The 72,089-nt window shown below is 25.4% G+C and overlaps 2 protein-coding genes and 2 non-coding genes across 5 annotated transcripts; 2 read left to right on the top strand and 2 right to left on the bottom strand.

Moving 5' to 3' along the window:
* Window positions 1–20,365: 20,365 nt before the first annotated feature.
* Window positions 20,366–31,181, bottom strand: LOC145834605 (alpha-(1,3)-fucosyltransferase fut-5-like). Its single transcript, XM_082942076.1, has 9 exons — window positions 30,952–31,181; window positions 29,423–29,521; window positions 26,722–26,795; window positions 26,056–26,172; window positions 24,710–24,870; window positions 22,834–22,956; window positions 22,507–22,664; window positions 21,924–22,039; window positions 20,366–21,102 (listed from the first exon to the last, which is right to left on the bottom strand). Exons 1-9 carry the CDS (start codon window positions 31,159–31,161, stop codon window positions 20,880–20,882), a joined length of 1,281 nt encoding a protein of 426 aa, XP_082798202.1. The 5' UTR covers window positions 31,162–31,181; the 3' UTR covers window positions 20,366–20,879.
* An 18,814-nt stretch (window positions 31,182–49,995) lies between these two features.
* Window positions 49,996–71,803, top strand: LOC145834248 (programmed cell death protein 6-like). Of its 2 annotated transcripts, none has more exons than XM_082941626.1 (7): window positions 49,996–50,053; window positions 52,992–53,231; window positions 56,103–56,230; window positions 58,753–58,902; window positions 59,744–59,825; window positions 68,772–68,858; window positions 71,207–71,803. In XM_082941626.1, exons 1-7 carry the CDS (start codon window positions 50,030–50,032, stop codon window positions 71,246–71,248), a joined length of 753 nt encoding a protein of 250 aa, XP_082797752.1. In that variant the 5' UTR covers window positions 49,996–50,029; the 3' UTR covers window positions 71,249–71,803. The 2 variants fall into 2 exon arrangements, with proteins under 2 accessions (XP_082797752.1, XP_082797751.1); XM_082941625.1 differs by having other exon boundaries at window positions 58,750–58,902.
* On the top strand, window positions 63,579–63,652 carry Trnan-guu (transfer RNA asparagine (anticodon GUU)). The gene has a single exon. It is a non-coding gene; the product is annotated as a tRNA-Asn (tRNA).
* On the bottom strand, window positions 66,483–66,556 carry Trnan-guu (transfer RNA asparagine (anticodon GUU)). Its single transcript has one exon. It is a non-coding gene; the product is annotated as a tRNA-Asn (tRNA).
* Window positions 71,804–72,089: the final 286 nt, after the last annotated feature.

Raw genomic sequence — 72,089 nt, 5'->3', positions numbered from 1 at the left:
AATTAGTTCAAAGAAGCCAGAAGTAATGAAAAAAAATAATCTGGGGGAAAAAACTAAAATATTATCACTTGCTGTAATTGTATTAACACTTGAAAAATCTTAATATTATAAAATATAGTTGAAAAAAATGGTTTATACCTAAAACAAAAAACCAATGTATTAAAAACTTAATAAACAACTTCATAGCAATCTAGTTAGAGTTTATCAAATATTTTGTGTAAGTAGGCCTGAGAAAAGCAGAGAGGTTTTTAGTAAATTTCTTCTTGGTTTGCCAATTTTCTTACAGTTTCTTTTAGTGCAAGTTTTATTGTCACTTTAAATAGAAAAGTAAATTTAAGGTGAAAAATATCTTTAATAGTCAATAATTACTGTAAAGAAACAATAGCAGTACATTATAATAATAATTTATTTTATAATTTAAACGCCAGTAAACTTTTGAGTGAACGAAATTTTTACCTTATGTAAACTTTAATTTTTAATGTACTTTCAAAATCTTTTAAGAAAATCTGAAAACTTAGAATAAATGTGTTAAAAACCAGTGGCAATGCTGTTTATCAAAGGTATTTATTTCTTCACACATGGCCTTTTTAGAACACTTATTTTACCTAAAACACTAAATTTTAAAGATTTGGGAAAATCTGGAAAAATATAAATTTGGTTCTGTATGAAAAGTACAGGAAAAATGTAGAGTTTAAAAAAATTCATTTTGCATAACAATGAATTGAACATATTTTGAATATGCGTTGATTGTTGGGCTTCAATTGTTCAAAATTTAACAAAGTTTTCAAACCAGTCTTCAATCAGACCTAATATTAGATAAGAAATAAATACTGTAACATTAAGTTCTTTATTTTACTTATCAAGCATTTTTTATTACTATAAAGCAAACTTTAAGCAGCATTACAGTTTTTTTTAAAGTACTGTAAAAACCCTGAAACAAGATCAGGAAACTTAAAAAATATATTTATAAACACATTGGCCAATATGTCGATTGAGGAAGTTGTGAGCATGGTTGCCATAACTTGCCATTGTTTAAGTTTTTTTTTAAACAAAGTGGTTATTTTACCTATAACCTGGAGTTTAGGCAAAAAAAAACTGTAAAGCCACGGAACTTGCAATTTAAAAAAATCTGTAATTTTTTTATTATAAATAATGAAGTCTAGAAAACAGATACCAAAAAACTAAAACATTATATACTTTTTAGAGTTCTATTTATTATAAAACACATTTAAAATACCATTACAGTACCTTTTCAGTTATAACTTTCTATTTGAAAAAAAGTATTTTAAATCTAATAGTTTACTAAAATTTAATAGGAAAGTAACTACTTTTAACAACCTATAAGTAAATCAGAAAACCTTGAATTTTTTTTTCAATCTGGAATATATTATACATTGTGCTTCATAGACCAAAAAAAACTAATAAATTTAGAGGTAAAGTCAGTTCAGAAAAATTTTAGTTACTATAACTTTAAAGAGTAAGCAGTTGATCAATAAAACTTAAGTTTTTACTAGAACTTTTTTTCTAATAATATAATCTACACTTGAGCTAAGAAAGAAATTCTTTGTGTTTAACTGCTAGTAGTTTTAATGTCATTTTAACTTTTACCTACAGTATAATAAGTTTTAAAAACTATTTATTTATTTTGTTATTGGTGATACTTTTGACACATGTAAGTAACAATACTTGTTTGTTCATTATAAGTTTACTCATTTAACTTACAAAATATTTCTTCAGTGTTATAAACTATTTTCTTAATTAAACTTAACTATATATAACCCAAATTTTATATACAAATAGTTTAAAGGCATAGGGGGGATCAACATTTATTTTTTTACTGAAAAATAACTTAGGCTCTTGTATGAAAACTTTAAGTACAAACTAGAGCCAGTTTTTATGGAATTAAAAAATCTTTTTTATTTTGTTTTTTGTTATAAAACTTTTATTTTATTTAGATTTTGTTTTGGCAGAATTTTCCAAATATTGCAAAGAACATTTCCTGAAAACTTGAGGAAGTTGTCACAAAAAACGTAGGAGCAGATAGATTTTTAGTGATTTCTAGTTATTTGCAATTTAGTTTGCACCTCCCATAAGGAACCTATTGTTACCTCCAACTTTCACCGACTACATCTTAAAAGTTATTTTGAATTGTTAAAATCTGTAAAAAGCACCTTGTAGCTTATTAAAATTAAATATAATCAAATTGCATGGTTGCCACTGATCAAGCTGAGAAAAATTTCCTGACTTTTTCCCAAAATTTTCCTGACTTTTATATTCAAACTCTTAAATTAAACTTATTCTAAAATACATAATCTAACACTTGAAACTATATAAAGCTTTCGAGGTCACCGACTTTGATTGCTTATATCTCAAAAATTACATTAAATTATTTCAAGCAATTAAAAATTTCTAACAGCTCAGATAAAACTCTATAAAATAAATTCAACTTGTAAATATCAAGGTGGACCTCCCCTATTCCCTTAAAATAAATTCATAATAAAAAATTAGGGTTATTTATGAAATAATAAATTTTATGATAGAGTTGAAATTACATTAATTGTATCAGTAAAACAGACATAACAATAAAAATTAAATTCCTCTTTAGCCCATTCTAGAAGAAAAAAGGTAACTAATAGAAATTAAATTAAAAAAATCATACAAAAAGTTCCAAAATTTTGTTGAATAAATGCCAATCCTTAAACTTATAGTAACTAAAATTTTACAACAATAAAACACACTAAGAAGAATTTTCCATTTTTGCTGAGTTTGGAAATATTTATAAAAAATTAATTTTTTCCTCTAGTTTTTAAGCTATTGGCATAAAATTTTCAGGAAGTCATTTATGCAACAAAGAAAATTAAAAACAAAAGAAAAACATAAAACTAACGTTTATTACTAGAGAAAAAATATTTTTGTACAGTTTTACTGCTAATGATGTGCAAAATATATATTTGAAAGTTGAGGAATTTTTTTAGTTAAGACAATTAACTGTATAGCACATTTTTAGTAAAAATAAAATAAAAATCTAATTCAGAACAAAGAACTATAATGTTGTACCCATACAGCTCTAAAAATTGCTATGAGCTATGAAAATAGTTAAAATCAACTGCAAGCAAAGTTTAAGATTCATATAAATAAATTAACTTGTAAAACAGTGCAATTCTCCAATGGTCAAAATATATTTTTTCCAAAAAACATAATTTACTTTTGTTGAATAAAACTAGCTTTTTAAACTGAATAAGATGAACTTTTTTAATACATTTTAAACAATAAGTTAATCTATATACAAACAGTAACATGGTTTGTAACTATATGAAATAAAAATCTAGCTTGGGTGACCATAAGCTAGCATGAGATATATCAATTAGACAGAGTCAGCCTAAGCTTATGAGAAACTTAATAAACTATATTTCTTAAATTCTTTTTTAATTTTCAAGCAAATTTAAATAAATTTTTAATTAAAAAAAGATAATGCTGATGTTTTTTTCACAATAAAAAATTGTAAAATTATTTTTTTTAAATAACTTTATTAGGTTAAAGAGACATCAATTAAAATAATATGTCTTATTACTGTATAGAACATTTTACACCTTCAACATTTCAAATATCATACTTAATGATTACAATTGTAAGAAAATTCTCTTTTTTTAACAATTTTTAATAAAACTGTTATTCATTGAAAAATTTACATTTCATTTTTAAAAATCATCTAGTTCTTCAGTATTCAAAACTTAAAGCTTAAAGATAAGTTTCAAAGCTAAGCATTTACTAAGAGAGTATTCAATTTTTTCCGAAACTTAGTAGTTTATTCAAGAACAAAAAAATACACAAAATATTTAGTCCTAGCACCTGCTGCTAAAAGAACTTTTCAGTTATCGAGTCGTATACCAGAGATACCTTTAAAGTCTTGTTTAGAACAGGATATTTTTTGTTTTAAATACAAACACAAAGTAACAGTTTTTAGCATTAGGAATTTTTAATTTGCAAAACAAAAAGAGCATAAAACATATTAATTTTTTCCCCTTTTAAATATACCGATATAAAGCAAGATCTTCAAAAATAATTTGATTCAGCAGGCTTGAAGCTAGGAAGCTTTTTTTTTTTGTGTTGTCTATTTATGTGATTTCCCAATGTCAGAAAATTTTACTAAGCGAAAGTCGAAAATTTTCATTTTTGAGGGGCAACAGATGCACCCTACTGAACACTATATACAGAGAAACAAAAAAATTATTTACTCAAAGTATTAAGTAAAACTTTGAACATATTTTAAGATTTTGAATATTTACTTAATCTTTAGTAAACTTACTAATTTTTCACCGAAGACATTTCTTTCAAAGTGAAAACATTGTAATTTAAAGTTAATAACAAGAATATTGATTAATATTTAAAATAAACAAGTATCACAATATTTTTTTAATAACTTTTTTTACAAAAAAAAAAAATAAATGTAAAATCTTATATATAACATTAGTTAATGATTATTAACGTAAAACACTTTTCGAAACAAAAAGGATTTTTTGAATTAAAAAGTAATTAATCCTTTAAAGGCATATATACAAAAAAGATGTAATAAGATAACTTCAAAAACTACTGTTTACACATGATTAAAAAAAAAAGGTAGTTTGTTTTACGTAAATTACTGCCAAGTTTTAGTTGTTGTCTGATATTAAAGAAATATGAATTAAAACAATCTCAAAAGAAAATTTTACTAAAATATTAAAATTTAGTTGAAGATAAAATAACCATATATATATGTATATAATAATTGTGAATAACTTGGGTTGAGTTTAGCATAATAGTTATAAAAACTATGTGTATGTAGTTTGTAGCAGAGTTGTAGAATGCCATAAATATTATACTTAAATGCTAAATAACTGCTTGTATGTAAAAACTTTATTATGATCTAAGACAAGGGTCGACAAACTGCGGCCCGCGGGCCAAATGTGGCCTGCGAAGGGTAAGTCTGCGGCCCGCGAGCAGGTTATTTTTTTGAATGGAATGCGACCCGCGAAAGAAAATTTTGGGCCCGTAACCATGTAAATGTGGCCCGATGAGCAAAGATATATTTTAAGTCAAATTTGTTTGATAAATTTAGTATTAAGTTCCTGTATAACATTTTAAAAAATTAAAAGACTTTAATGATTTAGCTTTAAAATGTGAAAAGGACAGGTTAGCATTCTACTAGGGTTTTTTCTCAATTTACTAATAATTTTCTTCTTACAACAGCAAATTATTTTCTGAAAAAGGAAGTTAAAAAGTGCTTTAAATTAGTAAAATAGTTAAATAATACCCATTTGGTAAAAACTACATTCAAATGTTTTCCGTTTTTGTATAATGCATACAAATGCATTGTAATAAACTAAAATGTCGTTTTTTCTACCTAAGTTTCTATTACAGATGTTTTGTTTTTAAATGTTATATTCTAATTTATACAAAATCATTTTAAATAACATAATAATGATAATAATAATAACATTAATAATAATAATAATAAGAAGAAGAAGAAGAAGAAGAAGAAGAAGAAGAAATACGTTTTATTTGTTTTGGTTTTGACACCTTCGATATTTTAGAAGTTTCTTTGCATTTTAAATTAATTCCTATGCACACCAACAAACGATGATGCTCTTATTTTAAACCATTTTTTACTCAATACTTAACGAGATAAAATTTAGTTCATGCATGATTATTGTTTCTACATGTTATATCTAAGTGTGTACAGACACATTTAAAACAATATATATGAAATAAATTGAAAATTTTTTTGTTATGTATACTTTTTGATTTTTCAAACCATGTTTTTTGGCAAAATAAGTTAAATTTTTATGCGTTGAGTACTAATATAAACAGTTGCTTTTTTTTTTGGAACTACCTATTTAATACAAACTAGATTGAGAAATTGTAATTTATTAAGTTGATACATTTTTAATCAAAATAGTTCAAATTCGATCAAATAAACAAATAAAAATTACCACACACTCAAAATATGACTATTTGAAGACTTAAATCTCAGATAAATTTAGTCATTTTTCAGTTTTTGGCTTGAATTGGTTTTTGTATTCTAAAATATCAGGCTAGTTTTGGTCACTCGGATTGACTTTTTTGCTTTGAAGAGTTGTAAACTAAATTTATGATGTATGTTTTGTTCATAAACAGTGTTGGTTTGAATTAAAATATATTTTAAATTTTAAGTTCTGCAGACGATATAATTGAATTATTATTTATACTAATTGTATACATATAAGTGTGAACAGATAGTGTTGACAAAAATCCCGGAAAAGCTTGGAATTTAAAAATTTATACTTAAAAAATCTGAAAAAGCCTTAAATTTCAGTGTTAGCGAAAAAACCTGGAATTTTAAGTAATTTTTTCATGTATAATAAAAGCTCGATTTGACACAAAAAATCTAGCATATAAATATTTATTATTAGAAAACACATTTAAAGTATCTTGACAGTATCTTTTAAATTATACTATTTAAAACAGTTTTTTTTAATATTAACTTAATTATATACTAAAAATAGAAGCAAAAAGTTGTACTTTTAAAAACTTTATGTTGGTGCATTGTACCTTTTCTTTAAATTTTCTTTATCTATTGTTGTGCTTTGTATTGGAACTAAACCTAGAAATTCTTCTAAAATGTAAAATTTAGTAATAACACCTATAATAAAAATAATTTTAAAATCAGCAATATCTGTTGTATCAGTTCTCGCATCTTAACAGATTGATTTAAGTCCTAATTTGGTTTATGCGGCTTTATAATCTTCAGACATCTCCTAAATGCGACTTCTTGTTCATATTGAAGAAATAAACGTTAACATTTTGCTAACGCAGACACAAATTATTTAAGTAAGTTATAACTCTCAACGGTATCTTTTTTTAGTAATTACTTTTGCTACTTAAGATTATTTAAGAGTTAAGACGCAAAAACAATTTTCTAAAGTTAACATTTTTCGATATGAAAAGGTGGTTTATAATATAAAAAATGTATAAAATAACCCATAAACGTTTTTCTAGCTCGGTTTTTATAGAAAGTTAGGTTGTAAGTAAAATAATAAATGTATTTTATTAAGTTTAACTTATTAAGTATTTAAGAAAGTACATATTTTATTAAGAGTTAAACATATCAAACAATCTAAATTCTATTATAACAGATATTTATATATTAAATAGGCATTCTATGTGTAGCTAAAAGTCATTTAAAGTAATTAAGTGAATAAAAGTAAAATTATCTCTGGTGTGACCAAAACAAAAGTCCAAAAATTATTCAAACATCACTAAAACTAAAACTGTGGCCCGCGAAGATTTTGAAAACTTAAAAATTGGCCCGCGAGCACCAACTGCCTGCCGACTCCTGATCTAAGAAGATTTTTTTTTTTGTATGCTTTTTTAAAATAAGTAATTATGCTTTGCTGTTAATCAATGATAACATTTAAACAATGATAGCTATAGCCAAAAATTAAATAATAATTGTAAATTAATAAATAACTTTATAAGTTTTTAAGTTTAAAATTTTGCGGATGTTAAAAACACCTTTAAAAATTAACAGTCGCGTTCCGTGTACTTACGCAGTTAGTATTTTATTCAAAAATAAGAATATTATCCTTATTGTTCACTGAAAGACCAAAACAAAAGAGTGCTCAAAACAGTTGATTTTAGGACCTGGTGTACTAAAAAACCTTTAGGTCATCAAATCGTACACTATCGTACACTATTATCAGTACACTATGTACTGATAATTCTTTATCAGTACACTACGCTGACAAAGTTTAACATTTTCCAGGACATAGCTTTCAGGCAAGTGTGTACTTTTAGGAATAAAATTTTTCATAAAAGCCTTTAAAACTTTAGTAACAGAATATTTTTAAGATTTAAAATGCATTTATAATTAAAGACATTAGCTAATATTACTTTACTAAAAAATTAAATAAAAAAGCTGAAAAGTTATTCTTAAAAAAAATAAAGTTTAAAAAGAAGTATTTTGTTTATTATAACCAACTTTTTTTCCTACACAATTTTTTTTATGAATATAAAATAGATCAGGGATCGTCTAGAACTCTAGATAGCCGTTGATAAGTAAGAGGCAAAAGCAGTAGATGATGTTATAGCTAGTGTTAGTTATTTTTTTAAATCAAAATAGAAAACATCGGAGAAGTCTATTAGAACTAAAAGCTGGACTTTAATGTGCCCTGAGACAATCTCAAGTCAATGTTAAGTGATATGATCTGATAAACTATTTTGGTGAAAAAATTAAAGTTATAGTTTACCATCACATAACCATACTTACTTGATTTTACACTGGATTTTTCTTTAAATAAGTATTCTTATTAAACTTACAAAAGAAAAAAAAAATCTTTAAAGAGTCTCTTAAAAAGTTGTTTCTCATATATATTCGTACAAAGTTGTAATATAATACACCAATCCGGTCTACATGCTTAAAAAACATATTAACCATATAGAATCTATTCAAAAAAATATACCAGATTAATCTTCAACCGCTGCAACTTTTCTTATACGTCTTACCTTGATAGACTAACAAAACTTAATATTAAATCTTTACAATACAAAGACTTGAATTTAACCTCGTTACTTTTTTTTTTAATTAGTTAACGGTGAAACTACAAAAAACATAGAGCCAATTTTTGAACCTTACATAACTAATTACATACTGAGAGGAAATAGCAAAAAAAAAAATGCAAACATTATTTCAATAATGAGGCTTGGCATAATTCTTTTTTTGTCTGTTAGTTGAAATATGAAACAAACTTCCAAATGAATTAGTTTCCTGCAAAAAAATTAACGAATTTCGATTTAGTAAAAAAAGAGGTTTAAAAAAATGTTTTTTAGTAAAATTAGTAAGTAATTTTTGTCAACCGTTATTTAATTTTAAGATTTAGCTTAGTCCATAGTTAAAGTTTATTAGCAACGCCTTTTCTCTATTTAAGATGAGTCCTTTTTTAATGTGTTCAATGATTATTTATCTGGCCAGTCTATTGTTAGTGTGCTTGGGGCTTTAAGTTTTTATTTTTGTTGTTAGTCGATGCATATAAATATTTGATCTTAATTGTTCTACATCAAAACGAAAAATAAGTATAAGTTTGTGTATAATAATTTTGCTATTTATGTTAATCTATAAATTTTATATTAAATTATTTTTTTATATTAGTTTCAAACAAAATAATTTTTTTGTGTTATTTTTAGTTTGATTTTTTGTTATGTGTCTTTCAGTTTAAGTGGCCTGGGTTTTAATGCTTAGGTCTATCATACGGGCAATAAACTTGCAATAACAATAACATACATTTATTTCATACCTATACGTATACCTGACAAAAAGCTTAAAGTTTGATAACAACAGTTTTTTATAGTAAAATCGGAAATACTTTAAACTTATGATTAATTTATTCCCACTTTTGATGATTGATTAAGTTAAAAAATTTAAAAACTAGAATTTATTTATTTTTGATCAAGTATAAGTTTAAACTGATTTAACGCATCTGCTGTTTAGAAATATAAAATTATATGTAAGCTTAAATGTTTATCAGATTCATATACATGCCTTATTAAAAAAATAGTACTTGTATAAGTATAAGCTTCACAGTCTGTGCACTGCAATAACTAGTTTTATTTATTTACTTAACAATTTTAAAATTTTAAGTGACTAATTTTCAAAGAACGAACATTTTTGTTTAAAATAATCAATTTAATCTTTGAGATGTGTTCAAAGTGTTTTGAAATGTTTAAAAAATTAGTATAAGTGAAATTTACATTAAGTAAACTAAAAACATGAAAACTATACTTGCTATAAGTTTTTTATTTTTTTATTTTGAACAACAAAATTTTTTTAAGCTACTCTTAAAGTTCAGAAGTCTTACTTTGATAATTATTAAAAATACCAATTTCAATTATGTATTATTTTTTGATTAAAAATCATAACAAGCTACAATATGTGTTACGTAACAGACTGCTCTCGCCATAAAATTTAGTAATTCGAAATTTAACAAACCGGTAATAACATTAAAAGTTATTTTAAGGTATTGTTGTTTAGGTTTGTAAAAACAAACTCGTGTAACTTACCTAAAATTAGTATTTAATGTTTTTTCGTAGTTTAAGTTTAATATGGATAAAAGTTTGTTTTTGCTTAACTTACGTAAGACAAAAAAAAAAACATATTAATTCTGTTAACCCAAGTAAAATTTTAATTCTTATTTTATTGTTAAGCTTAGTTTTCGCTATTATTTTATATTAAATTAATTACTATTTGAAACTATTTTGATCAAGTTGTTGATTGTTTCCATGCGAAACAGGAGAATGAATTTGAAGTACCCTCGATCAATTATTAATTGTTGCTCTTGAAATAATCTACTTATTCGATTAATAATCGGGGGATGTAGCTTGCACTTATGACTAAATAATGCAAAAATACTTCTTGTTATTTTGCTAGTTACAACCATTTAAAAGTTTTCGTTTGATTAATACTTTGTTTAACAAAATTTGAAAGCATTTCAAAAAGCTTACTTCTAAAAAAACCTCGTCTTTTGTTATGAGTATTCAGTTTTGTTAGTTTACAAGAAGTTCAATTTTTTTTTATTATTGTTTATTAAAATTATGAGTTTTAAATAGTTATATTTTACTCATAAACCTTGAACTTGTCAAAATAAACTCTACAATTTATACTAAAACATTTCTTATCAAAAACAGTTCAAAAGTTTATCATAAAAAATTATTTATCGAAAATACATTAGTTTATTTCTTAGTTGTTTTGATATGTTTTCACAGGAAGAAGATAATCAAATAATAAAAGATGTTTTGTTTTATTTTTAAGATGATTTATATGAACAAGTTTTATGTTTAATTAAATAAAGTAATACGTGATTTTTTTTTATGTTTTTTAATTACTTTTAAATAAAATTTTAAAACCAAACAAAGTAATTGAACAGTGTTCGTCAAACAAAAATCAATTAAGAGTTATTAAAATAAACCACTAAACTTTGCAGTAGTCGTTTTATAGTTTACATAAGTTTAACTTTAATTGAAAAAACACAAATTGTGTATATGTATTCTAACAAGTTGTTTAAAGTATTTTTATAGAATGACTTAAGCAATTAACGACGACAACCTTATAAAATAGAATTGAGCGTATAATATAACTAGTTTATTACTTATGTTAGGGTAATTTCTTATTTTTTTTTGCTTAAAAGTGTAGTTTTCGAGTGGATTAAATAGTCTAGTTGTATCATATTCAAAACAGGACTACCTGGTATTCAGCCTAACAAATCTTTGCATTGCTTATCATTGGAAATCTTAACGAACAATAACATTAATTTTTTAAAGTAAAAATTAAGAATGTTATACGAGTTAAAGTTTATACTTCAAACAGTATTGATTTTTATGACTAATACACAGCTTATTTTAAATTCCAATGTGCACTTTTTTGACAAGTAGAGCATTTATTAGATCTTAAAGAGTTTTTTTAAAGTTACTTTTATTTATTAGAATTTAAACTTACTGTTTTACTACATTTTAGTATTTCAACTAATACTTTTTAAGACAATATAAAATAAACATCTTTTTTTTAGATAAACATACATAAAATAGTTAATAATAAACTAGTTATCTACTAAATGCTCATTTTATTTTTGAATTTTTTCTAGCTATTTCTATAGTAACTTGTTAAACTAAGTCTTAAAATTTTGAACCTTTATTTTACTACTTGTAATCTAAAAGTTAATTCGAGTGCCCATTAAATTTATATTTCTTGCTACAATTTAAAAAAAAGAAATAACTTACAAATTTAAATTTATTGAAAAATATACTCTTATGTAAAAAAAAATATTTAAAACATGTAAACGTTATTCACTATTGGGCTTGATTATAATTCGAAAACCTTAGCTAATTTGATTATATATACAAAAAATATCGAAGTGACTTATTGATTTTTTAGTCTAGTTAAATATAAACAAACTTTATCTTGTTTTTATTTAATAAGCAAAATAATAAACTTAAAACAACTATATACTTAAATTGATTGCTGTGTGCAACTCATGCATTTTCTTCGAGTTCCAGGTATTAGAATAACTTTTAGAAAGTTTTGAAAAAAAAAGTTCTATATTTTTAAATTAAACATTGTTTGGTTTTTTAGATAAACATTAGGGTGCATCCGTTGCCCGACCTTTGAATTTCGTTGAGTTTAATTTTTTGCAGTTGGTAAATCACATGAATAGAAAGCACAAAAGAAAAAATAGGTTCCTAGCTTTAAGCCTGTTGGAGCAAATTACTTTTGAAAACTTTGCTTTATATCGGTATATTTAAAAAGGGAAAAAAAAACTGTTTTACTAAAAACTTATTTTCTCCTATGTATTTTAAGTTAATTACCTGAAACGGTTAGGAAATGTTCCATGCCATATTTAGAAAATTCTGTCTTTATTATTTAATAACAAAAAGTAAAAACATTATGCAAAAATAACAAAAGTTCAGTAATTTTTTATTAATAACTTTTTTATTTTTTATTGCTTTTAAATTTTGTTGAGAAAGAATTTTCTAAATATGGCATGGAAAATTTCCTAAGCGTGTCAGATAATTATCTTGAAAAACGTTGGAGAAAATAAATTTTTAGTAAAATTGTCTTTTTTCCCCGTTTTAAATATACCGATATAAAGCAAAGTTTTCAAAAGTAAATTTCTCTAACAGGCTTAAAGCTAGGAAGCTAATTTTTTTTGTGCTTTCAATGATTTCCCAACGTCAAAAAATTAAACTTAGCGAAATTCCAAGGTCCGGGCAACAGATGCACCCTAATAAACATCATACCTTGTACATATTAATATAATATAGATAAGTTATACTACAAAATATAGAATAAATGTTACAGCTTTTTTATATGAACCCAAAAAAATGCCAGTTCTGAATCAGCCGATCGACAGGCTGATCACTTCCGACGACCTCATCAACATGACGTCACAACCCTTGACAACTACGTCATCACCAGCGGTGTACGTCATCAGGGGCGACGTAGCAGTCACCGACGCCCCTCAGACGTGGATCGAGTACGTGGACGAGATTATGACGTCACAAACCACGGAGACGTGGGTTCTGCTCGGCTGCACATTCACTTCCGCTCTCATATTCATTTTCTCCATGCTCTTCATCATGCTCAACTGCGTCTGCACCAGAAGGAGAAGTGGGACGGTCAAGAAGAAAGGAGAAAAGAGAAGCACTGTGACGTCATCTGCAGCGTCAAGCCGCAAACTTGTTACGTCATCATCGTCGTCATCCAATCAGCAACCAATTGAACCATTAAAGGTGGTCGAAGAGATGAGGGAGGAGCCCCAGGTCGTCGTTGCCAAGCAACCTCCTGCGCAAGAAGAAGCTGTTGCGTCACCAACGTCAAAAGTGACGTCACAAATGCCGCAGGTGTCTCTGGAGAGCGAGATTGGCAATTGGCTGATGAAGCGGAACATGAGAAACAACAATTTAGGGGAATTCCCTCCAAAGATTCCGCAACCACCACCTGTTGTCGCTCGTTAGTGATGTCATAATGTAAAAAAAAAAAAGCTATTTTCTCCGAAGGATTTTGTTTAGTATTTATGTGTATTCTTGTGAAGCATTTTGTGTTCGTTAGTTGTTTAATGTTCATACAATCGTTAGGTTTTCTGACTATATTAAGTTGCCACTTATAGCTTTTTATTTTGAAAACTGTTAATTTAAATGAACTAAAATTATCGACGCAGCTTAATTTTTTTTCAACCAGATTAGTTGATACTTACAAGTAAACTTGCATCAAAATTAAAGTCATGATCTTACTTTTGGATGTATGTAAATGTACAAAGTTTGTCGTTGTATGCTTTGATTTTAGTCTTTCGACATAAAAATCTTTCTAGTAAGGATAATTAAACTTATAATGGTTGGACTTTAATTGTTTTGAAGTTAAAAAATGTTGCTTTAAACATTATTATTAATTTAGAGCACCAAATGGTACAAATTGTTTAAAGTTTAAGTTTAAATGCTTGGTTGTTAAATATTGTTAAGTTTTAAAACTAGTATTAAATGGTTAAAATGTTAGTTTTTTTTTTTTGACGAGAAACTAAAAATAACTGTTTCGATCGTTAGATTTTATTATCAAAAATAATATAATTAAAATTGTAAATTTTTACTTTGATTTAATATGTTTGATCAACTACTAACACATTTAAGATAGTAAATATGGTACTCTTATACTCTAACATTATTATAAGCTTTTAAAATTTTTACTTAAAAATTAGTACAAGAAAATTTGCTCGAAAAAGAAACACAAACTTTTAGTAATTTGTTTTTTTAACTATTTTCTTAATATCTGTGTTTGAAGATTACTGTAAACTTTCAAAGACTACTAATAAATTGTTAAAATCAAAACATTTAGTAGTATTAATATATTTTCAACCATAGTTGTAAAAGGTTTTAAGTTATGTATTTCTGATAATAATTTTATTTTCGACAAAAAGTAAAAAAATTCACCCAAGTTAAGAGTAGTTCTTAATCTCTAAAAGTTTTTGAACTTTTTCTACTTAGAAACTTCTAAAATGTAAACAAAAAAAATCAGGTAATACTTTGCTAAAAGACAAGCATTTCTAAAACTTCATGAATTGTTTTAAAATGATTAAAAATAAAGCCTTTTATTATAACACATTTAAAGTATTAAATAAAGTATAACATTTTTAAAAGAGATTAACAAGCTTGATTACTCTCAAATATTAACAACTTTTGTATTCTTCTTAAAAAAAACTTATTCAATCTTTTTAGCATAAACAATAACTTTATCTAATTTGTTGCTTAGTTAAGAAAATTTAAGGTCAGTATTTCTTTTATATTAATATGTTCGATATTTGCTAACAAGTACATAATGAAAAACGTTTCACAAATATTTGCCGATACAAACTTTGACGATATAAATTTTCCAAAAGTCTCATTATTATCACAAATATATTATTTATTTACTTAAAAGAATTGAAATTTGCAATTGAAGCTTATACACAAGCTTAAAATAAACTCAACAAATATATGTCTGTGATATTAAAAAAAGTGCTCATATATTAAAAAAAATAGTACCAATATGCGGACTTGAACTTAGATTTCTTGCGTGGAAAACTTTAATGGCTACTTTTTGTTTATCTGATATAAAGTACTATATAGAATTTAGAATAAGTTTCTTAAAATAAAATACTTTCTTTTCTCGAGTTAAACATTCTATGTTTAAAGTTTGAATAGCATTTTTAAGTATTTATAAGCCAACATCATTATATCATATTAAATTTTGGTTTAGTTTTATTTTATTTAATTTTTCTTTTCGTTTAATTGATTGATCATTACTAAAGATCTAAATATTTAAACGATAAAAAAAAACCATGTGTAATAGCTCGTAAAAAACTTTATAAGCATGTAGTGTACGACTTTATAACCGAAAAGTTCCTTTGTACACCAGGTCCTAAGACCGAATTTTTGAGCGGTTTTTTTATCGTTCAATAAACAATAATAATATTAAATATGTATTTACAGTTGTCATAGTTTGAATAACAAATGAAAAACTATAGTTCTAAACTGTTGTTACAAATAAAATAACATATTGCTACCAATAAAGTAATTTTTTTTTTGAAAACGGATTGTTTTAATTAAATTTTTGTTTTTTTCTTTAAATAAAATCTATCACTACCAAAAATAAATAATTGCTATGCTTAACTATTTTTAACGTTTATCAATTTTTAAGATCCTTGAAAATTTGAAAACTCGAAGTATAAGTTTTGTTTTTCAAGCTTTCAATAACTTAATTTGGACGCCGTAAGATTTCTTTAGAATACTTACAACTTCTTAACATTTTCTAGTATTCGTTTTAATATTTGTAGTAGTATTCGTAATAATAAATAAAATAGCCAACTAGACAACAAAACGAGTTTTTAAGTTTAGCAGATGTTTTTCGACTAACAAAGCGGAAAAAAATATGCAGCAATTTGTTATGGGAAAATTAAATTTTTAATATAGCTATTTATACATATAGTTTATTGGACAACAAAAAATGCGCTGAAATATTTGGTCCAAAACAATCTACTCGTTCTAAGGTGTATATTGAACTTATCATTGGCTACTTCAAGTACTGTGGTAAACGTTGGTTAGTTGATTAAAAAAGATCATGTTGTGTGGGTAAAAAAAGGCAAAGAAGTATTTTAATGTCTGTATGGTTTCAGATCTTTAACTTATACAAATAGGTTTTCAGATACCGTTTTGGCCATGTATGGTCATGTCTACCGGAGGAAGGTACCGATTACATTTTTAAAGTAAAACTACCTGTTCAAACAGTTCTTAACGACTGGTTCAAAACAACGTTTGAACGAGGAGTTTGAAAACAATTACTTTAGTTACGCTGAAAGTAAAAATCTTAATTTAATAATATAATTTTAAAGGCTGATGGTTCGATAAAAGCACTTTCGGTGATGAGTGATGATATCCAATCAGTCACACAACATCCATATTTTGAAGAAGATCTACGGACGGATGAATTGAAAATCAAAAATATGACAATTTAGAAGTAGACAAACCAAAAAGTAAACCTAAAATGGTCAAAAAACAAAAAAAAAGATGCTATTCGTAATAAAAAACTGTTAAGAAAAGCGCGTATATATTTGAAGAAGATAAAAGAGGTGTGTATATCAAATGTTTATAAATCATTTAGAAAAATTTGTAAATTACTGCTATACATATAAATTAATTGAAAATATTTTTTTTAAATGAACAATTTTGTTGTCATACTAAACAGTGATGGAGAACAAAGAATAGACAATGATCCTGAAGTTGACATTGATTTGATGGACACGAGAATTCCGTTCCTTAAAATGTGCCAAGTACAAGATTGGAAGCTCTCAAGTCTAGAGGAAGCGGCTGTTAGTGAGTTTAGTTTTTAAATTTCAAATAACCTAAATATTGTTAAAAAGGAGTATAAACCATTTCTTAAAATATTTTGACTATTAAGTAGCGATAGTTTTGACTTTTTAGTAACAGCGTTTGCGTTTAATATCTATTAAACAACTTAAATAATTCTAATAGGAATAAAAAATATAAATTTACTTTCATTATTAAAAACTCTAAAGTTTTTTTAGCAATGGTTTCGATACTTTTGAAACAGCACTTTTGTTTTTGTTTCGAACATTTTTCAATACTTTTAACAAAGTATTTCGCTAAATATTTTTACCAAATTAAATACTTTAAACAGATTTCCACACAGCACATGCCTATTGAGTTGTACAAAAAAGTTGATTTAGAACAAAAAAACCTTGGTGTTCTTAGCGTTTTGTTTAAGAGTACGCTGACTTCTGTATTTTTCCAAATCTTGCAGGGCGTAGGAAACAATGTGAAGAAGATCTCAGTAAAACAACAAAACCTGAGGTAAACTATTTTAAGTAAATATAAATAAACTTAAGTAAAACTATACATACTACTGTTTTAAATACATTATTATAAAAACATTTATTAGCAAAAGCAAAACGCATTTGCAAAGTTTGTAAGCAATGTTTTAAATATAGCTGTGTTTGCTAATGTTAAATGTATAGATCCAGAATTTTAACTGTTGCATGTTTACAATACTATTATACTTTTGATTTATCAGTTTGTATAATTACTTAATAAGTTTAACTTTTGGTAATAGTTTATTAATTCATTTTCCCAAAAATATTTTTATTTGATTTGTTTAAAATATTATTTTTATTTATTGAAAGTTTGATGCTTAAATTACCGATATACATCAATGACAAAATAATGATTTATGCTTAAAGTTTACGCTTTTTTAGAACATATTTCCATAAATTGTGTTTCAAAAGCTTATAATACGTTTTTTATTCGCATGCCAATTATACCATTTTAAATGTTTTTAAGGAGTAAAATTTATAAACCTCTTGTTTTCAAAGTTATGTGATTGACTGGAACTCAGAAAGACTGCCTTGTAAAAAAAAATAAAGTTTAAGTATAATAATATTACACTGTATTAATAATATTATTTATTAGTATATAAACGGATTCTCCTAACTCAGCCACCAGTAGTTACTCAAATGACAAGGTACTCGAAGAAAAAGAAGAATCAATCAGTAGTCAAAAGGATCTTGAAAAACAAAGTGAAGACAAAGTGAAGGCTTGAAGCCAAAAAGAAACAAGCAAAATAATCAAATAAGTCTTAATGAAATTATAGCGGATAATGGAACACAAGAGCAACAATTGGAGGCTCAAAACGTTCAGGAAACAAAACAAGAATGACTATTTTCAGGCATGCACAAAAGGAATTATTCACTACCAGGTGATATTTTGAACGTTTTTAACAAAAGACTAAAACTTACTTCATCCGAAGCTACCAATTTGAATGATGCAAGTACAACAACAGCTATGTCACAAGCTGAGCAAGAATTACACAAGCGTTTTAAATGTGCGTTGAACTTTATTTTTAAGTTAGCTGAAGAAGTAGAATACCGAAGCAGATATGGTCAAGGAAAGCCTAAAACACTCGTTAACCATGTTATTACAAAATTTGATAAGCATGACCTTAAAATAATACTACAAACACAAAAAAAAATTAAACAATCTGTAGAAGGTATTAATAATCTTTATAATTCTTCATCAGATTTTAGAAATATATTTAAAGAATATAAGCTAAATAATAGTTAAATTCAAAGTTAATATTACAACTTTTATTTAGAAAACTCTTGAATAAAGTGATTTTAAACTTTTGTATTTCATAAGATTTTCTAAAATATCAAATTTACTTAAACTCGTTTTCATAACAGCAAACTTGACGAAAATACTTAAATTATCGTACACATTTATTGTTTTGTCCTCGACAAGACGATAAACTGTTTCCAAGTGGTGCACAAAAAAATAACCGAATGTTTTTTCGTTCACCACGTCTTAGAACCATTGTTTTGAGCGCTTTTCTTTGTCGTTCAACGAACAATATATACAGTGATAGGTATCGCTTCTTATAACTTAATTACCTAACAACTTTTTTATTACCTTACAGGTTTTTGCCCATGGTTGTATAAATCGGCCATTTGGTAAGCCCTGTATTATATGGTGTCCGTTAGCATGAATAGTTTTTTTTGTTAAAATTTAAAAACTTTTTTTGAAGGTCATTTTGTCTTAAGTAAACTAACTTTCTTCTTGAATGTGTACTTTAGGCTTTATGAAGACTGTTTACTCAATAGGAATATTGCTATACTTCAAACCTAGTTTGTTTAACTTGTACTTGCTGATAACATTAGTAGACTCTTATAGATGTGGGGTGCTTTTTGCTGTAAAGTGATACGTCTATTCTAATAAAATTATAGTATATTTGTACTACATAATACTTGTAAATTAATACTATACGTCGCTTTTTATTCTCATTAAAACTATATTCTTTTTCTATTCTATGAAAGATAAAGTTAAAATGCTAAAAAGAAACATGAAAGACAACTACTGTGTTGATATTTAATAAAAATACACTTATCAAGTCTTTTTCCTCTAATAATTTTTTAAGCTTCAAAAGTATCTGTTATTAGGCCTACTTTGATCCATAAAACATATAATATGTTGCTTGGTAATTTAGTTCTCATAGTATTATTTTCATAATATTTAACATAATAGAAAATTTGAAATGTTTAACTTACTATTAAAATTTACAAAAGTTGTAAAAACTCATTCAATCTTATTGACGGAAAATAAAAGTTTAATTTAGTATGTTAAAAAGTTACAATACAAATTTAATCAAAATTATATATGCAAAAAAAAAACGTTGAACAATGTTTGATATTTATTGGTTAGCAACAAAGTAGAGAAAAACTAAAAACAAAAACAAAATTTAATTAAGAAATAACTTAAATGTTTTTAAGGTTTTAAGAAATTAAAAAATGTAAATTTTTTTATTAAAATTATTAACTTTTAATAACAAGTTATATAGATCAAAATAAGCCTATGTTAGTTTTTAAATGTATTTAAAAGTTCTAATAAAAAAGTTAATATTAGAAAGGAAAAAATCAATTAAATTAGTTTTTATATTTCATAAAAAATTTGCGTAAAGCTTAAGAAAATATATATCATATAAATAGAAGTTTTAGAGCGAAATGCATAGTGTGTTTGTACTTCATTGTAATAAAAAAAAAACGTTTTAAGCAATTATAAGTAGTAGCACAACTGAAATTAATCTAACATATACTATGTTTAATTACATATATATGTGTTTATCTAGCTGAAATATAAAATTAATTAGCAGTTGTTAGCTGTGTTTTAAAATAAATAATACCTTTAACAAACAAAAAATATTTACATCTAAAAGTATACTTAAAACAGATATAAGTATTAATTTACACATAGTAAAAATCAGAAACTTAAAAAAAAAAATCTTTATGCGTTCAAAACAGTTAGTAACAAACTCTTAAAACTCATCTTTATAACAAATAAATTTAAAGTCGTTTTGTTTTTACCCAAGTGATAAAGATGAAAAAATCAAATGTGGATATGATAATTAAAAATTCAACAGCAGTGTAGTTTTAAAAACTAATAACAAATAATAAATAATGCCTTCTTTTCAAGTAAAGAGATGTTTTTTTAGCATAAAAGTCAAGCTTTACTAAAACTTGGTAAATTTCAAAATACATATATATATATAGAATTATAAAGAAAAAGGCAAAAAAAGTGTTTCACTTTAAGGATCCTCATCTGTTTAAGTTCTAAAACTCCAAGTACGAAAAAAAATCAGTCATACAGAAACAAAATAAACTGTTCAACCAAGATACTCCCCACAAACAAAAATGCTAAAAACTTGGCAAAATAATATATATCGAACTAAATTAATATATTTATATTCTATACATAGATGATAAAATTAAAAACAAAATTGCTTATTAAATGAGACACTCGGCACTCTCGGATCCGAACACCCACTCCCTCAGTGACGTCACAATCTCCGGCCCGACCGGCTTCTCGTAAATTCCCCTCGTGACGTCACCGTTCGTCACGGGCGAGTGAACGTTGTCCAGGTAGATGCCGTTGAGCTTCTGGCAGAGCTGGCACTCGCGGCTGGGCAGGTGGTAGCCGAAAAGGTTCCACGGTTCCAGCAATCTCCACCTAAATAAATATGAGCAAAAATAATTGTTGAATAAAACAAAAATAACTTATTTAGTTAAAAACTTAGAGTAACTAACAACGTTTTATGTAAATCAAGATTTCCAAAAATGAACCTTACGGCCTTCTTGGTGGCCATTAAAAAATTAGGAGACCATAAGCAGCAATGGGGCCGAAGGGGTAATTTGAAACTTACACTAGATATTCTGAAGATGGTGATGAAAAGCAAAAAAGGTCTTAGGCGTATGTAAGGTAAGTTTTTTGAGAAATCTTGTCGCAGGGAGCCATAATTTTTTTATTTCTTTAAAAGGGGCATTTAAAATAAAATTCTAGGAAAACCTGATTAAAATTGACATAGATTATAAAAAATAAAAATTTCGTATAGGTAGTTAAAAGTGTACAAATGTTTCTAAAACTTGTTTATTTCGCTACTTTTCTAGGTTCAGTGCTAAAGTTTACCTTATCAGTTTCTTTAAATGTATTGGTCAGCTGACAACGTTTAACTTAAAATTGTCAACGAACATTCAAATTTAAGAATAATGGTTTGCTAAAGCAGTATAACTTTCTAAACTTTATCAATAACTAATTTTTTGGATTTTTTATAAAAACATTTCAAACAACGAAGATAATTCATAAAAAGTTATTTTAGATTACAACTGTTTGTATAAATAACTTATGGCACCTACAAATACTTTTATCCAAAATGTAGCAAAGTTTTGTTTTGCATAAAAAGCAAACCTATAAGTACACCTACAATGTGTTTAACAACTTTATTACATAAAACTACTTTCAATTTAATATTTTAACTGTTTATAATGGCTCACTTGAAGTATTCCATGTAGGCAGTGTCGTTCATGTCCAAATAGTTTATGTAGTCGACCAACTTTCGGTAGTCATCTTTGTAATCATCTACGAATATCGCGCTGTGTGGTGGTAAGACCTGTCAAAGTATTGTGCTTAAAATCAAAATATTTATACTGTTTTTCTTGGTCAAACGTGCCTTTTAAATAATAACTGTATAACTAACTGAATCCAATGCGAGTCATTTTAAGGGTTTTAACGTAAATTTCAAGTCTGTTATTTTTTACCTCATGTGATTGTTTTAAAATAAAGCGAATGCGCCAACGATAAATGATGTATAAAACTTAATGTACATAGAACTAGCTACAAAACTTTCAAGTTTAAATCCAAGAACAGATCAACCTTAAGGTCGAACATTTAACAACTAACACGCAAGTAATCTTCTTTTTTGGCACCCCAAACAATTCAGTTTAAAATTAAACTGTTGAGTGTACTAGTAAAATCTTTTTTGATTATTTCAAAATAACAAATGGTTGTTTTAAATTAAAGATTCTTTCATGAATCAAATTAAACTAACTCTATAATTTTACAACAGTAAAAGCTAACTTTCAAGTAGTCTTCCTTTCTTGCGCCCCAAACAATGGGAACGGTGCCTGAGGCGAGGGCAGTGTTGAAGAGCTTCTCTGTGATGTAATCCTTGCAGTGGTGCGCGTTCTCAAAAGACAGGTAGAACTTCGATGAGAGCAAGAACTTTCTGTGCTCCTCTGTTGTGAGTGTTTTGTTGTTAAAAAGTTAAAAAGTTATTACTAAATTTAATTTAGTTCAAATGGGTTTATAGTTGTGTATGAGGAATTAAAACGTAAATAGCACTATACAAGAAGTTACTACTCCCTTATAAACAATAGATTTAAACTATCAAAAAATCAAACGTACGAGCAAACATGTCCCTCCTGGTGGATGGAGGAGGAGGATTGTCGGGAAAACATTTTCCTCTTCTGTCAACGTCCAATCCCGCATCAACAAGATCTTGTACCAGCTTCATCCTGTTTTCCGCTCCTGTTCACAATAGTAAGGAATAAGTGTTGGTAGTTTATATCAATGATGAAAAGTTGTTAACGATAAAGTTTTGTTCTCCGCTTCTGTGTTATAAATTAAAAATTAAACTTTAAAGAACTTGTATTGCTTACGTTAATTCTTAATGATTCATTGCTATTTGGACTTAACTTTATTCTCCGCAGCTGGTGTGTGGATAAGTGTAAAAAAAATAGTAGTTTTCGACTTTAAATCAGGTTTTGAACAACATTTTAATGATGAGTTTGCGTAAATGCAAGTTTGAATGCATTGAAAGATTATAGTAACCCCCATATAATTTAATTTATCGCTTATTCAGATTTTCAAACAGCTTTATTTTGTCCTCAACACTTGTTTAACTTATAAGAAAAAATAAAACAGTAAGTAAAGTTATACAAAGTTTAATTTTTTTGATGCCAAAAAATAATGAGAAAGTGAATAGTAATGTGAAAATTGGTTTGACTTTCAAAATATTGAATAGTTATTGTTTAATGGTTTAATTGGAAAAGGCATTGCTTTGGTTACTTAACCGTGAAATTTTTAACATAAAACAAACAAAAATTTATACACTTCAGTGCTAAATAGGCAACTAATTGTATTTTAATAACCAGGGTTAATAGAGTTCTATAAATATGCAGTTTTTACTTTTCTACTTTTTTTTTAAACTAAACTTTCGTTTGTTTTGACTGAATGTCAAGCTCGTTTAATTTTAGTTGAATTGCTTTTAGTAATCTAGCATCTGTGGTTTGTACTATTTGATAAATTTTGTTGTTGAATGTGAAAAGTGTTTAAGTTAGTTTTAATCTAAAAACAAATAAGGCTTTGTGTTTTTTGTTTATACCAGGGTTTAATAAATTAGGTAATTTTCCTTGGGGGCCTTTTCAGAAGTTTAAAGGGCCATACACTACAAATGGGACAAAGGTGGGCGTGACAAGCAAAGGGGCCATAATGCCATAAATTGAAACTTACACTAGATATTCTGGTGTTAATGATGAAGAGCAAAAAAAATAAGGTCTTAAGCGTATTTTACAGGTGGTTTTAGAACTTACATTAGACCAGGGATTCCAAAAGTGAAAAAAAAAAAACTGCAAAGGGAGATGGACATAAGGCCATCATTTGAAACTTACACGAGATATTCAGGAGTTTGTGATGAGAAGCAAAAAGAGGTCGTATAGTAGTAAAGGAGGCAATTGGTTTTTAATTTTTTTCAAAGAGGGTTTTATGAAAATAAGTTTGGCAAACCATAGCTTATGCTGTTTAATGTGTTGTTTCTCATACTTTGTATTTAAAAACGTATTAGTAATAAATTTGTGCAGTTTGAAGTTTAAAAGCATATAAAGGTTGCTACGAAAGGTAAAGTTCTTTGTTGAATTTAAATACCTATTAAAAAATATAGTCCCAAATTATTTGTTTTACTTGTTTTAAGATCTACCAAGCACGACTTAAATGGTTTAAGCAAGTAAAAATTTAAAATAAAAAGTTTGAAACATGTTTAAATTGGAGCAAAACATTTTTTTATGAATAAATGTTTAGTTTAGTATAAATTTTCTTGACTGTTTAAAATTTTATTTGTCTGATTTTGTTCTCTTTTACGCTATGTAACTTTTTTGTGTACAAACAAATTAGATAAGTCTTATTCACAAACAGAATGGAAACTATAAAATATTTTCTCTAAAACACAGCAATTTAAAAAAGGTTACTTATTAGCTAATAAATGTAGAATAATATTGAAACAAGCCTTTGGTGATGGCGCAGTTAGAAACGATCCAAACACACAACTTCGTCTTCTGCTGCATCGTGTGACTGATTCCTGTGTCGTCGGTGTCCTTGAACTGGTTCTTGAAGCCCTTTAGGATGTCCGAAGGGTTCCCGTACGACTTATATATCGTCGAATCCCGTCTGATGGTTTGAAATAATGTAAAATGCAGTAAAACTTGATGAAAATAATAGTTTATTTTTTTTTCCTTTACGTTTTCATGTTTTAACCAAAAGTATTGTTATTTTAAACTTCAGTGAATTTTGTTTTGTATTTTGTTTTCTGTTTGACTTTGTTGTGTATTTATGATTTTTGTTTTTATTTAAAATTAAAATTAAACAAAATATGCATACTAAACTACAAAAAATAATATTGATATGAACTTATCAATCAAATGATACAATATAAAAAAACATTTAAAAAATGTAACGTTTTTATGTGTTTATACAACATTCGTTTGAGAAAGATACATTGAAAAAGAAAAAAAAAAAAGTATTAATGTTAAAGCTTATAAAAACAAGAAATATATATCAACTAGTTTTACATAGTAATAATATAGAATTTTTTTTTCGTTTGCATTTAGCTTTATAATCTTTTTATTTGCTAGTTTTTTAAAGTTATTATTGCTACTACTTAAATAGTGTTCAAAATCAACAAAATTGAGAACAATTAATAGCAATATAAATTTATTAAACAGACTTCAATAAATATTTTAACTTCTAAATACCTTCTTTATCTAGCAAGTTTTTTTATAAGTATTACATCTTGCTTCAAAGAAAAACAAACAAGCTAATTTTTCGTTTTGAAATAGATCTTAGTTGCTATTGATTTTATAACATTAACATTCCGCTTTATTTATTTAATTCCAATTAGAGCTAACTTGTTTACGCTGTTTTTAAAAAGAGCTGTTTTTTTTTCGATGTACATTTATACATATTTTAGATAACCAATTTTAGTTGCTCAAATAATTTTATAAGCAAATACCAACATTTAAGTAATCAAAAGTATTAATTTAGCAAAATCAATTGTTGTCGTTTATATATGTGACATTTGATAGCTGCAATGAAAACTGCTTCCTTGAGATAGTCATCAATTAAGATGATCTAAGGATTTAAGATAACTTGAGTTAGACAAACAAGTAAGAACAACGATGCATAACTTAAATTTAATCTATAATGTGGACAATAAATAAACTCGTTTTAATTAGGGTAAATTTTTACAACTGAGCTTTAAAACTTGAAGTTTGTTATCCGAAATATCGAAAGAACTTAGAATTACCGACGCCGATGAAAACATTGTTATAATGTAGTAGACGTCATAAATCTAACCTGAAAGTCATGGTCCAGTTGAAAATGTTGTCAAATTCTGCAAAGTCCCTTTTGTTGCTGTTGAGAATGTAACTCGGACTTTCCATGTGCTGATACACGTAATAATGGTTAGGGTTTCTGTTGCGAACGAAAATTTATTGAAATTGCAATTTTTTTGATAACATTTAAATTATTATAATAGTACACCAACTTTAAAACAAAGCATCGTGTAAACATTGACTTCTTTTTTATAAAATGAACTAACAATTGGATTACCGTGATAAAGAACAATATGATAAATTAACTATATTTAAAACAGTTTAATATTTAATGTTTCGAAATTACTTATAAAAAGTTTCAGACAACTTAAATGAAACTAGATTCATTATTATGCAGAAATTTTAAGGTACAATGTTGAAAAATTTACCTTATAAATTATATTATCTAATCATCTATTTTAAAAAAAAGCTTATAAACTAAAGTTTCCTATTTTTTGAACAACTAAAATTTTAAAAATTAAACATTTCTATCTATTTTAAAAATTACCGTACCATTATTAGTTTTATACTAACAATACCAACAATTCGAAAATGACTTGTTTTTCAAAACTAGGTTTTAAAATATAATGTTTCAATTATCTAGTTTTGAAACTATACAAATTTGAGATAAAAATGAAAACTAACTAACCTTATTTTTGGAAAGTTGTCAATTCTTGTTTCAATAAAATGAAAAATTAAAGCTCCCGTTAAAGGATCGTTTTCCTGAAAAAAAAACTAGTTCTAAAAAAGTTTATGAAAATTTTTTACAGTATTGTTTTATTATCCACTTTATATATATGTTAGTATAATTTACGCATAAAAATCAATGTTTCACTACAGTTGTAGTATTTTACTTATACTTATGAACAATTTTTGTTGAAAAATTTTTCAACTTTTATTTTTAGTACTATGTAAGAAATTTCCATAATTAGTTAATTCTCGTGCGATTGAGGTTTAAACTGTCAGTCTAAGATATAAATAAATATTTACAAAAACACGTTTCACGCTTAAATACTATCTATTGATTTAATTTATACTTAATTTTACTTTGAACTAGTAAATCTTGCTAATAACTTGAGTTTAATGTTTTTTTAGTTTAAACTGTAATGTTATTTTATTTTGAAATTTTTTTAAAATTATTAAGTTTTATATTCCGTAAAATAAATTTTTAAGCTTTTATTTAATTTTAAAATATGCTCAGAGCAGTAATTTTGTCAAATTTTTTAATCAAAGCAACTAGGTTAGACAATTAGACAAGTTGTTATTAAAATTATAAATCATGAAACAACTGATACATCGTTTAAAAACAAAATACTTTTTTTTATAAACAAGATTTTATTTACAAAAATTGCAGGTTTAAATGCTTGAGATTAGGAAGGCCTATGTAGTTTTACGTTTATATATTTTATTTTTAACTCTTCAATGTGTTCAACGCTTTTATAACTCTAAAATCTTTTATCACGAGTACTTGTTTCATACTTTAGTAAACTTAAACATGAAAATAAAGTTACTTTTAATTTAAAAATGTTTTAAATCAATTTGATTTCCATACCATACCGTTTCCGGTGTAAATGATTGACCTTTTTCGGTTAACACTGTAGCTAACAGCAAATGTGAAAATGGAAGTAAAACTTTTATGATAGAATGAAGTTTTTGATCACTTTTGAAAAAAAGAACATTTTTTACCGAATAAAGAACACGATTTTGTAAATAATTATTTCACAACCCACCTTCTAAGACGAAATTTGAAAAAATTATTTAAAATTTATAATTTATTAAATCAACAATTACTGTTCTTAAACTAATGATTTCAGAAATGTAAAAAAAAATTATAAAAATTAATTTTTAACTTATGATTCCACGACCAACAGTTTTATAGAAATAAAAAGAAATTAAAACATTTCTTTTATTGTTACTCACGTCAGTAAAATTGTCTCTTTAGAGCATATGTTTTATCTTATGACCACAGTTTTTAAGTTAGCAAAACATAAAAGTATACGCAAAGTTAAAAGAGATTTCTATAAATTGATTTTTATTCAGTAAATAATAAGCTTTATTAACTTAATTATGAAAAATACAATTATTTTTTTTATATCTGTATTCAACAAAATTTCTTTTAGGAGTAAAGTTTAAATCTAAACTTTAAAATAAACATATAAAATGACTCAATTTTAATAACATGTTTGTTTCATACATTGACTAAATCAACCTGAAAATATAAGATATTTTAGATTTTTTTTATATGTATCATAGTAAAATAAGTGCCATTGAAAGAATAAAACTTATGTAATTTTCTAAGGCTCCAAAAAAAAAAACTTGTTTGTTAAAAGTTCTCAAAACGAAGTTAAAAGTTATTTTTTTACAAAAATAATATACTTTATAATGTTTATAACAACACTAGCACATAGCTGCATAAAATATCCTACACATTTTAAAAAAGTCTTTTTTGAAAACATTTCAATAAAAACTTAAAACACAAAAACTTGAATAAATTTTTGCAACAGCTCTATAATCTGTTATACATTCATTATTACACATAAAAACTAAGCCCTCAAAACATGTTATACTTTAAAAATGTTTGCTGTATTCATAAAAAATGTTCGATGAAATGTCCTACCCTAATGAAGTATTTTTGTTTATACATTTTTCATAATAAGTTTTTGAGTAGTTAAAAATTTTTCTTTTTTGTGTTGTTAAGATTTAAACTGTCAGCTTGAAAAGATCTTCGACCAAATCATTGCAAACAGCATATATTTTACGCATAAATCTTTGCTATAGGAAAATTTACATACAATTTTATTATGAACTGCTGTAACTTTGCTGGGAACAAGATTTACGTAGATTGTTTAAAGTATATTTTGAAATTTATTTTTGCGAATTTACTATTATTTTGCTTTGTTAAACATGAACTTACTCATAATGCAAAATATTGAGCAGAACAATGTGCTGAATAGTATTATAAAGATTTTAAGTCATGGTAAAGATTAAAATGTTAGAAAAATTAAAAAAAAAATGGTAGCACAATTCAAATAGAAAGGTTTTTGTGCAAAAAACGCATAATGCTCGTAGCAACATGAAAATTCATTAACATGTTATAAACTGAATTTCAAAAATTCTAATTATTTTAAAGTTTTTCATATAAATAAAGTTTGTTTATTTATTCTATACGTTAAGCATGTAATTTATTATATCATTTTAATTAAAACTTTTATATGTACTGCATCGTAATTGTTTTACACATAGTTAGCCGAAGAAAAAAATTAAAAAAAGAAACAACAGTAAATTTTAAATAAACTATACATTTTAGACCATTCAAAAATGTATAAGACATGATAAAAACAAAAACTAACGTATTTACGATCATCAGTGACAATGCACTTTCCGCATTCTTCGCCCAACTCGAAATTCAGTCTGTCACCCCATGGTCTGTGCCAGTACAGTATGTATTTCTGTTATTACAAATAATTACTAAAATAAAAAAAAATCACTTCAAAATGTTGTGTTACATGTAAAAACTGTTTCTTCTAAAAAAGCAGATTTAAATACTTAAATACAAAAAACAAGTTCGTTGAAAAAATATTTGAAATTCTAAAAACAAATATTTATTTACAGCTGTTTAAACAAAATTCTAGTTAGCTGAATAACTTATTTTATTAAACTAGAAGCAAATACTTCAATAATGAAGCGGCACTAATTATTTGATGATAGTTAATTAACATTTATATATTAAACAATTTTTTATTTTGACTAATTTTACGCTATTTTAATTTCAAATCACGTTTGTTTACTGAATAACTTGTACATTTTAAGAAACTTTACTTTTAGTAAGAAAAACCTTTTAAATGAAAAGTGAAAATAGGTTTTTATAATTTAAATAAAAGTTAAAGCATACATTTTTCAATCATTTTAAAGGGCCTTATATTTTACAAAAACAAAAGCAGTAAAAGTTTAGGAATCATTTTGAACTAGTTCATATATCATACAATAAAGTTATACAAATGTAATTGTGAAATTGTTAAACATTTATTTTACAAGTACTGACAGTCGGTTTGAATTGTTATATTTTAACAAAACCCATTTTCACAAAAATAAAATCTTGCAAACTTTGAAGCCATAGTCATAAGTTTGGCTAGTAGCGTGTTTTGATTAAGGAAAAAATGGTTAAAAATTATTAACTGTCTTAAACGAATAAAAGTTTTGATAAAAGCTTTAAAAAATTTTTATACAGATTTAAGGCAGTACGTAATAGCTACTCATGATATACGTATTATTAACAAGTGCATTCATATATACGTGTACGGTTGAATAAGCACATTATCCAATGATTAACCGGTTCAATGAACTTCATGAAAATATTCTCCTGCTAACTTTTGAAACATTTTAAAATGATATAGTGATTTGAAATTTTTATTTTTACAAATTATTACATTAGTTTATTCATCAATAAAAAGTATGTATAGATCAAATCGAGTCAGACTAAAAAAAATTTTCCTAAAAATGTGACTAGTTAGCAAGATAAACTTTTGAAAAAAAAAAGATGTGAAGCACAATTATTTTTAAGTATGTAAAAATTAAAGTTATTAGAAATATAAAAACATAAAACATTTTAACTTTTTCAAACTATTGTAAATAAAACATAACTGATACTTCTATTTTGCTTCAAAATATTGAAAATATATTTATTCAATATATAAACGTGGATCACAGTGTAATAATAATAAAAAACTGTCTTTTAAAGTCATATTATACCAGTGTTAGTGCAAAACAAAAACAATAACATTTTTCACAAAACTTTCCAGTATAAAATAAAATGTTGTAAAAAATAACTAAAAAAAATTTATTAAGCAACTTAACTCATAGTTTATAAATCAAAACAGACCCTGTCTTTTATGGCCTTCAGCTTGTCGGGCAGCCTCAACAGGTCCAAATGCACTTGTCTCTGGTCCAACTTACTCTTTCTCACTTCAGGGACTTTTCTGACGATGCTATTCGCATCGTGGTTGAAAATGACGACGACCGTCAGCAGGCTCATCGTGGCCATTATGACGTAGAACGACGTCATAATGGATTTTTGCTTCAGCTTTTTCATTGTGAGTTTTATAAAAACTAAAACAAGTTTGCTTTGTGAGTCCAGTACTTGATGTTGTTTAATGACATTGACACTTAAAGGTTACTTTTTTTTAAATAAACATGATCTAATTCAGTTTAAAACAAGAGTTTTTGTAAACACAAATTCACTACTATAATTATCGTGTAGCATAGATTTCAAAATACATAATTATACGTATAAAACATTGATAGTATTAAAAAAAAAACTTATATTTTATTCAAAACATACAAACTTGGCATTTATTAAAAAGCTTAAACGTGTATGCGTTACATACAAAAATTTTATTGAGGTTTAAAATGTTTACTGAGGTGTAAAATGCTTATTGAAGAAAAAATAAAGACGAAAAAACGATGCTTATTCAGATGTAACACTGTTAAGCGGAACGGCCGATACAATTAAAGTAAATATTTACAAACATTTATTTGGACTTAAAAAAATATACCTATTTAATTTTTTCAAATAAAACTAATATTTTACAAGAAAATTTACTTAAAAACTTTATACAAAAAAAAGCTCGACAAAATTATCTTTTTGTTTTTAGACGCATCAAATTTCATTGACTTAAAAAAATCTTAGTTGTTTCAAATAACTTTTTGTAAATTTTATTTTTGTTGTGAAAAAGGTTTTCGAAACTAAAAAAAAAGAAAAAATTGAAAGTAAGAAAGAATTTTGAACAGTCTAATCGAAATTTAAAAAAAAAGTCAATTTAAATAATCTATAAAACTACAACTTTTTTTTCAATAACTGATTTATACTTTATTTTTGGATTGAAAGTAATATTATAACTTTTTAAGCAGATTGGAAATTTTATTAGCTTTAAATTTATATACATTTATTAATTACTATAAAACACGAAGCTTGTCTAAAACTTAAATGTTAAAAAACACAATTTTTAAACAAAATTAATTTTAGTTAGTGTATATTTTTTACCTTCTAAAACTTTCAAACAGGTATTAAAAACTACATTTAATCTTGAAGTCTAATAATAATAATAATAACAAATATCGTACTTTCCACGCTTAAGTGTTTGAACAAAAACAAAACAATAATTCTCACAAGTTTTGATTTTTCAAACCGATAATGAAAAATTTATTTTTGTAAAAAGCAGAAAAAAAACTTTGTCACAATACCAAAAACACTGACGTATTCACTTTAAAAACTCAACTAATTAGTTTACTTCTCATAAGTTCGGAACTTCGGGCTTTTTTCTTATCAAAATAATGTGGCTCGCTATTGGAAAACAAAGCAGAGGATTGATAAGGAAATCACGAGAGAAAAAAAAAAACAAAATCGATGGTGGCCGGTCACATATGTTTAAATATTCATTCACCAGTGCAAACACATACTGATAAATGCATCTCAAAAGCGTAATATTTCTTTGAAACGTGTTTCAAAACAAAACGTTTTGTTTATTTTTCAAATTTAATAGTTCACCTCTAAGCTAAAACCCTTTTAAAGTCGTTTTAAACACTAAAAAAAAAGAAGTTGGAAGAAGTAGGTAAGTCATTGCTTAAAGCAAAATTTAGTGTAAAACATCTGGTACGTTTTAATTATAACAAGCTTAAAATTACAATTAATTCGACTGCTTTTGCGTTAAAACTAAGTCTGGGTAAAACAAAAACTTCAATACACACTCAAGGTTAAATGACAAAAATGTCAACGTTGAATGTAAAAGTCGTAAAACGCCTAAAGCATGAAACATCCAAGCCTACTAAAAAAAAATCAATAATGATACAAAATACCTGAAGCATATCGGCCGATAGGCTTACACTTGACCTTTGGAAACAAGATTTTTGCCAAATCACCTTTAAAATATCAAAGGTTAAAAAAATTTGGATATTTGTAAGCGTATTTACAACATAACAGTCTACAAACTGCTATTTACTTATTAACTACAATTCTTCGCAATAAAAATCGATGAAATTTTTATAAAAGTGATTTTTTTCATAATATTTAACCAGAAGACGTATTACAAACACCAATAGGCTTCACTAATACTTACAGATTTATGCCAAATATTTCTAAAACATCAACGGTTAAAAAGTTTGGGTATTTTCAAGTGTTTTCAAACACAGCAGGCTGAAAAACTGTCTTTTAATTACAATTCCATACAAAAACAAATCGATGAATTTTTTATAAAAGTGAATTTTTTTTACCATAATATTTGACCAGTAGACGCATTACAAACACCGATAGGCTTACACTAATACTTACAGATTTATGCCAAATATTCCTAAAATATCAACGGTTAAAAAGTTCGGGTATTTTCAAGTGTTTTCAAACACAGCAGGCTGAAAAACTGTCTTTTAATTACAATTCCATACAAAAAAAAACTGATGAATTTTCATAAAAGTGAATGTTTTTTCCACAATATTATACCAGAAGACGTGCTACAAACACCTATTTACTTCATTTTGGTAAAATGCGTTTCATCCATTGAGCTGCTTTCATGCTAGGCTGAATCATTTAAGGAGCGTGTGCACGGAAGACATCGTTTGACAGCAGTTACAACGGTCCACTGACCTCTTTCGCGAACAAAATAGTCGATAAAAGTATTGCAATTGTGATAACGTTTAGGTGTGTAAACGTTTCCTTTAATGACGACATTTCATCGGTTTTAAGTTCAAGTAACTTAAGATTTTGCTAGCAATTGCTTATTTTGTGAGGATAAAAACAGCTTTAGTGTTATGCAAGTTTGTTGATACAAATATCACGATAAAATTGTTAGAAACTAACTAAAAAGAATTTTAAAATTGGCGTGGATAACTTAAAAAGAAGTTTTAATTAAAATATATTTTAAATACACAGCATGAAATAAATTGTAGAAAAATTCTGAATAAGCTAATAGATTTATATCTCATTTACGAAAAATAACTTGCTAGTTCAATAATTGCAACAAAATAGTTTTTATAACAACATAAAGTATTTTTACTTTTAAGTTAATTAAAAACATTAATTAAAAACATTAAATCCAAAACTAGAACTATCATCAACTAAAGCTTAAATAAATTAAAAAGTTTTGACAATAAATTAAGTTATTGATTTATCTTATTAATAAGGAAATTAAACTTATTTGCACCATATTTGTTACGTTTATTAATATCCGGCTTTTAGTTCAAACTTCTTTTTTTTTCAAAAATTAGGCTAAAAAACAACAAATTCTTAAAAAGTACACACAATCTTAATTCTAAACCTTTTTAGACAATATAATTTATTGATTATTAAATATCTCAATACAACAAATGAACTAAAAATTCTTAAATCATTATTATTAAGCGTCTTATTGGAAAAAAAAGTAAAAGAATTCGCATAAAAACAATCTAGTGCTCTTGCGTAACCATGCGGTTAGCTTTTGTAAGAAATGTTAAAAAAACAAAACAAAAGGTGCATTTAGATAAAACTACAGAACATATTTAATACATTTCAGCTATAGATACTTTAAAAATAGGAAGTAAAGTAAAGGCTAATTGCTTCTTTTAAACTCTATATATAGTAGTTTGATTTTTTGTAAAATACTTTTATTATTAAATTACTTTTTGTCCCCATAAAGGAGGACTATTGTACGTAGCAAGTTTTAATTTTGATTATTTTTAATAAATAATAACATAAATGCAAATGTTTGTTTTATATAGTATCATAACTTTTTTGTATTATTTCAACTTTAATTATTTAAAAAACGTTTTTATGTTTTTTATCTTGTTTAACAACTGATGATATTTTAAAGGTGAAGTAAAATCTTTAACTCTTACTTGCATGGTATTTTACTATTAAAAATCGACACTCTAAATTATTATATTTCTGAAATTTAATTATGTTAATTCTAATCATGATATATTTTAAATTTAGATTCAAAAGGATAATTATCATTTGAAAAAGTAGTAATAGATTTTCAAAAAAAAGGTGCAAACCGGGCTGAGAAAAAAAACTGTAATAGATATTTGTTATTATCAAAAACTCCTTTTATTTACCACAAAACTATAAACCGTAAAAAAATAGGCTATATAAAAAAATAAAACTTTGAAAAAATACTATAAGATTTGAATCAGTAGCTTTTGTAATATTTTTTGAAAGATTATGCAATGGTTAAATTCATTAAGTGTTTATACATTGCAAAAATATGTTTATAAAAACAAAAAAAAAACATTTTGCTTTATACAAATATACTACATAAGTGGATAAGCGTTTTTCGGTCGAACGATGTATATTTTTTTTTGAAAAAAAGTTTTTTAAAAAAGAACTTGCACCTTAATCGTTTTTTGTAAGTATCACTAGAATCTATAAAAACAGAAAAGTTTGATTCATACCTACATTTATATGGTCTTTGTAAGACGTTTTTCACAGTCTATAAGAATTCATTAAATTTAAACACCAACTTATGAACAAAAACATTTTTCTTCAAGTTTTTTGAAAATAATACACAAACACCACTTTGGCATATTTTTCAAAACTACTAAAATTTGAATAAGTACTTTAATGTCAAGGAATTTTTTAAGTAACTTTGTTAACTATTTACGTTTTAATTCTAAACATACCGAAGTTTAATGCGAGCAAAATTTGTCACATGGCCCCACGCTAACTTACGCAACTTCAGTTGTATACAGAACTTTAAATTTAGTTAGAAGATTTTAACTAAAATTATTGCTTTTAGAACACTCGTTTCACAGTACCGTCAAACGTTTACGGGCTCACTGTGACGAAACTAAAAACGAATGATAAGATTGTGTTTGCAGGTTAAACTATAAAACTACAACATCAAAAAACAAAATTAGTAACAAAAAGCTAGACAATTTTGATTTAATATTTAAGTGTTTTTTTTTTTTAATTTACATCTGTTAAATAATTTATCACTGTATAACAAATTAATTTTGATCTCTCTAAGATATTATTGATTACAGCAACCAATTTTTTTTTTGATTAAAACAATTTGTAAATACATGCGAAGTAAAACTGTATATCTGTTAAATTTTTTTTACATTAGATAAAGAAAAACATATCTAATCAAAAGAAAACCAGATCCGTTTTGAATGTTTTCATTTAAAAAAAAGAATTATTAAAAATTACATAAAGTATGCTTTAAACATTACTTACTAAAAAAAATCATTTGCTTGTGCAGTTAAGCAGCCACAAGGGCCCATGAGGTCATTCTTTAAACCTTACACTAGATATTCTGGAGTTGTTGATTAAGAGAAAAAAAAAATAAACAGGTCTTGAAGTTTTTAATAGAAGTTTTTTGAGTAATCTTGTTGAAGGGGGCCATAGCTTTTTTTATTTCTTTTAAGGGCCCATTAAAAAAAAAAAAAAGTTTAGGAAACCCTGATTTAGACCATTGTTTTAAATTTGTTTGTTATCATACCAAGTTTTAAAAGATAGTAATTAAATCATACCATATTTTCTAGTGCTGTTTATTTAAATATTTAGTTCACATAAATGTTGTTTATAGAACAATAAATTGAAATGCTGTAAAGTTTAAATTCGTTTCTAGTTTATCTATTAGACTATTCTAAATTTTTATGGTGAGAAAAAACTTTTTTAGTATATCTTTTTATCCGTGATCTTAAGTACTTAGATGCATTTAAAAATCAAAAATCGTTAATTTTACTGTTAATTTTACTTCGCTCAGACGATAACAACTTTGTATAAATCCAAAAACGTTTGATGAAATTACTTTAATGTGTACAAAATTCCAGATTTTTTCCAAGACGTTTCATGTACAACTCATGCTAAACATTGAAAAACATATATAAATAATTTTGTATTGTATCAGAAAATTTACAATTAAAATTAAACGGGAGTTTAAGTAGATAACTTTAAATAAAAACATATTCATTTTATAAATATTTAAAGATAACTAAATAAAGATAAAAACTGAGAAATATTAAATCTAATAAAAAATAATAATATTATGGTTTTTTTATATAAAACGAGTTTAAGTTTTCAATGTCAGGAAAATAAACTTATATAGCTTAAAGCAGTCTAAAAAAGTACTATTTAGTTTTTTCTGTACAACAGATAATATCTAAGAATTCCTTTTTGTCGTGTTTTATACCTAAAAAGCAAGAAAGTTAGTATTAAAGTCTAATAAGACAACTTTATGATTAAAGTAAATAAATCTTATGTTTAGTATTAAAGTAATATTAAAGTATGTTTAGTATAAAGTTAAATTGCATCTAACTCAATTGAAAATATTCTAAAACATCGTTAAAAGTAAGTAAAGTAAATTGAAGAAACTTAAAAAAAATCTTTTTTAAGTTTAAAAATATCCAAGTTTATTGCCTAAAAACAATTAATTGACCTACGACAATTTTGTATCAGTAAAAAGTATGTTGTTAATTTTACTGTTAAATGTATATAAATTATAACATAATAGGTTCTCAATTAAAATGAAAATTTACTGAATCAGAATTTTTTAATGATAAATCAAGTTATAAACAAACACGTAGGAACTGGTCTTTATATCAATTAAAATTATAGCTTCTCAAAAACGCCAAGTATTTAAATTAAAACAAAATTGAAAGTTGTTACTACAAAATTTTTGTTATAAAACTAATTAGTTGCATAATTAATAAAAAAACTAACAATAAACAGGCTTACAACACAAACTATTTTTTTTTATTTCCGCAAGTACGTAAAAGGTTATAAAAACTTAGTTTAAAGGTTTTAGAATAATTGGGCTACACTTTTTTTAATTTTTCTAAAAGAGTTTTGGAAAACTAACTATTAGAATAGGATTTTAAAATGTAAAGTATAGAAACTAAAAAGTATGCAAACTAAAAAAAAGTATTAATTTTTTCAACTATAAATAATTTTTTCTTGTAACTTAACTCATAAAATTAACCCTTAAATATTTTGTGTTTCAAGTTTTTTTACTTTTTACAGATTTGACCCAGTTTAGAATCCTTTTTTAGTGTTAGTTCGTTATTTTTCAAACTAAAAATAAAAAAACTAAGTGGATACATTAGGTACTTATTTATTTACTACTTACCAGAGTTACCAGACTTTGAAAATAATTCTAATTACGCAATAAATGTTTGTTATGCTAAAGTGGTTGTGTATATTTTTTTTTTCTTATAACGATCTGGTAAAAATGCTCTTTACTAGCATTACTTAACTTAAACTTAACATTAACAGATTTGCTAAAACTTTAGAATTCAACAAACTCTGAATACTGAATAAACTGATGTTTGTTTTAACTTAATTGTATTGATTAATTTGTTGTAATAGTCGGCTAGAATAAATCTGACTAACGTTGATTTTATTAAGTTAAGTAATATAATACTAAGAAGATATATTAGTTATTTAAGACCGACTTACGCAATTTAATCAGACTTTCATATTACTTACTCGTAATTACTAAGGAATAATACCATTTTGGTAAAAAATAAATACTTTTGATTGTAGCACAATAAAGTCAGATTATAATACAATTATATTATACATGTTGATGTACAAAGGTGGAGTCAACAATTATATTGCATTTGTTATAGCAGAAAAGGATTTACTTAGAAAAATTTGATAAATATGTTTCTTATAAAAAAGAAGTTGGTGAGTTAGATGAGAATAAACAAGCCTCTATTAATTCAAGCTGTTTGTTAAACAAACGTTAATACAAACTTTGTTTTATTTATTAATTATGTTTTAATGATAGTTTTAATAAATTCAGTCGATTTAATTATTTATTAATTTCGATTAAAGTTGACCAAACTTATACAAAATCAATGCTTAAAATTGTTTGATTAATTTTTATTTTATACTCAAGTTTGGTAACAAAGTTTAATTTTGTGATAAAAATGTTTTGTTAGTTTTAACAGGCGAAAAAACTTTTGAAAAACAGTAACTTTTATCTATTTTCTGTTTTCTTAAATTAATTTACAAGCTTTAATAGTTGGATAAGTCGTATAATTATTGACTAAATCATTTTAGTTTTAGTGATCAAATACGTTTCTAACTAAAACTAAAAGCACAGTGTTGACATATTATACCACAGTTGTTAACTATGACAAAAAATATATAGTTTATTGATTGACAAAAAAAACAATCAAAATATTTGGTTCTAGGACCTGGTGCACGGAAAACCATTCAGTTATCGATTTGCACACAATGGATACCTTTTTATGTTCTGTTCTAGACGGGAAACAATAAGTTTTAAATACTGAATAAATGTTAGTTTGTTTTAGTTTCAAATTTTATGGTGAAGTAATTTATAATAATTTGCTAATAGCTATTTGCAACTGAGTATTAGAGATGATTAAACTAAACTGAGTATTAGAGATGATTATTTTACTACTTAAAAATAGTTAGTTATTATGATTTATAAACTAATAATTTAGTCATTTAAGTACTTATAGCTACTCTAAATACTACTAACTAATTAGCAGTCTAATTACACTTTATATTATTGCATCAGAGTTAAAGTTGTATAATGTTTTTAAGCGAATCTAAGTATAAGAATTCAGTTTTGACTAAAAGAGCTAGTGATGACAGCTAGAAGAATATGAAATATAAGAAAAAGTATTTTTATACAAATTTAAGTTAATAGTCAAAGCTTTAAAAATATTTTTTATTATGAAGTAATTTTTATTGACCGTTCTTTAACATAAATTTGCAATAGATAAATTATTTTAAAATTTAAATCAGGATTTTGTCAAAAAGATAAACAGTAAGTTTTAACTTATATTTAATTTATAAGTTTTACATTATTTTAACTCATTGTTGATTTAAATAATGTTTTATTTAAATAATACTTTTTATGTAGCTTATAAGTTTTGTGTTACATAGTATTAGTGACTGTTTTGTTATCATGATTAATGTTTATTCAAAGTAATTTAATTTATTTAAAATGAATAAAGGTTTTTATTAGTTAAAGAAACTTTACTGAAGTAAGTTAGTGTAGCCTTTTAAGAAAAGTGGTCTTAAACTTTTTTACATTAATTTTTGTTTAAAATTTATTGCACTACGCCGTTTCACTGCAGATCAGTTCATCAGAAACAAAAAAGCTGTAAAAGAAAAATACAGAACGATAAACTATAGAAGTAGAAGTATAAAATAAAATCAAAATATTACTAACAATCAATACTTTGTTGATAAAAATTAAATAAAACATTAATTAACACTAATATAAGTATTTTGTTAACTTGAGTTTTTGTTCAAGTGGTGTAATGTGCATTACCTATAATAAAAAAAAAGTTTTTAGTCTGTACCAAACTAAGTTGTTGTCATTTTAAACTAAACTTAGGAAAGTAAAGTTTATGACTTTATGGGGAATTATATTAAATATGGTTGTTTTTGACAAGGTTGTAAATCAAGGCAAAAACATATATACAATGCAAAAAATAAATTACAAACAGTAAATAAAATAAAATAAACCAAGTTAAAGTGATAAGATTAAAAAAATAAAATGAACTAAAATTAACTTTTATTTGTTTAACTTATTTTTAAGTTGTACTGTTTAATTCTTTTTAATCTTTTAGTTCAAAGTAGATAGTTTTAAAAATTTATAATTAAGAAAAAAACTGGAACATATATAAGTTTCAGCTTATGCTACTAAATTTAAACTTTTCAGTGTATCTTTTACATTAGTTATACATTTAAATAATTAGTAGTATTTATAATGCTGTTGAACTGATTTTACTAATGGTTAAAACAAACTTTTTCAAATCTGCTTGATTTTAGTGTTAAACTTAAAAAATTCAAATGAGATATTGCAAATCAACTAAACAGAGTTTTCAAAACTTCAAAAAAAAAAGTTCTCAATACTGAAAGTCATTTTAAAACTTCATGCTCGAGTGATTATGAGGCAGCTTGCATAAATATTGTAAACAGCAAATTTTGTTCCTTCAAGATGGCTAATAAACTATTTTTGAATACCGAATGTATGCATTATAAATAGTGACAGACTTGGAAAATTTAATCATTCTAGATTTTTTGTGGTAAAACAAACATAGAACTAAGTTTTATTTTATAAGTTTTTTGTTTATTTATATTTTGAGGATCTGTTTGAAATAGTTGAATATTGTAGTTTTAGTTAAAACTTTGGTTAAAACAAATTTACTTGCTTCATAACAACGATTCAATAGTTATACTTATTTATTGTTTGAAAGTTTTGAATTAAATTTATTGATAATTTTTACTGATATTAACAATTTACATTAAAAAAAAAATTAAATTTATTGTTAAATATAACTTATAGTTTTGAACTTTTTTTTTACTTAGTACTGCTTTATTATTTAAAAAAAAAAATTTAATGCCATGTTATTAATTTTTTAGTATGTACTTAAAAAAAGAGAAATTCTCTTGTTTAAAATATATTTTTACTGGCAAACTTTTAGTTTTGTAACACAACATTTTGAATTTTGTTTAGACATCCTCACTTTTTGCATTATTTTTTTTTACTTTGCTTTATTCTAATTTTTTTCAAACTTTTATTTATCTAATTGACTTAAAAACTAAATCCAATTATGCTTTAATTCTTACTAACTTCATTGTTTAAAAAAAAATTAAAATCAATGTTATAAGTATTGTTTTAAATCTTTAAAACTGTTTAATTTCAAAATACTTAGAACCCTGGAAAAGCCTGGAACTTCCTATTAAAATTGAAAAAAGGTTAAAAATACTAGAATTTTAGAAATTTTGAGAAACTAAATAACCTGACTTTTGAACAAAAATCAACAAAAAATCTGGAAAAACCTGGAATTCCAAATAACTTCAACATGTACCCTAATGAAATTTCAATCAGATACAAGTAATCTTTGATATATTTTTCCTCTAAATAAAAAACATATTTAAAGAAGTATGATTGTATCTTTACAATGTTGTTTTACTATTTATAACAATTTAAAATAATAAATGAACAATAAAGTTTTTCCTTAAAATAACCTGGAAGAAATTTAGAAAATCTCAAAAAAAGTTTCAAAAAATCCAGAGGCAACCTTAAATTGAGGAAATTTCCTTTTTTGTTGTAATTTAATTTAAATGTAAAGTTAAGTCTAAAGAAGGGCCTTTGACAAATTAATCAACACTTAACCAAGTATTTCAATTTTCTTCTAGTTTTTATTTTTATGAATTTACAACAAATTTGATCTCTATACTTGTAATGATGAACTTATTATAAACTTAAGATTGATTATTTTTTATACACTTCATTCTGTGTGTGTAAACTACAATTTAAACTATCTTAAAATTTACAAGTTCTAAAAATAAATTTTGTAATTTAAACATAAATACTTATGAGTCATTTTTTCAGATTATTACATACAACTAAATCAAAACTTACACAATGATTACCAATATTACAAAAAGCAAGATTGTAATAAAGCCAATTGACAAAAACTTTCATAAAAGAGCATTGATGACCACAGAATCAGATTTTGAACCAGCAAGAAAAGTATTGAAAATTGACAGCAAAAAAGGTTACTTTGTGCTTTATTTTCATATACACATTATTTTTACAACTGGATACCACTTTGAGCTATTTTAAAGCTGTATTAATACTGATATTAAAAGATATTTTGTTTGAAATGTAGTTAATAATTGAAAAAAATTAAAAAACAGTAAAATATAAATTTATTATATTTTTTACAGATAAAAAAACAAAGAAAGTCAGATTCAGTCATGTGGAACAAAGGTTTTTTGAAAGATGCATTGGTATTACCACTAACAAACCTAGAATAGAATTAGGTAAGATTATTGATTATTTTAGTATCTAAAAAAATATTTTAAATGTTCAGATTTTTATGAATAAAGAACAATATAAAATGACTAATATAAAAAAAGCAAGTATAACCAATAAGTTTTAAGAATGTTTTATTTTAGTAAATAATATGGTCACCATACTCTCAAGTAACTCTGGCTAATTCAGGCTAGTTTAAACCCAAAAATAATCAGACTAGTCTGAAGATCTTTTTAAAAACTATGGCTAAGTTTTTAATGTAATGAAAATAAGTTACATAAGTTAGAAAACTGTATGAGTTAGAGTGCTCAATACTTAAGAGCTTAATTATTGATTTTTTTTTCAAATATTGTTACTTTAGCTGACACTGTTAGGAGGATCTTCTGACCTTTTTAAGTAACAAATTTGAACATACCTTTGTTACAAAAAAAAGCTCTAAAGATCCTTTTAGGAGAAACAGTGTTAGCTAAAGTAACAATCGTAAAGTAAAATAATTGAGTTACATTACAGCTATTTTATCTTTAACCATTACTCTCTAACTAAGTTAATAGTTTTAGTATCACTTATAAGGTACAAAATTCTTTTTAAACAAACAATCTATTAAAAAAGTATGAATTTTACAATATTTTGTATGTTTGAATATATAGAGAATTGCACAATAGTGTATACCTGAATTATTTTCTATCAATGATCATAGTGGTTTACAGAATTATTTTTTTTAAATTTTTTAAATATAAACAGTTTTATTCTTTTTTATGAATGCGTTTTTAGTTTTGGACTATTTTTGAACAATAATAAGCAAAATCTAAAATTAAATGATAAAGTTTCAAAAGGAACTTATTTATCCTGAAAAATGATAAGGAGAAAATAAGAACTTTTTTTTTAAATCAATTTCCTCTTTTTCTATTTTTTTCCAGTAGGCAAACGTTTGCTTGGTTGGTCAGATCTGGCAGTACATTGTCAACTCTTAATACAGTGTGGCGACAGCATTTTTCGTCGTTATTTTTTAAACTATATCAATTCAGACCATATCTTAGTTGCTCAGGCTAGACGTTTTGCATTAACAAAAGGTAATTCTATTATAAAACTAAACTACTTTTTGATACTATTTTAACTAACTTTAGGCTTAACATTTAATTGAAATTATACTTTAAATTCCCTAATAACTAAAATAGACGCAAAATGTATTGTTGAAAACTTGTACGTTTTTATCCCAAGACAGTCTGAAAGCAAACAATACGGATATCAAGAAATAGTATCACTACGAAAATAGATGAAACATAATAGGAGCAGAAAAATGTTGTGTTTGTGTTGACTGCAAGTTAATAAAATATGAATTTGAAGCAGAACTTTAGTTTAAAGCATAGATGAAAATAATATTTAAAATATGACTTTAGATTAACACCTGCGCATATCTTTTAAATAAGTTATAAATTATTTTACTTTTGAATTTACGAGAAAAAAGTTAAATACAACGTATATAAAGTTTATTTTTTGCATATCTAACTGTGTATTTGTAAGTTAGATATTAAACTTTTATTCATTAAAATTGTCAGATATTCTTAAAACTATTGAAAATAATGAAGAGTTTTACACCTGAACCCATTCAAAGCTGATGATGGTAAAAATGGAACTTTACTGAACGCTCAAAAGCATAATGAAAGTACTTGGTGTACAAAAGTACCTCTGTAATTGGTCATTTATAATGACCGTTAAAACCAAATGTATTTCAGTTTATCATTTTAAAACTTTATTTTTTTTTATATATAAATATCAACCGTACAAAACTTACAAATTGTTAAATTTTTTTTTGATATATTTCAAATTTATTATATTTACCACCATATTATTGTAACATATAGATTTTTGTTTCATTTGTAACAATAACATCAAGTTTTAAACACACAGGGTCTGTCTACTATCCATACGCAGTATCAAGGACGTATTTCGACAAGCACAATCCTGAAACGTGTCTCCAATGTATACAACGGAAAAAAGAGGAAACAAAAGAAAATGTAGAGATTAATAAATATAGAATGTTTTTATAAAATTCTAAGTATCTATTGTTTTTTTTTAATAATATATAAAAGTATTAAAAAAAAAAGAAACTAATCGTAGTTGAAACTCAAAAATATTTCAACTTGTTTAAAAATATTTACACTTATTATTTTTTAATGCTAAATTTTATTTTTACAGATCAGTGATGATTCAATAGACTTGGGGTTAGATTTACCTGATTTTCCTCTTACTGAAAGTGCAGAAGAGGTTTCAAGACTTGTTGGACCAGTCGATGAAGACCCAAATGAATATTACAACATACACGGTTTAGTTGGTGATGACAGCTGTAGATGTTATACGGAACAAGAACGAATTGTAATGCTCGTGTAAGTTTTTGTTATACTAATGTTTATTTAAATTTAATTGTAAAAAAATGCATCTAAAACAAATTTTTGTCTTAATTAAGTAAAATATAAAAAAAAAAATTTAATTGTTTCATAACAAATTTAGTTTGAAAGTTTTTAAAGTTGACGACAATTAAAAATGTTAAAAGAATAATTTCACAGATAAATTTTCAATTACCGGTGTATCTAACAACATATTAAGTCTAATAAATACAAACCTTATTTAACAGAGACTCGGGAGTAAATCATTCTGATATCAAAGATGAAATAGATAAAATGTTTGTAGATGATAGCAGTTCAGATCAGAGATGTTAAAATGCTAAAAGTTACTATGGTAATTCAGCAATGAAGTGTTTTATTTTTGGTTTGTTTTAAGTTAGTAATTTCACGCTTGAGTAAACAAAGCAGAGCTTTTTAACATGCCTGGTTCAGATGAAAGCTCTGACGAAGAATTTTGAATGTTTATTTATTATCTGCTTTGTTTATTTTGATTACTTCATTCCGTTTATTTGTACCTTGATAAATAAACTTAGAACAAATTAACCTTATATTTTGTTTTGATAAAATAACAGGCTACATAAATGATTAATAGTTTTAGTATAAAACATTACGCAGGTCCCAAACCATTTTTTATACGAAATATTTTGCTGCAGGTTTTACTACATGAATCCTTTGCAGTACAAATGCAGTTTGAATGGGTTCCATGGTTAACAAAATCGTTTTTCCCTGATTGGAAAGATCATAAACTGTTTATAGACTTATACAACGTTGAAACTTGTACATAATTTTAGGATAGAGATTGCTGTTTTATTGCTTAAAAACGAAAAAATAATTTTTAAACTGTCCTCCAACTAGACTAGGTAAGATTACTTTACATGCATTTTTGTAAAAACTAACAGTTTGAGTTTATCAATACATTTTTTAGATATCCAGCATGGAAAATATGGAGAATGTCTTTTGAGTTTAGAGAGCACAAGCTCTACATTATATTAAAAAAAAACTGTTAAGTATGAAAACTTTTAGATTGTACACAGTTTAATAAAGTAAAATGTAATTTTATATTCAAATTTATGTTTTATACTTTGTAGAAGAAAATTCCTCGATAAAAAATAATAAATAAAGAACCTTAGCGCACGAACAACAACTACAGCGTTCGAGACAACCTACGACCGGTTTTGACAATCGGTTGATAATAATATAAATATACTTACAAATGTAAGTCACCAGAAGTTAATATTTTAACAGGGAGAAAAAATAAATGATTAAGTTACAGGTGCAGTTTTAGAAAAGAACCTACAAAAAAGCTAAATATTTTTTGTCAAGTGTCTTTTTAAGGAATAAAATAATGAAAATTTGATTTTAACGAACTATCTAAATGACATTTATTTAGAACTAGATGCTCGTTAAAAAGAGTTAGCTTGTGATTAGGTTTCATGAAAATTTTTAATGACAAGTTTCTCCAGTTGTACCAACAACAGCATGCGTTTCTGGTAACGACAACTATTCAATAGCGTTTCCTTCACTTTATGTTTATTCACTTTTGGTTTACGAATTGAAAAAAAAATTGTGCTTAAGAAATGTAAAAAAAACACCATGTGCAAATTGTTAGATGATTTCAAGAAACTTTCACCTCTGCTAAATTAATTTAAAAAACACTTAAAAATGACCGAATATTAAATACAAAACATAAATAAAAAACAAAGTTATGATAATCTTCATGTAATGTCAAAGTTTTTAAATGTTGGGTAGTTTTAAGTATTTTTTTTAATTGGTTTAGCTGACGTGAAAGTTTCTTTAAATAATCTAAAATTTTATAAAGGGTATTTTTTTGATGGTTCTAAAGCACAACATTTTTTTAAGCCGGAAAATTATAAGTTGCCGAAAAAATAGCCTACTATCCATCTTGATAGATACACGCTTCTATACAAGATAGAACGCAGTTTCGTATATGTTTAAAGTTAAAGAATAAAACTATTGACAACTTCAATAATTATAACCTAAAATAAGCCCGGCTTTGTCAGAACTAAAATGTCTTGGATTGGACTGTGAAACCCACCTAATGTTTTTTTAAATTAAATAAGCAAAACATTTTAGTATTTTACGTTTTGCATCAACTTTATTAGCTTATCGTATTCTTTTATTTCAATGTTAATTTTTTTGAGAATTTTAATGCAAACTTGTTATATTTAGAAATGATATAAACAGAAAGGGTTAGGCTAGAATTTTTTCTGTTGACCGTTTTTACTTTATTTAGATATTGTACCTTAATAGATCTAAACTTATTTGAGCTTGACTCACGGCAAACGTAAGTCTAGGCTTTGGCCTGATAGACTTTCGCCTATGTTTTCTTAAGCTAGTTTGATATGAATGAAAAACACCTGCAAACTCATAATTAGTTTTATTAAAAAATAAAAGACATTGAAAAACTCTAGATATCTAAACTAAAGACACTACGTAAGTTAAAAAAAAGTTTTAAAACTCAACCAGGAAGTTTTTAACTGTTTTGATTCCACACAAAGTATTTTTATAGAGGTTCATTATCCCTATAACAGCTGGTTGTATTTGTAGCTTCTATTCCATGACAAAACTCCGCACAATTAATAATGTAACCGTTAAATCTAGCTGGACAAAATGACATGCTGATTTAGAATTACTATTTTTGTTCATTTAAACGAATTTAAAACAACTTTTTAGTATTGTTTGCAAAATTTGAAAAATTATTTGCATCTTGTATAAGTATATCTTGATAGATGTTGTTCGATTTTTTAAGCCAATAATATTTTTATTTTTTTTGTATCTTATACTTTTCTTTCTCAATAAATAGTTTATATAAAAAAATTCTTTGTCTACAATATTAGTTAGTATATATAATAATTTTCAGGTAGTATGTTTGTTAGCAAATAAATAGGTCTCAAAAAGCGGGATACTACTAACATAATAAACATTTAAAAGCAGTTTTTTGAAACTTTGTTTTAAACTAAGTATTAAACTGATTCAAACTATGCCTAAAGTTATTAATATTTATTATATTTATCTACTGCATATAATAAAAGTTAAATGGAAAATGGTCTCGTTTAAATGAACTACAACAAAACAATAGAAAAATTAAAGTTTAATATAGAGTTCAACTTTTTTAAACTACACATATTTTTAAAAACAAGTTGATTATAGAAGTAAAAACATAATTCTTATATAAGAAATAATTTAATAGTCTCATCATCTTTATCAATATCACGTAACTTTGTCATGTCGAGCAGAAGTTTCAGGTTCGAAAAATTTGTAGCTTGAAAACAAGTTATTCACTACAAATACAAAAGAGGTTACATATGGGGAAATGCTCAGTTTGAACCTCCGCACAATTTCCATTCGAATCAATTCCCATTTAATTAGTTTTGCACGTCACATTTAATCAGCATCACTTTTGCACGGAAAGTCATGTTTGAATAGTGTAAGTTTGGCATGGGTGTCACTTTTTAACAAGTTGACGCTTTTTTAGACTGCACTTTTGCACGAACTGTTGTATTTGTATAGCGTAAACTTTTAACAGCTGCCTATTTCTGCGCTAGTCGTCACTTTTGCACGGTTGAAATAAACATTAAGTTAATATGACAAAATTTACGTCATATGTTTACAAAAATATTTTTATTAAAAAATGTACAACAAACAAATTTAATATGTTTTAAAATATTAAGTGTTAATACGAAACTAAACTTAGATAAAAATTAAACACACTTTGACAAAACTAAAACTAAATATTTTCAAAAGCTAGTTGAAAACTTTAACTTTGATAAAAAATGTGTAAGGATTTAATAAAAAACGTTACAAAAGATGGTATTTTTTTAGACGTCTCATTACAATAAACACAAATTGTTACTACATCCATATACGCTTAGCCTTTATTAGTTTGTTGGCCAATTCATCTTATGGAAGTTCTTTGTCTCACTTCATAAGAAGTAAAAATCATTTCGTGATTATCGTTTTGAGCGTATAAAATGTGCTCAAAAGTCAAGTTAAATATATTGAACTATTTAATACTATTATCCAAAGTTGTGCAAAGAAAAATGGGTTGGCTGCAATTGTAAGGTTTTGGAAATATTTCATTCATAAGATTATGCAAATGAGGTTGACTGATAATACAGAAAATATTAAAAACATTTATACCTTCATATTTAATCACCTTACTCAAGTATATAATTTTTTTAAATTACTTAAAACTTAAAACAAGAACAAGTAGAATGTTAGCCAATCGGAAGCGACCTTAGAACTACTGCCGACGCAACAAAAGTTTGTTCACAGTTCTAATTTGTTTAACTTTTATAGTCTTTTTTAATATATTTGTATTTATTTTTTTTCAACTTAACTAAAAAAAAAGTCGATTATGGTATATATTTTAATTTACTTTGAATTTCTATTCTATGATAGTTTAGTTTTATTTGTTTTTAAAAAAGTTTATCAACTAAATTAGATAATTCTTTTTTTCAACTTCACAGGTTTTTGTAGCCCTTCTTTATTTATGTTTAAATAACTTTATTAATGTATATATTTAGTTGTAATATCCTTTAATAATTTTAAACTTCTATTCACTAATGTATGCTTAAAAAATCTCGTTTCCTTAATTTAAAAAACTATTACCGCAGTTTGTTATTGTAGTAGCAATTCAATTTTTAAGATTTAGCTTAGGGTATTTAAGCAAAGCTAAACAATCAAACCATTTAGCATAACATGATATCAGCAAATATTACCAAATAATAAGATAGTAAAAACAAGTTACTTAATAAAAATGTCATACAACAACCCATATGGGGTGAGTTTTAGTATTTGTAGTTTTTATATAACAAACCAATATTTTAAACATGATTGCTAATTATCAAGTTCATGTTTTCATTTAAAAATTCTAGCCACAAATAAATAAGTATTTTTTTAAATCTCTAAGGTCCATTGACCATAGATTTGATGGCGTTACCACGTTCTTAGGCTAGTTGGATATTTTCAGAGTTGTTGTGGAAACCTTCTAACTCTGCCAATTAAATTTTTTTTCAAAAGTTTATTCTTGTTTTAAAATTTATGAATAATACCAGGCTACCCAAATAAGATTGAGCTTACTTCTGAACTTTACATCCTACAGCCTCTTAACAGATATCTGTGTATCTTGACTTGTTCAATTTAATTTTTTGTAAATTGAATTGAGCTAATTATTAATAAAATGTGCACCTTTTTTTTTTATGAACAGAATGCTTATATTATTGTAGTTTTACTTTTAAATATTTTTTTACTTGTTTTATACGTACAACTTTCAAAAATTACTTGGCTAGCTAAGATATTTATTTTAATAAACTAGCCCACAAAACATTTTCCTTTCTAAATTTGACCTATTATTTAAAAAAGTTGTGCACCCCTAATTTTTATTTAATATTTTTAGTTAGCTTCTGTATAACATTACATGGCAGCTTTCAATTATCAGGTTTTTCCTTTTGGATAGCTTTAGTTTTAAATATAACATGCTATTCTAGAAGCAAAGTTAAAATTTATAATAATAAAACAAACAGATCATGTTTAAAAAGGGTTATACTTTGTTTGAAATAAGTGAATGTAGAATTAAATATGTTTACATTTGTGCTTTTATGTATGAAATTAATGTATGTACTATATATGAAATTCCAAAGTTAAAGTTTACTTTGAATACTTTCAGATCAGTTTTTAGACTAAGGCAAGTTTTTTGACAAATTAAGCTGAATATAATGTTAACATTTTTATGAGCCTTAACATTTTTTATACTGGTGTTTGTTATAATAGACTTTTGGTGTAACATACATGAACTTAAGTTTTTTATTTTTATTTTATTACCAGTTTTTTATAATTTAGTCCTCCCATAAGGAACCTTTTGAGCTTTCTGAACTTATAACCTTATATCTCAAAAACTAATTTTATGTCAAAAATATGTCGAAGTTGATCTGTAGGTTAAATTTTGTAGATACAACTATTTGACCTGATCAAAATGTTCATAAGTTTTGATCAGATTAATAGTATCTAAAATTGATAGCTAGTAGAGATTGTAAAATTTGCTCTAATAGGAATTTCATTTATACTTGTGCTTTAATTATTTAGCAATAGTATTATTATTTACAATATTAAGTTAAGTATTTATTATTTCAAATCCAGATTGTAAAATAATAAAAATTAAAAAAATTATTCAACATTTCCTTTGCTTTATCACAAAGAAAAATAATACTTTTAAAATGTAGTAACTTGATAGTCAATTACAATCAATTACAATAAGGAACTAATAAAGAGGATTAAAGTTAATAATAATTTTAAAGCTTTAAAACTCTAACTTAATTAGGTTTTTATGTTTGGTAATCCTTTTTTTTTGTTATAAAGGCACTGATATATTGGTTTATCAAGTAACCAAAAATTATTTTTGTTTAATTTCATAACTTAAAATTTAATTTAAGTATGTTGTAAAATGTTTAAAAAGTTACAGTAAGATATTTTTATTGATATACAAATTAAAAAATCACTTAAGTTTGTAGAGCTTTTTTTGGAAAAAATATTTTGTTTCTTATAAGACATGTAAAAAAAAAATAAAGTGTAACAATAATTTTGGTTTAGAGATATGGGTTGTTTATAATAACTTATTAGATAGTCTTAATGTGAAATAAATTCTGTAAGCTTATTTAAAGCTTCACTAGAGTACTAAAATTATCATTGCTATCTCCAAATTTAAAGTTATTTAAGGGCATAGGGGGGGGTAAACACCCTTTTTTGGTTTTTTATCTTATTTTATATAGTTTTTACTAGGCTACAAGATGCTTTTTACTGATTTAAAAAATTCAAAATAATTTTTGAGATATAGCCGGTCAAAGTCGGAGGCAACAATAGGATCCTTATGGGAGGCGCAAACTAAAACGGCAAAAATAGACTATTTCACTAAAAATCTATCTTCTCCTACATTTTTTGAGATAACTACTTCAAACTTTCAGGAAATGTTCCTTGATATATTTAGAAAATTCTGTCGGTACAGATTTTGAAAAAATTAAAAAATAAAAATTTTATATAAAAAATAAACAAAAAAAACAGTTTTTTTTTTGTTTTTTTGTTATAAAATTTTTATTTTTTATTTTTTTTTAAATTCCTTCCGACAGAATTTTCTAAATATATCAAGGAACATTTCCTGAAAGTTTGAAGTAGTTATCTCAAAAAATGTAGGAGAAGATAGATTTTTAGTGAAATAGTCTATTTTTGCCGTTTTAGTTTGCGCCTCCCATAAGGATCCTATTGTTGCCTCCGACTTTGACCGGCTATATCTCAAAAAATATTTTGAATTTTTTAAATCTGTAAAAAGCATCTTGTAGCTTAGTAAAAACTATATAAAATAAGATAAAAAACCAAAAAAGGGTGTTTACCCCCCCCTATGCCCTTAATTTTATTTTTGTTCCAAAGTACATTTTTAGTAACTAGTTATCCAGCACCTTTTCTATTTATTCTTTTAGCTTAGAACGTTTTATCAACTAAAATAAGTCTAGTTTTAGAATTTAGTTTTAAATATATATCTAAACTTTTTTAAAGATAGCTGTTGTAAATTTATCAAAATACTTTCTGCTTAACTTTGTACTTTTTAACAGAATTAAATTTTGTATTTATACTTATGATTTGATGACTTATAAAATTGTTATGAAATAAAATAGTTTTTAAAAACAGTTCTTTCAAAGTATAAGTTCTAATTAAATTTACACTTACAACAGAATCAAGGTTACAACCCCCATGGTACCTATGGACAACAGCAAGGTAACTACGGGCCCCAAGGTTCATACGGGCAACAGGGTGGTTCCTACAGACCCCCAGGTCAGCACGGCTACCAGCAGCCCTACCAACAAGGACACCCACAACAAGGTTACCATTCAAACCAAAACATGGGAGGTTACGGAGCCCCAAGAAGTCAAGTCCCTCCCGGAATTGACCCCAGCGTTCATGCTTGGTTCATAGTAAGTACATTATAAATTTTATTTTTTCAAGTTACTAGTACATGCTTTAAAAAGGATGGTGATTCGATTTGGTTTTAAAACAAAAAATATAATTTTTGTTTAAGGGCATAGGGGGGTCCGACATTTTTTTTCACTAAAAATAAAATATGATCTATGTGAAAGCTTAAAGCACAATTTACAAGCCAGTTTTTGAAGAATTAAAATATCTTACTTACTTTTTGAGATATTGTAATTTTTATAAAAAGTTTCCAATACAAACGTATGGACCGCAAATTTTTCAGGGTCAATTTTCTTGGATATTTAAAAACTCACTAAAAATCTTTCTTCTTCATTTTTTGAGCTAGAGACCTCAAACTTTCAGGAAACGTTCCTTTTATAGTTTAAACAGGGTTTGTGCTTGTCAGGCTAAATCAGTTTTTTTGAAAAAAGTTGAAAAACGTCAGGCTAAATCAATTTTTTTATTTAAAAGTTTTAGAATCTCAGTTTTCCTCAGTTCAAATGCTTGAAAATTTTTGGTTAAGAAAATTTGAGATGTGAATTTATTTCTAAATAAAGATTTAGTTATTAAAGACAAAATCAGTCAGTATTTGTAAAAATAAATGCTTAAAGTTTAAACCTTTTGTTGAATCTTTTAAAAAAATTCAAGAATCTTCATTATTTTGTTTTGAGTAGATTATATACGTCGTAATTTTGAAAATTCATAAAAAAAAACAATTTAAACATTACAGTTTAGTTCAACAACTTAGCTGTTTGTTTGAATCTTTATATACGTTTAAGCGTTTCCTTTTAAATTTTGATAAAACAGGACAAAGCACTTTGTTTTATAATAAATCTTCTGGCTATAATGTTTTTACTTAGTGCTTAATTAAATTAAACAATTGTGTTTAGTAATATATATTAAATTTTTACACTAGTAATAGATTAGATATAGCACTTATTTTAAAACTTATCACTAAATTTGTAATGTTAAGGGCATAGAAGGGGGTCAATCACTTTTTTTTTTATAATTTTGTCTTATTTTGTTGAGTTGTAACTAAGCTATGAGTTGCCTTTTCCAGATTTTAAAATTCAAAATATTTTTAAGATAAAGATAGTTGAAGTCAGAGACTACAATAGTACTAATCAAGACCCCCAATACCTAAAATGACTTCTAAAGGGGATTTTCTTTACTTTGAAAAAATGTCAGGCTAAATTGGTCCCAGTCAGCCTAAATAAAAAAAAATTTGCGCACGAACCCTGTTTAAATGGTTCGTGTGCGAATGTTGGAATTTTAAAATTATTGAAAAATAAAAATTTAAGATAAAAAAACAAAAAAGATAGGTGGTTTTTTTAATAAAATTTTATTTTTCAAAATTAAAATCCTGCATTAAATCCTTTTTAGAATTTGATAATACACTTTCTGTGAAAATTTGAAGAAGATTGGTTGAAAAATGAAGGAGGAGATAAATTTTATTGAAATGGTGTTTTTTGAGTTTTTAGTTTGCATCTTCCATAAGGAACCTATTAAGGTCACCAACTTTGATCGCTCATATCTCGAAATTTTATTTGAATTTTTTCAAGCGGTTAAAAATGTCTGATAGCTCAGATAAAACTCTATAAAATAAGACCAACTTGTAAAAATCAAGGTGGACCCCCCTATGCTCATAATTGAAGGAATTGTGTTTATCAACTAAAAGTATTGTCATAAGTTTTTAATTCAATACTGGTGCATTTGTATTTTGTTTTTGTCTTGTGTAAAGTTTTATAGACTTTTAAAAATTTAATTTGTTTTTAAATGAGCTTATCCAGGGTATTTTGTCAACAAAATATTTATAACAGTGTAATGTTTGCTGTTATAAAAAAAATATTAAATGTGCTCACCCACTAAGCTTAACTTAAAATAAAATGTTTAAGTTCTAAAAAACTAAATTTAGAACTAAAATTGTTTTACTAAATATAATCATGCATTTAGAATTGATTTTTTACAATTATTGTTTGTTAAAAATACTAAAAACAATAATTTACATAAATCTGAGGTGGGTCAGTTTTGCACAAAGACGTTTTTGCAAGAAGAGTTACTTTAGCACCTTTAGCACAAAGGTTCAAAACTGTGCATAGACTAACTTTTGCATTGTCAATTTTGACAAGTGACAGTTTTTCACTGGTGTAAATTTTTCACACAAGGTCATTTTTGCTTGTTTAACTTGTTTAAGTCACTGCTAAAACTGTCAACCCCTGCTAAACAAGCTGGCAGAAGGAATAGTTTACTGGCCATGGGTAAAAATCAAGGGAAGAGTGATATTTAAAAAAAAAAATAACATTCAATAATAATTCAAAAAAACTGACCGAAGTTAAGACAGCTTGGCCACAAAACCTGTAATCCTAGAAAAAACCTGGATTTTTAGACACTTTTGAAAAAAAATTGGAATATTGAACATTTTTTACATAGTTAGTAGTAAAATTTTAGTTTGACACGAAACTTCTATAATACAGATAAAACTATTTTGTCATTATTACCTTTCAAAACACATTTAAGTAGCTTTACAGTATCTTTTAAATATTGTTATACTACTTAACACAGTTTTTAACCTTAGCCTTAATTTTAAACTAAAAATAGACCAAAAAACGTGTACTATCACAAACCTTGTAGAAATTTCTCAAAAACCAGTGCCAACCTTGATAAGGGTTAGGGAACAGTGATAGTAAAAAAAAAATATATAAATGTTTAGACCCATACTAAACTGATGCTGGGTATAGTATGCTGACATTTGTGCAATACTGACACTCATCTGTATAAATCATGTTATAATAAAGAAATTTAGGAAAAAAAAATAATTATGAAAGTAAGTAACAAAGCCTTTTGAGCACAATTAACTCCCCAAACCAACAAAGGCAGTAGATGAAGACGGTAGCGGCAAGATAACATCAGCAGAGTTGAGGCAAGCGCTCATCAACAACAATATGCAGCAGTTTAACGAGGAAACTTGCAGGCTCATGATTGGAATGTTTGATAAGAATCAGTGAGTTTTTAAATAATTTGTATTGAACCTTTGCATGCTTTGACAGAAACCAGTTTGTTGTAGTGAGTTAATATTTGTATTAACTATTATTTGTTTATTAATAGATTGCTAATAATATTAATAACAATTTATTAATAAACATACCTTTAGTTTTAATTAATGAATCTCTAATTTTTGTATTTATTTTAATTTATTCAAACGTCAAAATTTAAAGTTATTTTTTAAGCTATTCACTTAACAAAATTTTTTCAAATTTCATTTAAAATTTATCACTTGACAAAAAAATCTTGTATGGTTTTGAAAAGCTTTGTGTAATAAAATATAAAAAACTAAATGAATAATCTATTGATATTAAGGTTCAAATGGTATATAAATGACAAAAATTAATACTGATGTTTTATATATAAAAGTATTTGGATTAAATATTTACTTTTTTTTCCGAACGTTTGACAAATTTTAGTAAAATTATGTTTTACTTTCATATAAAATAGTTTATTATTTTAGTTAGATATATGCTGGAGTTTTAGAATATTTTACGAGAATCAGTTTGTCAATATTTTAATTTTAAGTAAAATAAATTTTAATTTGTTTTGTATGACTGCTGTTTTACTGAATGTTTGACAATAATAAGTAATTTTGTTGATGTTTTGTTGTTATATTAATAAATTAATTTTTTAAAGTAAAAGTTGGCTTTTTTAATTATATAAATAAGAATCACTAAGTTGATATTTTGTTTTCAAGTAAGCAGTTTATTTGTATAAGATACTTGTTGTTTTTTGTATGATTAAAAGGAAGTTAGTCTTATTTTAACCTACTTAAGCTACCAGTTGTTTGTAATTTCTTATAAATTACTTTTTAAACATCTTACATACAACTTACACTTTAATTACTTTTAATAATCAATGAAATAAGAGTAAAAAAATTACTGTTGTGGAATAAGCAAACAAGTTTAAGAGCTCAATAGGTTCTTATTTAAGATGCATACTAGAAAATTGAAAATAAAAAAATTAAGTAAAAATTTATCTCTAACAGTTTTTGTTGAAATGTTTTTAAACTTTTTCAGTCTTTTTGAAAGATTTTGACATTTTGTAATTCATTTTATTAACCTCTACTAATAAGTTACACTATTTTTAGTTTTAAATATCTTGATTATCTTGGTTGTTCACTAATATTTGTTTATGGAGGGGAAAAATAGATATGGCTTAAAACAAACAAGGTGTTTTTAAATTAAGTTATACAAAAAAAATGCATTTGTATCAATAGATATCTAGCTAGTAAAAGACTACTTATTACATTACCAGTAACTTTGATACTAGTTTTATCATTATATTTAAGTAAATTGTTTTGTTTTTTACTTCTACTTCTCTGATTAACCTTATTCAGTTTATTTGAATAATAATTTTCGGGTTACTTTAATATGTGGCACAAAAAATATTATTTTTGATTATCAAGAAAAAAAAAAATTGTTGTTAGAGAATAAAACAAGCTTTTTTAGAAATACTATATATATTTTTTTATTTTGTAAGATTAAGAAATGATTGTTATACAATTAAAAGTCAGCCTTGTAAACTTTATAAAGTATTTAATTTTGTTTGCCTATATAATTAAAAAAACTACAACTCCTTTTTTTCACATTCAGATAGTTGTTACGATATCCAAACAGTTGTAGTTTACAAACTAAGATAATTCAAGTGATATATGGCTTTTAGAACAGAACTAATGAAATTAATCATAAATTGGTATATACTGTAAAATTAAGACTTTCATGTTATTTGTCATAAAATACAATGGTTTTAAAACTTTTTTTTTCAATTCTAAATTATTAGTGAACGGTTGGGATGAATTCTTATTTTGTTGTGATATTCTGTTAAATATTTTGTCTTGTTTTCCTGACCTTTTATGATGTGTTGAACTCATAAACCTTAAATTATTAAAAAAACTAGTTTTTAGTTGTTAAAGTTGTTGTAGATACCAGATAGTATAACTAAATTATACAAAACGTATTATCTTAATTATACTTAACAAAGTAAATATGGAAAAAGTTGTATTTTTTTAACAAGTGAAGTTTTTTATTAATAACCTGTAATTTAATTTATTCTTAGTATTATGTTCAGTTCCCTAAAATACTAAATAATTATTCAGGAGAGACGGAACTATAGTATCATTTAAATTTAGCTATAATGAAAATGAATATGTTTTTTATTCTAAACTTATTTTATTTAATTTGAACATTTTAATAAACTCTATATTTATTTTACAAACCGCTAATTCACAAAAAATTCACAAATCAAATAATGCATTGTGGGAAAGTATGATTTTTGTAAACAATTTAAATTTTAGCATCATAACTAATTTCATGCTTGAATGTTTCAAACTCCTTATTCACTTAATATTCAGCAGAGTCGGTAGCATAGACTTGCAGGAACTTTCAGCCTTGTAAAAAGACTATAGTTTTTATAAACAACTTAAGCTTCTTAATTTTATGTCATCAAATATATTTTTGATCAATTTTAATTCAGCAGAGACGGCAGCATAGACCTGCAGGAGTTTTCAGCTCTGTGGAAGTACATTCAGCAGTGGAGGAACTGTTTCGACAACTTCGATAAAGACAGGAGCGGGTATATTGACAACTACGAACTCAACCAGGCACTAATATCATTCGGATACAGACTGTTTGTTTTTATATTTTTATTAATAAAAATTATTATTTTTTTATATTGACAAGATCAAACTCAATCAGGCACTCATTTCGTTCGGATACAGACTGTTTGTTATTATATATTTATTAATATTAATTATATTTTATATTGACAAGTTTGAACTCAATCAGGTACTCATTTCATTCGGATACAGAATGTTTGTTTTTATATACTTAGTAAAAATTATAAATACATATTTACATCTAAGAGTTCGAACTCAAACCGGCCTTCATTTTATTCGGATACAGACTGTTTGTTTCAATACATTTAAGTGTTATTATAAATTTGTTTTATTTTTTGACTGTTTGTTTGGTTTGGTGTTTGTATATATACTACGTTATTTTTTCAATGTTGTTGTTGCTATTAAAATACGTCACAGGCCAAGAGCTCAGCTTGGCGGGACATAGGTCAATCCACCCCACGTTAAAAGTATCTGATAAAACAACTATTTTTTTCAAACTTTTTTATTACCATGTTTCAATAAATAACTGATCATGAAAAACAAAATAAGTTTTAATATTCGTTTTAACATACACACTAGTGACTAGTATATTAAAACAGCAGCGAAAAAAAAAAATCACAATCATTCAATTAAACGTTAGAATATCTGAAAAAAAAGAACTAAAATAAAAAATGTTTATCATCCAAAACACAACACACCGAACTTCATCAAGATTGTAGTTCATACTAAATTTTTTATTTATATAAACAAAAATAAATAATACGTTTATAAATTAAAAAGTAGCATTGTAATTTAACAACTGAAACTATTTAGAAATTGTTTGCTATTTAAAATATGAGTACATATAAACAGTTCACCCAAGTTTAGTGAGATGGTGGTGACAAAATTCGACAAGAGCCACAAACAAGGTGTGGATTTCGACTATTTTATACAGGTTATTGTTGTTTATTATTATTATTGTTATTATTATTGTTATTATTATTTGGATTTCGACTATTTCATACAGGTAATTGTTGTTATTACAATTATAATTACTACTACTACTTCTATTATTATTGTTCTTATTTGTTAAATGATTTCCACTACTTTATACTGGTTATTTTTTTATTGTTATCATTGTCGCTCTTGTTTTTATTATTTGGTTTTCGACTACTTCGTACAGGTGTACAGTTGGGTGCTTGTTTATTACTTGATTACAGATTTCGACTACTTCTTACACGTTTATATCATAGTATAAGCAGGGTTCGTGCGCGTCAGGCTAAATCAGGCTAAGTCAGGCTAAATCAGTTTTTTTGAAGAAAGTTTAAAAACGTCAGGCTTAATCAGTTTTTTTATTTAAAAGTTTGAGAATCTCAGTTTTTCTCAGTTCAAATGCTAAAAAATTTTTTATAAAAAAAAGTTGAGAAATCTTTTTAAGATCGAATTGAAATAAGAATTTATTTCTAAATAAAGATTGAGTTATTAAAGACAAAATCAGTCCGTATTTGTAAAAATAAATGCTTAAAACCTTTTTTTGAATCTCTAAAAAATTTAAGAATCTTAATTTTTTTGTTTTGAGTAGATTATATACGTCATAATTATAAAACTTCATAAAAAAATACAGTTTAAACATGACAACTTAGCTGTTTGTTTGATTTTGTTTACGTCAGCTATGTTTTTCAGTGCTTAGTTAGTTGAACTGTTTTATTTTATAATTTTTAGGCTTTATACCAAATGCTTTTTAGATTAAAACTCTTAGCAGTTTATTCATATATTTTACTGTTTGTTTAAAGTTATTAGAGACATTCACAACACTAAAACGTAGCTTTAAGATATAAGTACTAAGTTTTGTGGATTACAAATTTTAGGTAAAATTCACTTTTCTTTACAAGAACAAAATATTTAAGGTTTTTTTCTCTTTAAATGTAAGGTTTTTAAATCTCATACGACGTCAACAATCACTGTATTTATTTAGAGTTTAGAATTTATATTTATGTATCAATTTTAAGTATTAGTCAAAATACTATAATAAACATTTTTGCTTATTTTAGTACTTAATACTCGTGTAACCGTTTCGTTTTAAATTTTAATAAAACACGACAATGCACGTCAATTTATTATAAATCTTCTGGTTGTAATGTTTTAACTAGTGCTTAATTAAATTGAACAATTGTGTTTAGTAATATATATTAAATTTGTTCACTAGTAATAGATTAAAAACAACACTTATTTTAAAACTTATCACTGAATTTCTTATGTTAAAGGCATAGGGGAATGTCAATCACCTTTTCCACAATTTAGTCTTACTTTATTGAGTTGTAACAAAGCTATGAGTTGCTTTTTGCAGATTAAATGATTTTGAGATAAAGCTGGTTGAAGTCGGAGACTACAACAGTACTAATCAAGGCCCCCCAATACCTAAATTGACTTCTAAAGGGGATTTTCCTTACTTTGAAAAAATATCAGGCTAAATTGTTCTCAGTCAGGCTAAATGAAAAAAGTTTTGCGCACGAACCCTGGGGTAGGTGTCAAAATGCACAAATGGACACTTTTGCACGGATTGATTAATTTTTTAATTAGTATGAATTTTCTTTCTGTTTTTTACTATCACTATTACCCCTTACTCTTGGTCGGGAACTTGAAAAAAATATTTAGTTCTCTTTTCTTCTAAACTATCACTGTTGCCCCTAACCATTACACTAGGTCAGTAACTTTTTTTCTTCTTCATCTTGTTATTATTTTATCATTTTTTACTATAACCGTTACCCCTAGCATTACTCTTGGTTGATTCTTGAAGTAATATTATTATTTTTATTAAAAAGTCGTTTTTCATTTACTGTCACTATTACCCCTTACCCTTGTTCGGTTTTCTATTTTTGTTATTGTTTTTTAAGATCGTGCAAAAATATCACTCGTTCAAAATTGACCGTGCGTGCAAAAATGTCTTCGTGCACATTTAATCTGTCCCCATATTTTAAGTACTAGTTGTTATTTTGAGTGTTTTAAATCGAATACCGACTTTAATGTTGAGATATGGAATATTTCAGTTAACAAATTATATTAAAATGAAAATAAATTAAAAATGTTAAAGATAGAACTAAGTTGTTTTAAGTTACAAAACTATCAACAAATTGATATACACAGTTTAATGGTATAACAGTTAAGATTTTGGCTTTTATAAACTCATAAATCAACAGTTATGCATCATGACGTAGTAATCAGTATTATATGCACAATAATCAACCTTTTATCGTGAGCCTGGCTTGCTCAGTCGGTAGAGCGTTGGACTTTTGATTCAACGGTCAGGGATTCAAGTCCCCTGTCAGGCTTCCGTTTTTCTTTTAAAACATTGACTAAATTAATTGTTATTCAATTTTCATTAAAGTTTCTAAATAAACAGAAATATTATGTTTTATTTAACTCTATTTGTATTAAATTCATGATATTCAATAAAGTTTGTATAATGATTAAATAACACAAAAATAAAAATACTTATTTGTTACTAATGTAAATTTAACTGGTTGTATTTATATGATATCTTATATAAAAATATCAATGTGTATTAAGACATATTAGAATTATTAAATGAAGTCTTTTTTTTTAATATCATTGTACATTGGAAATAACTTATAAAACAAAATGAAATAAGTGCAAATTAAACCGTCTAGCTGTAACTAAAAACTAATCAATTTCTTAAAAATGAAAACAATAACTGGTACTTAACTTTTAACTCCAATTAAATTTGTTAAGCTGGTTTGAATTTAACACCTTACTTTTTGTTACTAATTTTTTTTACACATATAGTTATAGTATAAATCTTTATAAGAACTAATCAATATGTATATCTAAAAAGAAAGTATTTTTAAATTACAAATTAATTTAAAAATATAGTAAGATTACAATTTTTTTTGCAAATATTTAATTTTCAACATATCACACAAAATTTTGAATGAACTGTTTTACATCAAAAAGTCTACTAGATTTTAGTATTTTTTAATTTTTATCAAATTAAATATAAGCGCAATTAAATGTAAACACCCATAAAAATTTTTAGTATGTAAATTTTTTAAATGAAAACATTAAATAACTTACAAAATGTATATATAATTTGACAAAAGTATTGTTAAAGCTTTATCTTATATTAAATAATTCTACAAGGTTGTGAAACATCATTAATTTTAAACCAAAACATAATTTTAATCAAATTAACTTAGCCTTAAGACTTCACAGTTGTATGATAAACAGATTTTTTATCAAAATAATTCCTTATGGTATTGTTGCGTCATAATTCGCTAGTCAGAATTATAATCCTGAGGAATGCAGCTTAAATGTGTGGCCGGTTAGCTCAGTTGGTTAGAGCGTCGTGCTAATAACGCGAATGTAGCGGGTTCGATCCCCGTACTGGCCACATTTTTTCCTCGTTAGTATAGTGGTGAGTACTCCCGCCTGTCACGCGGGCGACCGGGGTTCGATTCCCCGACGGAGAGATTTTTGCATACTTAGTTTATTAAACCGGTATTTTTATCCATTTATTATTTAATAATAACAATTATAGTAACATAAAGTCTATCAAATATTTTTTTAATTTATCTAACATTTTATTATTATTATTATTTATATTATTTTTATATTTATTTATTTTTCTAACAAGTGTTATACGAAAGAACATTTTTAAGTATATAAAGTAATTAATGAGGTATGTCAACAAGTCTTCGTGGCGCAATCGGTTAGCGCGTTCGACTGTTAATCGAAAGGTTGGTGGTTCGAGCCCACCCGAGGACGTACTTTTATTTGTTAAATATTGAAAAATGTGCAAAATTTTTACACTGAGCGTGTTTTCTCGCTTTCACACTTTTACAATAATTTTAAGTTATTTTCAACGTCCGATTCTTTACATCGAGATTCTGTCTTTTTATTTATACATAAGTATTTATCATCTTTTTTGTTTTTCAAAAAGTTCGGTTTAAATTACTAGTTAACCATCAATACAAACTCATTATTAAGTAACTAACATTAAAGCGGATATACAAAAATAGTAGAGTGGCAAAAAATCCTGGAATTTTGTAGAAAAATTGCAAAAAATCCTTAAATTTTTTTAATTATAGTTTTTTAACAACTTTGATAAAATAAAAAATTTAAATTGTATCTTTTTTAGACTTAAAATAGACTTTTTTAGACTTTAATTAAAAATATCTTGGAAAACTCTTTCTGAAATTAATCAATAAAATTTTTAAATGTTTTTATACCAAAATTTTCCAATTTCATTTTAAAACGCTCTCTTTTCATTTATTAAAACTAGCTGCCTTACTATAAGATATCTTAGATTACTCAAACGATACAGTTTAATTGTTTTTTAATTTATGTTTTATACCAAAATAAAACTAAACTTAATTATCATAAACTAATAAAACTAAAACTATGGTTTAAACTGACATCAAATACAATATAATTTCAGCTTGGTAGTACTATTAAATCATCCTGATAGTCAAAATCAGCTAATTATTTACAAGAAAACCTGTTTTACATAATATTTCTGAAAAATACCTATGCTGGAAATACTTAAAAAATAAAGAAAAATATCGCAGATTATTTTGGAATACTTATATTTTTAAAATCATTTTACAATCTAATAAATCAATTGTTTTAGAAGATATATTAACTTATTTTACTAAATTTTCCCCTACGTAGGTAAAAATTATTAAGGTTTGGTAGAAGATTGACAAAAAAAAGTTTTTTTTTCAATAATGCTAAGAAAAGTTTGTTAAAACTACTAACTTTGATTATCAAACAAAACTTATAATTTATAGGAATAAAATACTAAAAAGCAAGAGTTGTTTTTAAAGGAATTATTTTGACAGTTAACTTTATATTTAAAAGAGATCAATTTTGATCTATGCAAAAACCCTTAAAATCTCCTCGCGCCAAATGGCATAATTTGTGTTGTAAACTGTTAACATAAATTCGGTTTGAAGTTTTAAATGCATAATTTATAAAGTATCATTTATTTTAAATATGTAAGTTTGTAATTTAGAAACTTGTTGTTATTTAAAAGTCCAGAACTACTACGCTTTAACCTATCTCATGTGGCCAAATATTTTTAGCAAATTTACTCCTGTTTTCAAATTTTTTTACAAGTTTTTGAAAGTTTTAAATCTTTTTTGACGATTTTAAGTACTTAATGGTGCTTTTAGATAGATTTTGACTATATAAACGATACAGCATAATTATTACTTAATTTGGTTTTATAGTGATATAAGGTTTAATTATCATAAACTAATAAAACTAAAATCATGGTTTAAAATGACATCAAACATTTTCAGTTTGGTATTTGTGGGCATCATTCTAGGTAGTTACCCAGTTTTTAACCTTAAACTTAATTTTAAACTAAGAACAGACCCAAAAGTATGTACTTTCAAAAACCTGGAAGAAATTTATCAAAAACTAGTGGCAACCCTGACTATCGCAACCTGTTCTAGTAATTTTAATCAATTTGTCAAAGTTCTTCTCATGTGATTGTTCAAAAGCCTTTATGTTGATATATATCATAAATAGCCATACAATCTAGATTTAATTTGTTATTATTTTAAATTTATTACTGTTTAATTTTTTTTTATCAACCTATTTAATTAAATAATATGTTCAGGGTTGCCACAAAGCCAGGAAAAACAAGTAAAAATTACAAAAGTCAGGAAAAGATAGGGATTTTTGAAAAATGTTAAGAAATTTATGTCTACATGCTCTTAAAAAGAAAGTTTATCATTACTTAAAACTGCATTTTGATAATATTATTTTCTAAAATAATTTGCTTTTGCAATTCATCATTTTTTAGGGTCTAATTGAGTTTTTGAAACAAGCTAAAAACTTTCAAGTCTTTAGTTATGTATTTTTTAATAGATTTTTATTAAGAGTTTGATTTAGAAAAGTCACAAAAAGATTTTTCAGCTCGATCCGTGGCAAACTTGTATGTCAAAATTTGCAACATTTAATATAAGTAACATTGGGCATAAAACATTACATCAGACATTTTTATTTGGCTCTGCTCTTATTTTGCTCTTGCTCTTAATTTTCTCTTAATCTTAATTGTATTCAGTTAGACCAGTCAGAAATAGGCTCTTATTGACTGACTTGACATTCAAAGCAATAAAAATGCAAGTAATTAAGTAGTTTCATTAATTAAAATGATATTTTAACTAATAACATATCGATTACTAATTATAACTTCTGTACATTTTTTTAAGTCTAAGAAAGATACAATTTATATTTTTTATTTTATCAAAGTTGTTAAAAAACTATAATTAAAAAAATTTAAGGATTTTTTGCAATTTTTCTACAAAATTCCAGGATTTTTTGCCACTCTACTATTTTTGTATATCCGCTTTAATGTTAGTTACTTAATAATGAGTTTGTATTGAAGGTTAACTAGTAATTTAAACCGAACTTTTCGAAAAACAAAAAAGATGATAAATACTTATGTATAAATAAAAAGACAGAATCTCGATGTAAAGAATCGGACGTTGAAAATAACTTAAAACTATTGTAAAAGTGTGAAAGCGAGAAAACACGCTCAGTGTAAAAATTTTGCACATTTTTCAATATTTAACAAATAAAAGTACGTCCTCGGGTGGGCTCGAACCACCAACCTTTCGATTAACAGTCGAACGCGCTAACCGATTGCGCCACGAAGACTTGTTGATATACCTCATTAATTACTTTATATACTTAAAAATGTTCTTTCGTATAACACTTGTTAGAAAATTATTAGCTAAATTAAAAAAATACTTGATAGACTTTATGATACTATAATTGTTATTATTAAATAATAAATGGATAAAAATACCGGTTTAATAAACTAAGTATGCGAAAATCTCTCCGTCGGGGAATCGAACCCCGGTCGCCCGCGTGACAGGCGGGAGTACTCACCACTATACTAACGAGGAAAAAATGTGGCCAGTGCGGGGATCGAACCCGCGACAATCGCGTTATTAGCAAGACGCTCTAACCAACCGAGCTAACCGGCCACACATTTAAGCTGCATTCCTCAGGATTATAATTCTGACTAGCGAATTATGACGCAACAATACCATAAGGAATTATTTTGATTAAAAATCTGTTTATCATACAACTGTGAAGTCTTAAGGCTAAGTTAATTTAATTAAAATTATGTTTTGGTTTAAAATTAATGATGTTTCACAACCTTGTAGAATTATTTAATATAAGATAAAGCTTTAACAATACTTTTGTCAAATTATATATACATTTCGTAAGTTATTTAGTGTTTTCATTTAAAAAATTTACATACTAAAAATTTTTATGGGTGTTTACATTTAATTGCGCTTATATTTAATTTGATAAAAATTAAAAAATACTAAAATCTAGTAGATTTTTTGCTGTAAAACAGTTCATTCAAAATTTTGTGTGATATGTTGTAAATTAAATATTTGCAAAAAAAATTGTAATCTTACTTTACAAATCTAAAAATACTTTCTTTTTAGATATACATATTGATTAGTTCTTATAAAGATTTATACTATATCTATATGTGTAAAAAAAATTAGTAACAAAAAGTAAGGTGTTAAATTCAAACCAGCTTAACAAATTTAATTGGAGTTAAAAGTTAAGTACCATTTATTGTTTTCATTATTAAGAAATTGATTAGTTTTTAGTTACAGCTAGATGGTTTAATTTGCACTTATTTCATTTAGTTTTATAAGTTATTTCCAATGTACGATGATATTAAAAAAAAAAGACTTCATTTAACAATTCTAATATGTCTTAATACACATTGATAATTTTTCATAAGATATCATATAAATATATACCAGTTAAATTTTCATTAATAACAAATAAGTATTTTTATTTTTGTGTTATTTAATCATTATTTAAACTTTATTGATTATCATCAGGGTTTGTGCGCGTCAGGCTAAGTCAGTTTTTTGTTTAAAAATTTGAGAATCTCAGTTTTTCTCAGTTCAAATGCTTAAAATTTTTGATTAAAAAAAGTTGAGAAATCTTTTTAAGATCAAATTGAGATGTGAATTTATTTCTAAATAATGATTTAGTTATTAAAGACAAAATCAGTCAGTACTTGTAGAAATAAATGCTTCAAACCTTTTGTTGAATCTCTAAAAAAATTTAAGAATCTTCTTTATTTTGTTTTGAGTAGATTGTACACGTCATAACTATGAAAATTCATAAAAAATACAGTTTAAACATTACAGTTTAGTTCAACAACTTAGCTGCTTATTTTAATACTTAATACTCGTGTAAGCGTTTCATTTTAAATTTTAATAAAACACGACAATGCACGTCAATTTATTATAAATCTTCTGGTTATAATGTTTTTCTTAGTGCTTAATTAAATTGAACAGTTGTGTTTAGTAATATATATTAAATTTTTACACTAGTAGTAGATTAAATATAACACTTATTTAAAACTTATCACTGAATTTGTTATGTTAAGGGCATAGGGGGTCAATCACTTTTTTCACAATTTAGTCTTATTTTATTGAGTTGTAACTAGCTATGAGTTGCGTTTTGCAGATTTCTAAAGCTCAAACAATAGTACTAATCAAGACTCCCCAATACCTAAAATGACTTCTTAAGGGGATTTTCCTTACTTTGAAAAAATGTCAGGCTAAAATGATCCCAGTCAGGCTAAATGAAAAAAATTTCGCGCACGAACCCTGTATAAGTAATTTTAGTTTAAATGAGTTTGTTAATATTTACTCTATACTACTTCATACATGCGTACAGTATATTATTTATTTACGTTTTTTAATACATCTGTACATTATGTCATTTATTTATATATTCCTACTTTATTCATACAGGATTGAGTATATATTTTGTATTCACATTGTTTATTATTATTTATACTTATCACATACACTACTTATTACAGGTTTGCGTCACTCTGCAATCACTGACTGATGCTTTCAGGAAGAAAGACACAAACATGACTGGAAACATAAGCCTCAGATACGAAGAAGTTTGTTTGAATTTATTTTCAAATTTTTCTACTAGTTATTAATAAATTTAATCTATATTACATGACTGGCAACATAAGCCTCAGATACAAAGAAGTCAGTTTGAATTTATTTTCAAATTTTTGTACTAGTTATTAATAATTTTAATCTATATTACATGACTGGAAACATAAGCCTCAGATACGAAGAAGTCAGTTAGAATTTTTTATTTTATTTTTAACAATAACTTTAATGCACACTATATGACTGGCAACATAAGCCGCAGATACGAAGAAGTTTGTTTGAATTTATTTTTAAATTTTTGTACTAGTTATTAATAATTTTAATGTATATTACATGGCTGGCAATAGATTGTAATTTTGATATGTCTTTAATGGCCTAAAACAAAGAACTTAAGCCTTAGATTGAAGAAGTCTTTTTGTTTTGTAATATTTTCTATTAATAGTTATTGCTATTTAATAATTTTCCCCGCCGGTAATAATTACTTTTTTTTTTGTAAAAGCTATAAAAGTCATAAATAATTAAGTTTAAACAAAGTTTTTGTTATATAATGATATATTTTTCCATGATAAAGTTAATTGTATTTAGTATACAAATAGTTTTAATTATTTTATCAGTATGTGTAATTTTTATAAAAGTTTATCAACTTAACTAAACTGTAATCATGTATTAATTGTCTAACTAAATTTTCAACAACAAGTTATGAAAAATATTACATCCTTTATCTGTAAAAATTTTTGTTATTATTATCTCAAATAACGTCAAAGTAAAATTCAGTTATTTTTATATAAAATTGTAGTTTAGGATTTCTAAACGTACTTGTTTATACATCAGGGTTGCAACTTTACCTGGAAACCTGGAAAAGACTGGAATTCTACAATTTAGGCAAAAATAACCTGGATAAACCTGGAATTTGAGAAATTTTGGAAAAAACCTGGAATTTTGATCTAAAAACCTGGAAAAACCTGGAATTTTTAATAATATAAACATTTCCAGTAGTAAAATTTCGATTTGACACAAGAAATCTATCATATAGGTGAGATTTTTTGTCATCATCAAAAGTTTTTATATCAAAAAACACATTTAAAATAACTCTAAAGTACCTTTTCAATGTTTTTATACTGTTTAACACAGTTTCTTATAAAGAAATAAACTTAAAACTAAAAATAGATCCAAAAATATGTACTTTTAAAAACCTAAAAGAAATTTGGAAAACCTGGAAAAATTTTTGAAAAACGAGTGGCAACCCTCACACATACATTTTTGTCAAAAACTGCTAGATTAATTCAGCCTAATTTAGTATAAATTTTTGATATAGATAAATATTTCTTTTTTAAGCAATAGTTATTTATATTTCTGGTACAGATTTTGTAATAAAAATTTTACATAGTCTTAGTGTAAAGTGTAATTTCATATTTAAATTTAACTTTTTATATAAATATTTTTTACTTTCAAGACTTACATTGTTTATATTTGAAAATTCTACTTTACTGTTTTTGACAGACACAAAATTTAAACTTTTTTTTTGATAGAGGTTTAGTTTAATTTTTTAAATTGTACAAACTAAATAATTTTAAGCTACATTAAAAAACAAAGTATTTGATTTAAAATATAATATTTGAAAGCATTATTATTAGAAGCATTATTTTTTCAAATAAGAATCACAATGAAATAAAAATTTGTTGACAAGATTTTTAGTGTATCTGCTCAAAAATAAGTAAACTGAATTTGACTATAAGCTTATAAAAAAATGTTAAAAACTTATCAAGTATTTATGAGCTACAAAAAATACAATATATGTATATGCAGATAGAAAGGAATGTATTAATATTTTACTGTGTGAACGTGTTTTTATATTTGTGTTAAGTTTTCTTTGATGCTTGCTTTTATTTGAGTTTTGTTTAATTCTTGTTTGAATCTATTTAATTGAAATTTGTCTTGTAAAAAACGTTGTAAGAAATTTCAATAAAATAATTACGACGATAGTTAAATTAAAAATTGAGGTTCTCTAAAGTTTTACTTAATTTTAGAAGTTTTAGTATAACACTATTCAGTTATCAAAGTTATATTACTAAAAAGTAAATAAAGTAACTTTAGCAATATAAATAACTCTAAATAAAATATACTTAATTAACATACATCCCTAGCCGTATACATATTTGCGTTTTTGACCTGGGTGCGAACTTATGCGTCAGGTTACTGTCAAATGTCCAGTCAATTGTTACATATAAAAATCTTTAATAGCTTTCATAATTCATCTAAATAAAAATAAGAGACTTAGTAAACTATTTATCTAGCAATTTTTTTTTCTTGTATAGCAATTAATTTGAGTAATTTTATTTTTCAACAGTTTCTGGCAATGGTATTGGACAACCAACTCAATATTGTTTGATGTTAAGCTGAAAATCTTCTGACTTCAATAAATCTAGTTTATTTTAAATAATATGTATTTTTGTTATTTATAAATGGATTAATTTTTTAAAACAGCCATATCGCTGAAACTATACTAATATTGTATTTGTAAATACTTTTTATTACATTTCCTCATGTAGTTTTTATTTATTTTATATACGTTTGAGTGCTAACATAGAAAAGTTAAAAAGCCTTTCGTTTTTATAATTGCAAAAAAAAAATCAAACTTAATTAAGTGACCTTGTCGATTAAAACAATAGTTTTTTTTCTTAGTTATGTTTAAATGTTTATAAATACCTTATATGTAGTTTATCAAATCTATATAGTTAGACTTATTAATAAGAAAATACATAATTTAACTTTCACATTCAAATTTTTTATACTGTTTTTAATTTCAGTTTTCAAAAGAAATGGGCTGTATCCTTTTAAAAAGTGCTAAGTATTTTCTATACTTTTTATTTGATTTTAGTTTGTGTAGTTTCTTTATTTTAACCAAAGATAACATTCTCTCTTATTTATATTCCCATTGCTTTATTCTTAGACCCAAAATTAATTTTTGAAATCCTTTTTGTTTGTATGCAATTTTATGTTTTTGCGAGTATTAATAAAAAATAACAAGTATTGTTTTATGTATTATATTTTTGTAATTATAGATGATGAAATAGTTTATTTTTAATAACATAAAATATTCGAATAAAACAAGTCTTTAAAACAGTAATTAAGGGTTAACATTTTGTTATATAAAAATTAAATACTTGCTGAAGGGTCTGCTGCAGTTGTAAAGTTTTAATTTTTCAATATCAATGTTGTTTGTTGAGCCA

Source organism: Thalia democratica, chromosome 4 (genome assembly GCF_965202585.1).
Source record: "Thalia democratica chromosome 4, ktThaDemo2.hap1.1, whole genome shotgun sequence".
Classification (NCBI taxonomy): Eukaryota; Metazoa; Chordata; class Thaliacea; order Salpida; family Salpidae; genus Thalia; species Thalia democratica.
The sequence above is the reverse complement of the archived record's forward strand: the minus strand, read 5'-3'. Positions and strand labels throughout refer to the sequence as shown.

What these genes read in the sequence shown, in the direction of transcription:
- LOC145834605 (XM_082942076.1), bottom strand. Translation starts at nt 31,161, where the DNA reads ATGAAAAAGCTGAAGCAAAAATCCATTATGACGTCGTTCTACGTCATA. An exon ending in TGAAGGCCATAAAAGACAGG is followed by an intron (nt 29,522 to 30,951) that starts GTCTGTTTTGAT and finishes TTGTAATAACAG; the next exon opens with AAATACATACTGTACTGGCA. An exon ending in CAGGAGGGACATGTTTGCTC is followed by an intron (nt 22,665 to 22,833) that starts GTACGTTTGATT and finishes CACTCACAACAG; the next exon opens with AGGAGCACAGAAAGTTCTTG.
- LOC145834248 (XM_082941625.1), top strand. Translation starts at nt 50,030, where the DNA reads ATGTCATACAACAACCCATATGGG. An exon ending in CATACAACAACCCATATGGG is followed by an intron (nt 50,054 to 52,991) that starts GTGAGTTTTAGT and finishes CACTTACAACAG; the next exon opens with AATCAAGGTTACAACCCCCA. An exon ending in ATTTCGACTATTTTATACAG is followed by an intron (nt 59,826 to 68,771) that starts GTTATTGTTGTT and finishes TACTTATTACAG; the next exon opens with GTTTGCGTCACTCTGCAATC.